Consider the following 72,089-nt stretch of genomic DNA (forward strand, 5'->3'; position numbering starts at 1 on the left):
CGCACGGGCCGTACAGATACTCCCCAACATGCGGTTGGATAAACATACTCTATGAACGAAAATTATGTGTCAGCGATAGGATGGCTGAGTTTGGTTTGTTCACATGCGACAGCACGTGTCAGTGAGTGTGCGTTCCCTTGGTTGGGTTTGCGGCGTGCAGGAGCGACTATGTGAGGGTGCGGTGCGACCGCGGCGTGCAGGAGCGACCGTGTGAGGGTGCGGTGCGACCGCGACAGCCGTGCGCAAGTGTACCTCCTTCTCATTTTGAAAACTTTAGGCAAGCTTGGCAAAAATGTGTGGCGAAGTTTGGCAATGCATGGCCTAGACCCAAGCAGGATAAGTACGTATGTACTAGGAGTACTAGTGTTAAAAAAGAAAGGCGGGGTTTTCCTTCGCGGGATTTAATCGATACAAATCCTCGTTTCACGTGTCAATTAATGTGTATTTTTTCTCCAAAGACCAAAGAGCTAACCATCTCACTCCTCGTCGCTTGATTAATGCAGCGCCATGCAAACCAACCTTCTCACTTCCGCATGCATGCAGGGGATATTAATGTCCTTGGTTGCTAACCCCATCAATTTTGCCTCGATTAGTGTTAGTGGCCCTTTGCAAATTGTAATTTTGATATACTGGCCTTGTGTACAAAAAAATGGAGGTAGTAACCATATTTGACTTCCTTCCCCATTGCTGTGACGTCGACGATATCTTTTTTGGTGGTGATTTGGCGAAGTGCGTTCGACGGAGAACACCGTTGAGGGAGACCACGGTAAGTCGTTCGCAAGTGCCGCCTGCAAGCCGAGACAACCGCCTTATTTGCATCCAGGAAGTCCTTTACTAGTACTACTAGGAGTACTAGTGCGGTGAGATGGTTTCTCGAAGAAGACGATGGAGAAGCGGAGTCAGCGAAGAGTGAAATGATGGTTGCTTCGTCCGTGCTTTTGTGATTTGATGCCTCACTGCTTTGTGATTTGTGATAGAAGGGACAGGGGAGTAGACTCTGTGCTCTATACTGTACTACATGCGTCCAAGCATGGGAGAAAGAGGAGAGACGTTGCATTTTTCTATTCCTTCAATCAATCAATCAGGGAGCTTCGGTTCCATCTTTTTGGCTTTGGCAACACCGTCCACAATGGTTCCCACGATGCCAAAAGCTATTTTCACATTTGGCTACACATTGTGGATGCCCTTAACCGTACCACTTGGTTTTGCTCCTGTGTGCTATCTATACAAATATCAATTATATTGATCTAAAAAATTATAGAATCAAGATTAGTAAAAAGGAGGTGATTTTGCCGCGCGGATGGCGGGGGAGGTTTCTTATTTGAGCAATGCTACATCCACGTAATGGTTTACGTAAAGTTACGAACTGATGTGATGTGGGATTATTTGATTGGATTAAAGGAGAGGATTAGGCCCACCCCACCTGAAAATCAGGGGGGGCATATATAGATTAGATGGAAAGTATACGTAGCAGCTACGTAGCCCTTTGTAAGTCTAGGATTAGGCTTCTTATTTTCGGAGGACGTTGTCCTGGCGGTTTGCTAACATGTGGTCCCACGTGTCAGTGCTTTACCAAGCCAATCCGCGTCCCACATGAGGCAGAACAACGGCAGAAGCAACACATGGTTAAGTTGAAGAAGATGAGGGAGAAGCGGATTCAGCAACGAGTGAAATGATGTGATGGTTTCTTCATCCCTCCAACTTAACTGCGGGAAAGGTGCAGCTTTGTGATTTGACGCCTCATTGCTCATTACTACGCCGGCGCCATGACTGGGGTGCTTCACCCTGGCTGCTCTGCACTGTATTCCGGTATGGCACGTGGACCCGGTAGCTTGATGTCCCACATGTCGGCGAAAGGGACTAGAAGATTTATGAAAGCGAGCGCTCCACTCTTACGACGGAGGAGTAGACGACACGACGGCCCAGTGAACTGTCACTTGTAGTACTATATAGTAATATAGTTTTGCTGTTTCGCACGATCCATCGATAAAAACCCGATTAAATAGGAAAGGGCGGGATTTTTCCGGCGCGGTAGATGATACTGGCCATACATTTCAAAGGCAATTTTAATGTATGCAAACTGAATAATTATAAGTAACAATATGATATCTAGTAAAACTAAAAACACATATGATTTATTGTGTTAGAGTGTAGTAGTAGTGCTGTATTGCATAGTTGTTAGATGTAACATGCGAGAACGTGTAGAGATGTAGTTTTGGAGGGCCTACAGAGAGAAAAGCGTAATACGGTCACCGAACTTCAGAATAAGCTGATTACGGTCACTATATACGTTTTGCGGTGATTATACGGTCACTTGCTCACAGTTCAGCATCGGATTGCACTCTGTTGACCGGCCAAATAGTTTGCGTGGCGCCATGTTGACTAGTTAAATTGACCACGTTCCTTGTGGGTCCCACCTGTCAGTTCGCATAGGCAAAAGGTCAGATAAACACAAATTTACACAGGCGCGACAAGGCTCCAACCCGTGCACGGGAATCACCTGGTTGTGTATGTGTCTATCAGGGCCTGATGTGTGCGCATGCACGTGTAGGTTGAGCACTTGAGCGTGAGAGTGTGTGTTGGTCGTGTGGTGTACTGGTGTGTGCATGCATGCGTGCGTGTGTGCGTGTGAGTGTTGCGTGCGTGCGTGTGAGTGTTGCGTGCGTGCGTGGCTGCGTGTGTACGTGTGAGTGTTGCGTGCGTGCGTGCGTGGGTGCATGTGTTTGTGTGAGTGTTGCGTGGATGCAGTTCATGTGCATGCGTGCGTGTGTGTATAATCACCACACCAGCTCCTGTGTGTTAAAACAGACGGCTCAGCATACCAATACAAGGCCACCTTGTCCGTTGTGCCCGCGGTCATGACTTCGAACCAGCGTCCAAATATTTTTTTGTCGTTTGTTTTCATTCTTACTAGCAAGATGCCCGTGCGTTGCACGTAACATCAAGATGCATTTGTATGACTTGTTTATCTTGTGAGAGAAAAGGATGAACGAGGGAAGACCTTATTTGCAAATGTGGAGAGGTGTGTGGGTACCTTTTTGCAAAATTGCCATAGTTTCTTTCCTATCCGTCAGATATAAATCGGACGGCCTATATTGCAGGATGGCAGGCACACCATCATCACCAACTCTGTTTTTTTATAAGAGTGTATTTTATGTATTTTATAAGAGCGTAGATGTAGAATAGATACAAGTCGACAGGTGGGCACGATGGTAGTGAGATAATGTGATGCAACACTAGAGGTGCCACGTGGAGCATTTAACTGGTCAACTAGTCATGTCATGAGTAAATACAGAGTTGTACGGTGAGCCCGTGACTGTATAATAACCACTAAACGTAAATGGTGACCGTAATGAGTGGATTCTGAAGTCCAATGTACGTATCGTGCTTTCGCTTCAAATACAATGATCGTCATTGCATATATCGCGAGAGAAAGATGAAACATGCGTGAATTTTCTGGGGGCTTACTTTTAGAGGACCTGGAGATAGTTTTGTGTGCATACGTGAAAGGGGCGTACAGGGGGGGTATGCGATGGAGAGAGAGATGCTCTTCGTTTCTCTTTATTATGACTCACTTTGTATATAGTATAAAAATATACAAATTCACAGTGCAGAATAAATATCATTGTGGGCACCATGCAATGCAAATTAGCGTTCATACTTCTCCATATAACTTTGTAATGTTGTATATATGTAGAAACTCTAAAATAATTTTTTGGCCACACTTTATTCAAAAGGAATGTTGTATGCGAAATAAACGTGAAGAGAGGGCTTTTTAGATCAATGGGGTACGTGATGTAACATGTGTGAATGTGTAGTTGATGCATTTGGCGGGGCCTAGAGAGGTATGTGTGTGTATTACGTATTCGAGAGAGGCATGGATAGAGGGGCCGACGGGGGGGGGGGGGCGTGGGAGAGATAGCACGAGAAATGAGAGTGGTCTAGAGAGAGAGACGAATATGACGTCACGACAAGAGATTCCATTCCCTTGAGTGTGTATATGCAAGGGGGGAGGGAATAGAGGCACCAGGAGAAATTTTCTGTGTGTGTGGTGTTTGTGTTGGTATGTGTGGGTGTGAGAAGATAATGAGATGTGGGGGCAGAGGGTGTGTCACCGCGTGAGGTCCGGTGGGTCGAGGTGAGGCCCTTCGTTCGGTTCCGTCCTGCGCCACATTGGTCGGCCCGTGACGCATTTAGGAAGACCCATGGATGACTAGTCGTACAAGACAAAGATAGCAGAATTGTGAAGGACTCTGTGTCCACTGACAAAGCCGGCTAGGATTTGTAACCCTAGGTTCTCGGACTAAGGTAACCCCTTTAATCTCTGATATTACTATTCATCCAACCTAACTTTAAGGGGCATCCTACAGAATGCTCTGCTAGAATCGTACTCGTCAATTAGGAAGAGAGGTGTGAGACAATGCGTGAGAGACATGCGTAAAGATAATGTGCGTACATGAGACACGTAGGCAGGTCCATGTATATAGAAAGGGTCGACGAGGATTGTGCGTGTGTATGTTTGCGAGAGGAAGAGTGCTTGTGATAAAGGTTAGTGAAAACAGTTGTAAATGGTTACGAGAGGGAGGGAGGGTTATATCTAGAGCATGTGTGCGAGAAAGACACCTCGGGAGAGAGTGTGTGAGCATGTGTGAGAGACCACCGATGGAGAGTGAAACTACACGTAAAAGACTGCTCTACACATTGATTAAAGATATAAATTGTATCCAAATATTAGGATGGGATCATGATATTTGCAATTCGCGTAAGGAGCGGTCATTGATCCATCAGACATCTAGATTCTATCGAATTTGAGCATGTCTATGTTATTATTCGACACAATTGATCCACATAGTTAGTATTTTGAACTCCAGACAATGCATCGCTTTAGCAATCGAATATAAACGTGAGTATAGTTCATGTTGTGTGTGTAAAGCACATTATACATACAAAAGTTACACAATGGACATTATAAATAGCTACCCATGAACTAGCATACATTTGAATTCAACTTAAGGTGGTTTAAAAAAATCGAATTCAACATGAAGTCCATTCAATTATTTGAATTTGATATCATGGCATTTGTAAACCATACCTAAATTATGGGGGCACCAATCTTTGCTCTGATTTTGTACATAATAGCATATGTAGTCGTGTACAAAATAGATTCAAATTTAGCTCCTCCATTCCAAAATAATCGTAGTTATAGGATTTTCAAGTGTCAAAATTTCAAAAAGAAGCGGATAATTTAATGAGGTTTTCAAACATACAAGGTCAAATATAACGTTGTCTATTTAGGTCAATCCTCATAGTTCAAGAGTACTCTAAACGTGAATGCTTGTGTTTCAAAATTTCGAATGAAGCGCCAAAAGAGCCTCTACTCGCCCGAAACCGCGTGAGACCAATGTTTGGTAGTACAAGGAAATTACTTTTCTAATAACTCCGACCAGTGAAACCTATCGGCCCGACGTCCAAAGGTCTAAACCGGGGTAGGTTTGTAGCTTCATCTAGACGCCACGCAACCGCATCCGAAAAACATTCATACACAATGGCCGCCTAAGCACACATGCGCGCGGCCGAAATCGCTCCCGCCCACTATTTGGGACACCTGGGATTACCATCCTACTCCCGACCCGCAGTAGGTCCGAAATTTAAGAGGGGGGCAAAGTTTGTACTTTCCCCAAATTTCAAACAAGCGCGTCCCATCTTCTGTTCAAAAAAGCCAAAAACAAGCGCGCCCCAGACCGAAACATGGTTCCCCCCACCCGTCCGATTCCCCATTCGTACTCTGTGGGCGCCAAAACTACCTCTCCACCAGCCGCGAAACCCCGGCGTCCTCCGTCCACCACCCCTTCCCACCCATCAACCGCCGCCCTCCTCCATCACGCCGGAGCCGATACCCCGACGTCGTCGTCCACCGCAACCTCAACCACAACGCCCTCCACGGCTAGTAGTTGAGGCCGAGGCCGAGCCGTCCGTACCCGAGCCAGTTCAACCACGCCGTCCTGCGCCTCACCGCCGCCGCTCCAACTTCGCCACCCTCCACCGCACCGGAGCTATTCCTGCTACGCCGTCCTTTGCCGCCTCAGATCTGCTTCCCCTCCACCGACATACGGCCACGGCAACACAGTCAACAATTTGGCCATGGGTTCATCCAAGCCTGCACCCTCCAGAACATCGGTTCCCCCGGTAAAAAGAAGAAGATCGGCGCGACATGTGGAGGTGACCACACTGGCAACCAAAAAGGTACTCCTCTTCCCTTATTCGTGCAAATCTTACGTCTCTGCTTCGGTATTCATCCCACAGAAGACACTAGTTGACCGCTTCTTCTTGATACTAGATGTTCCTAGTAACTCGCGATGCACAAGGTTTCTCCTCATATACTATTTCACCTTAGCTAGAGGTCCGTCGCCCCCCTGAATTTCAATTTCTGGCCAGTTGATTCCGAATTAACGGAAGCATTCCCCGGCGTAACAGGCGCTAGCACGCCTATTACGCCGGGGAAGCAGCGCCTTGGTGTTTATCTTAGGGGCGTGTGCGGCCTAGAGCTACTGGCGCCCGATCTGGAGGTCGGCCGGGATTAAAGGGATGGCCTGGGGGCGCTGCTAAGCACGGCGGTGGTGTGAGGCCGATGGGAGGGCGGGGCGGCGGACGCAGGGGTCTGGGCCGGTGGTCGCTGGCGGTTCGAGAAAGATCGTCAACAGTGACTGGCGGGAGGTAGACGAAGGCCATCTGCCCGTTCCTTATAGATCGGACGGTTCATTAATAAAATCGACTGACCTATTTATTTTCAGTCGACTGTTATCTTAGATATGACCACATGTGGTGGTGTGCTGGAGGAGTACCCGCATTTCCTGTGCTCATATATTACAAAATCATACGGAGTAGAATCTAATTTTGTTTGCCATGCAATGTTGTAGAGCTATCATATGTCTCCTGTCATTTATTTTTCAGCCACCTGCTATCTGCTACTTTTACAGTGCACTAGTTCTGCACACACTTCACCCTTACTCTCACTATTGTGTTTTTATGCAAGGGTATTTCAGACTCTCCTGCCATGAGAGAAGCAAAAAAGAAAAGAGAGAAGTCGCTCCAGCTTCGTCTGCGGGTAGGCAAGACACGTTACAGCGCTATAAAGGGTGCAGTGTCAGCAGATGGAGACAGTAAACGTAGCTCTGGAGTTGATGACCTCGCTCGCAATGAACCACCATCCCAGGTGCTTGCTTTAACTTCGCGGTGTCATATGTGGTTGCATGTTCCATATGGTATCTAGCTTGTATTCGAAAGGCCGAAGTCGGTAAGATAAGGAAAGATATTTTTTTACATGAACCACCATCCCGTGAGCACCAGAAGACAAATAGCTAGTCAGGGCACTAGCCGAGCCAGTGACAAGCCCAACAAAGATAGGCATTACCTGGAAGCCAACTAAAAAGCTGTGATGGTGGCGAAGCAGCCCGCCTCCCACCTGTTGGAGAACGTAGCAGAAATTCAAAATTTTCTACGCATCACCAAGATCAATCTATGGAGTAATCTAGCAACGAGGGGAAGGGGAGTGCATCTACATACCCTTGTAGATCGCGATGCGGAAGCGTTGCAAGAACGCGGATGAAGGAGTCGTACTCGTAGCGATTCAGATCGCGGTTGATTCCGATCTAAGCACCGAAGAACGGTGCCTCCGCGTTCAACACACGTGCAGCCCGGTGACGTCTCCCACGCCTTGATCCAGCAAGGAGAGAGGGAGAGGTTGGGGAAGACTCCGTCCAGCAGCAGCACGACGGCGTGGAGGTGGTGGAGGAGCGTGGCAATCCTGCAGGGCTTCGCCAAGCACTGCGGGAGAGGAGGAGGACTTGGGAGAGGGGAAGGGCTGCGCCAGAACTTGGGGTGGTCGCTGCCCTCCCACCCCTCCACTATTTATAGGTGGGGAGAGAGGGGGGGCCGGCCCCCTTAGATCTCATCTAGGGTTGGGGCGGCGGCCAAAGGGGGGAGGAGTGCCTCCCAAGTCAAGTGGAGGCCCTCCCCCTTAGGGTTTCCCCTCTCCCATGCGCATGGGCCTTGGGGGGGGGCTGGTGCCCCTGGCCCATTAAGGCTAGGGCGCCCCCTTACAGACCATGCTGCTGTATTGGACGTGGTGGAACATTTTCCGGACCTCCGGATCCCTCCGGAATCCTCCGGAACCTTCTGGAAGCTTCCCGGTACAATACGAAAAACCCCGAACTTTTCCCGGAACCCGAACAACAACTTTCCATATATAAATCTTTACCTCCGGACCATTTCGGAACTCCTCGTGACGTCCGGGATCTCATCCGGGACTCCGAACAACATTCGGTAACCACGTACATACTTTCCCTATAACCCTAGCGTCATCGAACCTTAAGTGTGTAGACCCTACGGGTTCGGGAACCATGCAGACATGACCGAGACGTTCTCCGGTCAATAACCAACAACGGGATCTGGATACCCATGTTGGCTCCCACATGTTCCACGATGATTTCATCGGATGAACCACGATGTCGGGGATTCAATCAATCCCGTATTCAATTCCCTTTGTCTATCGATATGTTACTTGCCCGAGATTCGATCGTCGGTATCCCGATACCTTGTTCAATCTCGTTACCGGCAAGTCTCTTTACTCGTTCCGTAACTCACATCATCCCGTGATCAACTCCTTGGTCACATTGTGCACATTATGATGATGTCCTACCGAGTGGGCCCAGAGATACCTCTCCGTTTACACGGAGTGACAAATCCCAGTCTCGATTCGTGCCAACCCAACAGACACTTTCAGAGATACCTGTAGTGCACCTTTATAGCCACCCAGTTACGTTGTGACGTTTGGTACACCCAAAGCATTCCTACGGTATCCAGGAGTTGCACAATCTCATGGTCTAAGGAAATGATACTTGACATTAGAAAAGCTCTGAGCAAACGAACTACACGATCTTGTGCCAGGCTTAGGATTGGGTCTCGTCCATCACATCATTCTCCTAATGATGTGATCCCGTTATCAACGACATCCAATGTCCATGGTCAGGAAACCGTAACCATCTATTGATCAATGAGCTAGTCAACTAGAGGCTTACTAGGGACATGGTGTTGTCTATGTATCCACACATGTATCTGAGTTTCCTATCAATACAATTCTAGCATGGATAATAAACGATTATCATGAACAAGGAAATATAATAATAACCTATTTATTATTGCCTCTAGGGCATATTTCCAACAGTCTCCCACTTGCACTAGAGTCAATAATCTAGTTCACATCACCATGTGATTAACATTGACAGGTCACATCACCATGTGACCAACATCTAAAGAGTTTACTAGAGTCAACAATCTAGTTCACATCACTATGTGATTAACACTCAATGAGTTCTGGTTTGATCATGTTATGCTTGTGAGAGAGGTTATTAGTCAACGGGTCTGAACCTTTCAGATCCGTATGTGCTTTTACGAATATCTATGTCATCTTGTGGATGCTACCACGTGCTATTTGGAGCCATTTCAAACAATTGCTCTACTATACGAATCCGGTTTACTACTCAGAGTCATCCGGATTAGTGTGAAAGTTCACATCGACGTAACCCTTTACGACGAACTCCTTTTCACCTCCATAATCGAGAAAATTCCTTAGTCCACTAGATACTAAGGACAAGTTCGACCGCTGTCATGTGATCCATTCCCGGATCACTATTGTACCCCTTGACCAACTCATGGCAAGGCACACTTCATGTGCGGTACACAGCATAGCATACTATAGAGCCTACGTCTAAAGCATAGGGGACGACCTTCGTCCTTTCTCTCTCTTCTGCTGTGGTCAGGTCTTGAGTCTTACCCAATACTCACACCTTGTAACACAGCCAAGAACTCCTTCTTTGCTGATCTATTTTGAACTCTTTCAAATTCATGTCAAGGTGTGCGTTCTTTGAAAGTATCATCAGGCGTCTTGATCTATCTCTATAGAACTTGATGCCCAATATGCAAGCAGCTTTTATCCAGGTCTTCCTTTGAAAAACTCTTTTCAAACAACCCTTTATGCTTTCCAGAAATTCTACATCATTTCGGAGCATCAGAGAAATGAACTCCATTAAAGATTGTATGAGCCGTTGTGAAAGGAAAAAGTTAGTACCAAAACAGACAAGCGACATTCAAGACGTCAGTAAGGTAGAAACCTTTGAAGAAAGATGGTGATGAAACCCAAGGCGAAAGGATCTACGCTTCCCATCATCATTTAACCCGAAACAATATGTCATTCACATATACTTATCAGAAATGTTGTAGCGCTCCCACTCACTTTATTGTAAATACAAGTTTCTAACAAACTTTGTATAAACCCAAAAACTTTGATCACTCCATCAAAGCGTATATTCTGACTCCGAGATGCTTACTCCAGTCCTTAGAAGGATCGCTAGAGCTAGCATACCTTTTAGCATCCTTAGGATCGACAAAACCTTTCTGATTGTATCACATACAACCTTTCCTTACGAAAACTGGTAAGGAAACTTGTTTTGACATCCATCTGCCAGATTTCATAAATGCAGCTAATGCTAACATGATTCCGACGGACTTAAGCTTCGCTACGGATGAGAAAATCTCATCGTAGTCAACTCCTTGAACTTGTGGAAATACTCTTTGCCACAAGTCGAGCTTCATAGACGGTAACATTACCGTCCACGTCCGTCTTCTTCTCAAAGATCCATTTATCTCGGATTTCATGGCTTCTAACCATTTGTCGGAATATGGGCCCACCATCGCTTCTCCATAGCTCGTAGGTTCAGTATTGTCCAACAACATGATATCTCAGACAGGATCACGTACCACTCTAAAGTAGCACGCATCCTCGTCGTCCTACGAGGTTTGGTAGTGACTTGATCCGAAGTTTCATGATCACTATCATAAGCTTCCACTTCAATTGGTGTAGGTGCCACAGGAACAACTTCCTGTGCCCTGCTACACACTAGTTGAAGTGACGGTTCAATAACTTTATCAAGTCTCCACCATCCTCCCACTCAATTCTTTCGAGAGAAACTTTTCCTCGAGAAAGGACCCGTTTCTAGAAGCAATTACTTTTGCTTCCAGATCTGAAATAGGAGGTATACCCAACTGTTTTGGGTTTTCTATGAAGATGCATTTATCCGCTTTGGGTTCGAGCTTATCAGCCTGAAACTTTTTCACATAAGCATCGCAGCCCCAAACTTTTAAGAAACGACAACTCAGGTTTCTCTAAATGGTGTCGTCTCAACGGAATTGCGTGGTGCCCCTTTTAAAGTGAATGCGGTTGTCTCTAATGCCTAACCCATAAACGATAGTGGTAATTCGATAAGAAACATCATGGTATGCACCATATCCAATAGGGTGCAGCTATGATGTCCGGACACACCATCACACTATGGTGTTCCAGGCGGTATTAATTGTGTAACACTTTCCACAATGTCTTAATTGTGTGCCAAACTCGTAACTCAGATACTCATCTCTATGATCATATCACAGACATTTTATCCTCTTGTCACGACGATCTTCAACTTCACTCTGAAATTACTTGAACCTTTCAATAATTCAGACTTGTGTTTCATCAAGTAAATACACTCAGCATCTACTCAAATCATCTGTGAAGTAAGAACATAACGATATCCACTGCATGCCTCAGCACTCATTGGACTGCATACATCAAAATGTATTACTTCCAACAAGTTGCTCTCTTGTTCCATCTTACTAAAAACGAGGACTTTCAGTCATCTTGCCCATGTGGTATGATTTGCATGTCTCAAGTGATTCGAAATCAAGTGAGTCCAAACGATCCATCTGCATGGAGTTTCTTCATGCATATATACCAATAGACATGGTTCACATGTCTCAATCTTTTCAAAAACGACTGAGTCCAAAGATCCATCTACATGGAGCTTCTTCATGCGTTCTATACCAATATGACTCAAATTGCAGTGCCACAAGTATGTGGTACTATCATTACTATTTTATATCTTTTGGCACGAACATGTGTATCACTACGATCGAGATTCATTTTAGGTGCAAGACCATTGAAGGTATTATTCAAATAAACAGAGTAACCATTATTCTCCTTAAATGAATAACCGTATTGCGACAAACATAATCCAATCATGCTCAACGCAAACACCAAATCTCAATGGTAGAGGGAGCATGCAATGCTTGATCATATCAACCTTGGAAACACTTCCAACACATATCGTCATCTCACCTTTAGCTAGTCTCCGTTTATTCCGTAGCTTTTTATTTCGAGTTACTAACACTTAGCAACCGAACCGGTATCTAATACCCTGGTGCTGCTAGGAGTACTAGTAAAGTACACATTCATATAATGTATATCCAATATACTTCTGTCGACCTTGCTTGCCTTCTCATCTACCAAGTATCTAGGGTAGTTCCGCTTCAGTGACCGTTCCCCTCATTACAGAAGCACTTAGTCTCGGGTTTGGGTTCAACCTTGGGATTCTTCACTAGAGCAGCAAATGACTTGCTGTTTCATGAAGTATCCCTTTTTCCCTTGCCCTTCTTAAACTAGTGGTTTTACTAACCATCAACAATTGATGCTCCTTCTTGATTTCTACTTTCGCGGTGTCAAACATCGCGAATAGCTCAAGGATCATCATAACTATCCCTGATATGTTATAGTTCATCACGAAACTCTACTAGCTTGGTGGCAGTGACTATGGAGAACCATCACTATCTCATCTGGGAGATTAACTCCCACTCGATTCAAGCGATTGTGGTACTCAGAGAATCTGAGCACATGCTCAACGATTGAGCTTTTCTCCCTTAGTTTGCAGGCTTAAGAAACTTGTCAGAGGTCTCATACCTCTTGATGTGGGCAGTAGTCTGAAATCCCAATTTCAGTCTTCGGAACATCTCATATGTTCTGCGATGTTTCAAAACCGTCTTTGGTGCCACAATTCTAAACCGTTAGCATTACGCACTGAACTATCACGTAGTCATCAAAACGTGTATGTCAGATGTTTCGCAACATCTACAGACGACGCTGAGGTTCAGCACACCGAGCGGTGCATTAAGGACATAAGCCTTCTGTGCAGCAATGAGGACAATCCTCAGTTTACGGACCCAGTCCGCATAATTGCTACTACCAACTTTCAACTAAATTTTCTCTAGGAACATATCTTAAACAGTAGAACTAAAGCGTATGACATAATTTGCAAAGACCTTTTGACTATGTTCATGATAATGAAGTTCATCTGATTATTGAACTCCCACTCAGATAGACATCCCTCTAGTCATCTAAGTGATACATGATCCGAGTCAAACTAGGCCGTGTCCGATCATCACGTGAGACGGACTAGTCATCATCGGTGAACATCTCCATGTTGATCGTATCTACTATACGACTCATGTTCGATCTTTCGATCTCTTGTGTTCCGAGGCCATGTCTGTACATGCTAGGCTCGTCAAGTCAACCTAAGTGTTTCGCATGTGTTCCGAGGCCATGTCTGTACATGCTAGGCTCGTCAACACCCGTTGTATTTGAACGTTAGAATCTATCACACCCGATCATCACGTGGTGCTTCGAAACAACGAACCTTCGCAACGGTGCACAGTTAGGGGAAACACGTCTCTTGAAATTTTAGCGAGGGATCATCTTATTAATGCTACCGTCGTTCTAAGCAAATAAGATGCATAACATGATAAACATCACATGCAATCAAATGGTGACATGATATGGCCAATATCATCTTGCTCCTTTGATCTCCATCTTCGGGGCACCATGATCATCTTCGTCACCGGCATGACACCATGATCTCCATCATCATGATCTCCATCATTGTGTCTTCATGAAGTTGTCACGCCAACGATTACTTCTACTTCTATGGCTAACGCGCTTAGCAATAAAGTAAAGTAATTTACATGGCGTTATTCAATGACACGCAGGTCATACAAAAAATAAAGACAACTCCTATGGCTCCTGCCGGTTGTCATACTCATCGACATGCAAGTCGTGATTCCTATTACAAGAATATGATCAATCTCATACATCACATATATCATTCATCACATCTTCTGGCCATATCACATCACATAGCACATGCTGCAAAAACAAGTTAGACGTCCTCTAATTGTTGTTGCAAGTTTTTACGTGGCTTGTATAGGTTTCTAGCAAGAACGTTTCTTACCTACGTAAGACCACAACGTGATATGCCAATTTCTATTTACCCTTCATAAGGACCCTTTTCATCGAATCCGTTCCGACTAAAGTGGGAGAGACAGACACCCGCTAGCCACCTTATGCATCTAGTGCATGTCAGTCGGTGGAACCTGTCTCACGTAAGCGTACGTGTAAGGTCGGTCCGGGCCGCTTCATCCCACAATGCCGCCGAAACAAGATAAGACTAGTAACGGCAAGAAGAATTGGCAACATCTACGCCCACAACTACTTTGTGTTCTACTCGTGCATAGAAACTACGCATAGACCTAGCTCATGATGCCACTGTTGGAGAACGTAGCAGAAATTCAAAATTTTCTACGCATCACCAAGATCAATCTATGGAGTAATCTAGCAACGAGGGGAAGGGGAGTGCATCTACATACCCTTGTAGATCGCGATGCGGAAGCATTGCAAGAACGCGGATGAAGGAGTCGTACTCGTAGCGATTCAGATTGCGGTTGATTCCGATCTAAGCACCGAAGAACGGTGCCTCCGCGTTCAACACACGTGCAGCCCAGTGACGTCTCCCACGCCTTGATCCAGCAAGGAGAGAGGGAGAGGTTGGGGAAGACTCCGTCCAGTAGCAGCACGACGGCTTGGTGGTGGTGGAGGAGCGTGGCAATCCTGCAGGGCTTCGCCAAGCACTGCGGGAGAGGAGGAGGACTTGGGAGAGGGGAAGGGCTGCGCCAGAACTTGGGGTGGTCGCTGCCCTCCCACCCCTCCACTATTTATAGGTGGGGAGAGGGGGGGTGGGCGGCCCCCTTAGATCTCATCTAGGGTTGGGGCGGCGGCCAAAGGGGGGAGGAGTGCCTCCCAAGTCAAGTGGAGGCCCTTCCCCTTAGGGTTTCCCCTCTCCCATGCGCATGGGCCTTGGGGGGGCTGGTGCCCCTGGCCCATTAAGGCTAGGGCGCCCCCTTACAGACCATGCTGCTGTATTGGACGTGGTGGAACATTTTCCGGACCTCCGGATCCCTCCGGAATCCTCCGGAACCTTCTGGAAGCTTCCCGGTACAATACCGAAAAACCCCGAACTTTTCCCGGAACCCGAACAACAACTTTCCATATATAAATCTTTACCTCCGGACCATTCCGGAACTCCTCGTGACGTCCGGGATCTCATCCGGGACTCCGAACAACATTCGGTAACCATGTACATACTTTCCCTATAACCCTAGCGTCATCGAACCTTAAGTGTGTAGACCCTACGGGTTCGGGAACCATGCAGACATGACCAAGACGTTCTCCGGTCAATAACCAACAGCGGGATCTGGATACCCATGTTGGCTCCCACATGTTCCACGATGATCTCATCGGATGAACCACGATGTCGGGGATTCAATCAATCCCGTATTCAATTCCCTTTGTCTATCGATATGTTACTTGCCCGAGATTCGATCGTCGGTATCCCGATACCTTGTTCAATCTCGTTACCGGCAAGTCTCTTTACTCGTTCCGTAACTCACATCATCCCGTGATCAACTCCTTGGTCACATTGTGCACATTATGATGATGTCCTACCGAGTGGGCCCAGAGATACCTCTCCGTTTACACGGAGTGACAAATCCCAGTCTCGATTCGTGCCAACCCAACAGACACTTTCAGAGATACCTGTAGTGCACCTTTATAGCCACCCAGTTACGTTGTGACGTTTGGTACACCCAAAGCATTCCTACGGTATCCGGGAGTTGCACAATCTCATGGTCTAAGGAAATGATACTTGACATTAGAAAAGCTCTGAGCAAACGAACTACACGATCTTGTGCCAGGCTTAGGATTGGGTCTCGTCCATCACATCATTCTCCTAATGATGTGATCCCGTTATCAACGACATCCAATGTCCATGGTCAGGAAACCGTAACCATCTATTGATCAACGAGCTAGTCAACTAGAGGCTTACTAGGGACATGGTGTTGTCTATGTATCCACACATGTATCTGAGTTTCCTATCAATACAATTCTAGCATGGATAATAAACGATTATCATGAACAAGGAAATATAATAATAACCTATTTATTATTGCCTCTAGGGCATATTTCCAACACCACCAGGCTCTCAGGTCCTAGATGATCATGCTCACCACTCCAGCCGGATGTCTAGCTTGTATTGCTTCCAATTTGGTTAAATTGCATCTGCTTAGCTTACACATTATACCTTTGAATATGACATACCTTTCTGTTTTTGGTACATACTAGTACATCTGTGTATTAACCATGTTCTTACATCAAACTAATGTTCTTGTGTATCCCTCATCAATCACTTATGACGAGGCAGGCAGGCAAGGGGACTACTCCTCATTTAAAGAATGCAGCGTCAGCCTCCCGACATGATTCTCAAGAAACAGAAATGCTAGATGAAGATAGTGAACGTAGCTCTGTAGTTGATTACAACATTTCCCCTACACTAGCATCGCAGGTGCTTGCTCTAACTTGGCAGCGTGATATGTGGTTGCATGTTGCATATGGTGTCTAGATTGTAATTCTTCCAATCTGGTTAAACTGCATGTGCTAGTCTGCTTAGCTTATACATTATACCTGTTAATGTGACATGCCTTCCTGTATTTAGTACATAGTACATCTGTCTATTAAGCATGTCCTTACATAAAACTATTTTTTTTTGTATCCCACATCAATCAACATGACGAGACACCTTTAGTATATGCAGTGCGATATTAGTTGCATCTTTCATATGATTTATAGCATGCACTGCTTCTAATTTGTTGAAAATCCATTTATGATGGGGCGCTTTTAACTTGGCAGAGTCATATTGGTTGCATCTTTCATGTGGTGTCTAGCTTGCATTGCTTCTTATTTGCTGGAATGGTTTCTGCTTAGTTTACACAAACAATTGTGAACATGCCAGGCCGTCCTGTTTTTCGTACATATTCCATCCTGGTATCATGTGTTTGCCTTACATCAAAGTAGTGATTATCAGTATCATGCATGAATGAGTTCTGAAGAGAGAATTTTATTGCTTTTTCTTGTCGGTTTTACTTGACAATTCAAAATCAATAAAGCGGAAGGAAGTTAGCAAGGCAGCGGATAAAGGTGCTCCTTCCGAACGGAGGGCCTCTACAGTTTCTACTCCTCCACACCCCCAAGATGATTTCCAAGACAACACATGCATAGACACTCAACAAAGCTGTGTTTATGATGAGCACGTCTCCCCTAGTGCAGCATCACCGGTGCTCCCTCTAACTTGGCACTGTTAGATGTGGTTGCATGTTATGTGTGATGTCTAGCTTGTATTGCTTCTAATTTTGTTGAATTCCATCTGCTTACTTTACACATTATACTTGAATAAGACACGTGTTCCTGTTTCTAGAACATACAATATCTGTCTATCACACCATGTTCTTACATCAAATTACTACTGTTGTGTAACCTGCAACAATCACTTATCATAAGACACGTTTGACTTCGGAGTGTGATATATGTTACATCTCACATTCTTTTCTAGCTTGTACTACTAATTTGTTGAAATGGCACTTATGACGAGACAATTTTAACTTGGTAGAGTGATATTTGTTGCATCTTTCATATGGTGTCTAGCTTTCATTGCTTCTAATTTGTTGAAATGCCTTCTCCTTAGTTTACACATCATAAGCTATGAATATGCAATGCTATGAATATGCAATGACACTAATGATGAGAGACCTCTAACATGGTAGTGTGATGTTGTTTGCATCTTGCATATGGTTTATTTCTTGTACTGCTTCACATTTATTTAAACGCCATTTATGATGAGACACTGTTAACTTGGCAGAGCGATATTTGTAGCATCTTTCATATGGTGTCTACCTTCCATTGCATTGCTTCTAATTTGGTGAAATGTCTTCTTCTTAGTTTACACATCATAGTTCTGGTTATCTCTTCCGTCATGTTTTTCATACATATTACATCCTCCTATCATGTGGTTGTCTATCATCAAAGTTCAGTTCGTCTGCATCACGCATCAATTTGTTCTGAAGAACTAAATTGTTATTCGTTTTTCTTGTCGGCTTGACTTAACATGGCACAGAGAAAGAGGAAGAAACACAGAATGGCAGGGAATGAGAAGCGGATGAATCCTGCAGATTTTGCTGGTACTGATGGTGCAATAGAAGGTCAAAGTCCAGCGGAAAATTCTACAAACACGGCATCCCATGCTACACGAGTTGCAAAAAAAGCCAAACAGAAACAAATAGCTGGCACCAAACAAGCAGAGACAGCCCTAGTTCTTGCAACACCTACCACAGTACTACCAGCTGCACGACTTACTCGTGCGTCAACTGAGCTAGCAGCACGTTCCCAAGCTCCCTTGCCACCTGACACTACTTCCCAAGCACTCTTGACACAAGACGAGTTGGCAATATCAGATGAACCTTTTGAGCTTCAACAGCAAGAAGGTAGTTGCTGGAGTCAAGTTACAGTTGCATGCTTCTTTATATGTAGTTTCACAGTTTGATGTACACTAACACTTCCTATGTTTGTTGTTGGACTAGCACCTAGGCGCAAGAGGAAACAAACATCAGGGATAATGCTCGATAGGTTAACTAAATCTAGAGGAGGAAGAATGGAGATCCGTTTTGAGGCAGGTTTAAAAAGGCCACGTGATGCTACAGAGTCAGCCAAGTTAGTTTCAGAGGCAGCGGTTGCCGTTAGGTGTCATGTACGTATCCTCCCAGCATGGATTCAGTACAGGAATGACAAAGACGAAACCCAGTTCAACACCTTCCTCGGCCATTTATCTGTAAGTATGGTTATGTATGGAAACTAGTAATATCGTCTTGCTCTGTCCCATACTTTCTAGGTTGCTGATAGTGAGACTCCCATAATTTTCAACAGATGAGGTTCAAGTTGGATAGCCAAGATGATGCAACCAGACAAGCTTGCACCCATGTTTTCAAGTCTGCTCTACGACAGTATCGGTATAAATTGAGGAAAACTCGCTTTGAAGGCAAGGCTAACAGTGAACTTTCCCAAACATCTCCAGTGGAAAATATATCAGATGAAGACTGGAGGGGCCTTGTTAAACACTGGTCTGATCCGAAGCATCAGGTACATTATATATATGTGATCAGATCACATGTTGAAGTCCTATTTACGCATGTGCCACACAAATCTATCTTCTTGTAGGTGAACTGTTCAGAGAACAAGGCCAACCGTACGAAAGTGAAATTCCAACAGACGACAGGATCTCGTAGCTATATTGCACACTGCGAGGCTCTTGTAATTAGCTGTTGTTTCACTCTTTTTGCTGTACCATATTATCAGATCTATATTGACTTGTTCGAAATGCAAAGGAAAGCCCACAAGGACAAAAAAGTACCTGAACCAAATGCTGTGGAAATCTTCAAGGACTGTCACACCAGCAAGAAGAAGGGCATGACTACACCAGTCAAAGCCGCTGTTGTAAGTCCTTAATCCTCATGCCTTTTAACTACTACTTACTCTAACTTGTGCCTTGAACTGCATGGTTTGCAGCCAATGTCTATTACTCTTTTCAATTTTATACACAATTGTCTTAGCATATCATTGCACCTTACAAGGTTTAAAAGAGAGGAGTGATATTCCTTTGATCTTGACCCGTAATCTAGTTCCGTGCTGGACTTGCCCACACAACGTTACAATTGCCTGTTTGTCTGTTCTCAGTTGTTTTGTGATATGAATGATGTCATACTATGCTTACTGTATTATAAACTTCGTCTCTTTATCTTTAGCCCTCAATACAATGTGAAGAAATAGACAATACATTAGCGATGGTACATGGTCATATGTTTGGAACCTGGTTTTATTATGTACTTTGCAATAAAATACAACTAATATTTTACATGGGTTCACCAGAATAAGTTCTGTATATAGACCAAAGCTATTTTGTTTGGTTTTGCTGCCTCCTTAATATCTTCTGTTCTGGTACTACTAATGTAAAACCTCAAATTTTCAGCGAGCTATGGAAAAAATGGTGGAACCGCCACCTTCTGAAGGTGGCGAGGCAACTATAACCGCAATGTCAGCTCTTGCTGCAGTGGTCAGTACCTGTCCACTAACAGTGTCAAAAGCACGTTCCTGCGTAATACTGGGTTGGTTGTTAAGGCAATATCGTCCAAACTGCCTCATGATCAAGATATGCAAGCTCAAAGCAATGTTGTATCTGCGCTCCAGACACAAGTCCATTCCCTAACAGAGACCCTTTGTGAAACAAGGAGAAACATTGCTCAATGTCGTCAAGATATGCATGGTTTTGAAACCAGACTATCAGACATTTGCTATGTTGTTCAGGAGCCTAGGGGAAATGAAGGCGAGGGTTATGGTGCTCCATCGGACAATACAACATGAAAACGTAACAGTCAGGTCAAATGAACTGAGCTTCTGAACTTCTGGTGGTGCATTTATCTGCTAGACTGTTAAGTTTTATGCCAACCTTCCTTTTGTTATATAGTTGTAACTTGTTTCGGTGCGATACAAAATTTATTCTTAACGTGCAGCCACCGGCTGAAGAAAACAGCAAGCCATTTTTGTATAGTGTAGGGTGTTCCCTATATTTGCACTGGTGGCGATCTTTGATGCCGAGTGGATGTAATCTGTGCAATCGCCTTAATAGCCTAGCGTTAGTTTCGGTTATTTATTTCCTAGTCTTCTTTTTCCCTGGTTTGCTAGTGTCCGCAACTACCATGGGCCATATACGGGCCGTAGGATCCATGGGTCTCCTACGGGCCATCGATAAATGGGCCTGTAATCGGTGGGCCTCGGGCCGTCGGATAAATGGGTCTACATGGGCCGTAATCGGCCGTAATTGGTATCGGCCCAACACGGTAACAGGCCGTTAACAGGCCGTAGGATAGCAAAGGCTTAATTCTGTCACAGGCATAACGAGTCGTTAATGGGCCAGAATATAGGACGGGCTGGAAACGGCGCAATGGGTTAACAGGCCAGAAACGGGCCGACTCTTGCCATGGGCTGAATTTGGCCAATTAGGGTAACAGGCCAGTAATGGGCCGACTCTTGCCATGGGCCGAATTTGGCCCATTAGGGGAACAGGCCAGTAACGGGCCGACTCTTGCCATGGGCCGAATTTGGCCCATTAGGGGAACATGCCAGTAACGGGCCGGAAGTAATCAAGGGCCGAAAAGGAGCCCAAGAACGTATGGCCGTCAATAGGCCGAAAGCTAACACGGGCTGGAAACGGCCCATGTAAATCACGGGCCGTTAACAGGTATAAAGAAAATTACTGTTCATTATGGGCTAGAGTCACCGTGGGTAAAGGGCCGAAAGATACGAAGGCCTCATATGGGCCGAAAGACGTTGCGGGCCATACATGGGCCGAAAGTGAAATGGGCTGGTGTTATATTCGACGGCCCACCTGACGTTGTTGGGCCGATTTCCTTTAGGGCCTAACGGGCCGTGAGTTAACGGGCCGTAAAATGGGCTATTTGCGAAGAGACCGTTAACAGGCTTTTCATGGGCCAGCCCGTTAACTTTTGACCAAGTCAAATGGGCCGGCTTTGTAAGCTAAATGGGCCAGTGGTGGGCCGTGGCACGTGTCGACATATCATAGGTGCCTATCTGACCCACTGACGAGCTGACATGTGTTTCGTTCGGCCAATAAGAATTTTACACATGGAAATTTCCCATTGGTCGGGGCTGTTAACGGGTTATCGGATCCAAAACCCGACCCGATAGCTTAACGGCGTTCCGTTACAGTGGATGCCACGTGTCGATCACCCTTGACGAAAGCACTTCTGTGACGCGCGATTTATCGTCATGGAAGTGGACACTTCCGTGATGATAATTTTGGTAATGTCATGGAACACTTCTACGACAGCACAGGTATGACTATCTTGATTCTGTCATAAAATCGTCATGGATGTACATGCATGACAAAAAACGCGACCTACAGTGACAAACACATATCATCACGGAAGTGTATTTTTTTTGTAGTGACAGGAACATGCATGGTTTGAACTAAGAAGTTAAGCACCTGCTGCCGACGAGCACCAACCAGATGAGCCGGGGGGACGGGCTCAACGATTGCCACCATGTACTGCTCGTGCGCTCGGGGGGGGGGGGGGGTGGGGGGAGGGGAGGGATCACCGGAGTGTAGTAGGTGCGCGGCAGACGATCCGCACCACCATCCACAATGTCGAAGCCAGCAGGGATGAAGCGAAACGGATCGATCTCATACACCGCCATTGGGGGAGGCGGGCGAGGATCAGAGCTTGATGCTGCTTGGTGATATGTGGTTTGCGGCGGCGGGCGTGGCAATGGCGATGACGGCAGAGTAGCAGGAGGTGGGGTTTTCTGCTGGGGAGGCGTTTGTTCTTGGGAAACCGAAGAGGCAAGGGAAGCAGAGTAAATTTCCTTCCTCTCACGATTTCCAAAGCTAGGTGATGGGACTTTGGGCACCCAAAGGGATAAGTCAGGAGCGTGACCGGTGCAATCTTTTTTAATATGACCAGAACAAAAACAATTTCTGCACCGTATCGGGTTTGTGCAGGTCACTGACGTATGGCGCATGCCCAAACAATTCTGGCAGTCCCAATAGCTTGCAGCTAAATTCTCAATCATCTCATCAAAACTCTGCAGATCATCAACAATATCTTTTGGAGAGGGAAACTGAATCGCCGGCGAAGATGGGCTTTCAACTTCATCATCCGATAGGCAGATGGGCTGGGCACTAGAGTCCAGGGCCGTGACAAGGTCCAAAGATGCAACAGAAGGCAATACGGACGAGTCTAAACTTGCCATGGCTGGTAACAACAGACCGCCCGAAAATCCGGACTTGTCGCATGCATGTGATAAACCCTGCGGGGATAGCGGCAACGTTCCAAACTGAATGACTGGGCACGCCGGCGGCGAAGATGCCAATGACGAAGAAGAAACAGCTACCGGCGAAGATGCCGACGACGTAGAAGAAACAACTTCATCCCCAGAGACCACATAGCCTGCCTCCCGGACAGTTGTGACCTCATCAGACGTAGGCCCATAATTATAACCTTTTCTAGCCGGGTATTGCATGAACGTGGCAAATTGAATATGCTTGGAATGCTTAGATCTAGCTGATTGAGTACGGAGAGAAGATTTCCTTGGGGCATGTTGCATGGCTTCCAATCCTAACCTAGCTCTCCTCTTAGAGGGACTAATCAAAGTCCACTCCTGATCTCATTCAGATTGCCATAACCTAAATTCTTTTTCCCAATCTGGGCCACCATGACCCCAAAGATGAATGTAACATTTGAATTGCGGGCAGACAAAACTCCTTTGATGCAAGATAAAAAACCCAACTTCTTTGCACGAAACATTGAAAGAGAGAACACGATCATGCAGTTGAGATACCTTGAGAGCAGAACAATATCCACCAATGGCTGATTCAAGTGCCAAGCCCACATTGTCCTCGTCCAAACGGAAAGAGTGCCGTGCAAATGAAGCCACCAGGACAAAGTGGCCAGATCGATCTGTAGGATGGACCGTGCGGTGAAACAAGCGGCCGATCTCATGCGCCATGCTCATCCCCGCAGAGAAATCCAAACCTAGGGAGATGGAAGCATGTACCTCCATTGAGATGACAACCAAAAGAGGGAGCAGACGACGCCGAACACAATGGCCAGATTCGATGAGTGATCCCACGGTCAGACGTGGAGATCACGCCAAAAATAATGATTCCTCCTTATTTCTTGTACCCTGGCCGCTGTACGTACGTGTACACGATATTAACGGGACTGTGTGACATGCTACGTGCGCGCCTCTGCTATGACACGTGCCCTTCATTACACGGTCATGGTTCATCGCTGCAGCCTGCAGACAGACCGATCGACCAGTATGTACGTACATGTTCGCGACCAGAATGACAACGCTACGTACGCTTCGACCAGGTGGGTCCTGACTGTCAGAGACTTCTTTGCATGCAAAGATGTAGCTGGTGGGTCCCAGCAGTCAGGGGGCGAATCATTTTTTTGACCGTAATATGGACGCACTTCCTTGCGTGCGAAGATGTAGCTGGTGGGTCCCAGCAGTCAGGGGGAAATGTTTTTTTTGCGAAATATGGTGGCCCGTCCGGTGGGTCCCTGCTGTCAGGTGGAGGAATCATTATTTTCGGCGTAATAAGGAGGCACTTCCTTGCTACGGCCGTGGACCCAGCTGTCAGCCTCTCCACATACAGTACTCTTCCGATGGAGGTTGTTCTTTGACCACATTGACCACGTCGCGCCGAGAGCACCAAGGCGGTGGACGACGCGGAGCCGGGGAATACACGGCAGTCGAAGCCCACGCGGAGAGGAGTACGAGGGTTCACTGGTTCGGCTGTGATGTGAGGCTGCCATCGCAGCAAAATAACAGGTGGGTGTGGGGTGAGTAGATGGCCTGGCCAGCGGTGGGAGTAGTAGGGGGCGGTGAGGCCTCCACGGCATCACAGCCGGCCACGGGAGGCAGGAACACGCGGCACGACCGGCGCTGGTTTGGGCGGCTGGAGCAAGAAGACCAGAGGTTGAAGAAGCACTACGACCGTTGGATGTACATCATACGGTCACTAGAGCTAGAATCGTTCATATTGACTAAGTTGACAAAGTCCCCCGTCCCCGTCAACTTAGTAGGCCCACAAGTCGGCCTTCCACTATGGTGGGTCCCAACTGGCAGGGGGTATTCATTTTTTTGTGCATAATGAGGAGGCACTTCCTTGCGTGCGAAGATATAGCTGGTGGGTCCGACCTGTCAGTGGAGGGAACATTTTTTCGCGAAATACAGAGGCCCTTCCGGTGGATCCCAGCTGTCAGGTGGAGGAACCATTATTTTACGCGTAATAAGGAGGCATTTCCTTGCGTGCGGTCGTGGACCCAGCTGTCAGCCGCTCCACGTACAGTCCACTTATGATGGATGTCGTTCGTTGACCACGCCGCGCCAAGAGCACCAGGGCGGTGGACGACAGGGAGGCCTAAGAAGGGAACGACACAGAGCCAGCGAGTGTTTACTGGTTCGTCTACCGTCACTGGAGAATAACAGTAGGTGTGGGTGAGTAGATGGATGGCTAGGCCAGCGATGGGAGTACGGTGGGGCGGTGAGGCCTGCGCGGCAGCACAACCGGCCGCGGGAGGAGGGAGCAGGCAGTCCCGCCGACGCTTGTTTGAGCGGCCGGAGCAGTAAGAGCAGAGATTGAAGATGCACGACGGCCATTGGATGGACAACCAACAGTCACTGCTCTCGTGTGTTGACTAAGTTGACACGGCGTTGCGTGTGCGTCAACCTTTTTTTTAAGAAAGCATACGCATCAACCTGTAGTAGGCGCACAAGTCAGCCTCAAATCTGTGGAAAACAACATACAACCCATCTGCCATTATTTCTAGTAATTTACAGCCCATTTGCTAATTCTTAAGAATTTTTTGGATCCCATCTTCTTTTTGTTAGCATTACACCCCATATTCTGGCCACGGTTAAAAATTATACGAATTTTTGCATATTTCGGTGCGGTCAACTGTTTTTAATCCCGAAATATCGAGTCACATTCAAACTATTTTGAAAAATAATTTATATAAATATAAAATCCAAATAATTGTCCACACATAAAAATCAATGGAATTTAAAATCTTGTAATGAAAAAAATTGAAACTAATTCCCGGTTTGATGTGTTTTAAAAATGTACAACCCATTTCTGGGCAAAGCGAATGAAACTCTCCTCGTCTTGAAAGATTTGCAGCCCAGCAGGGCTGATAAAGCAAGTAGGCCTTGTTTGGGTATTTCTTAAAAAAAAATAGAACCGGGCTAGCCATTTTCAGCAATAAAAAACACAACTGTGCTCATGATGTGGTAAACATAAATAAAACCCTGGCTAGACGGGCCACAACCCCCGCACAGCCCCGTTGTTACCCTGATCCGTCGCTAAAACTAGTATAAATAACAACTTCTTGTTGCTAAGAAAAGTAAATAACAACTGCGCGACCTGCTGGATCACTGGTGTCAGCCGCTCGTTGTGTAATTCTCTCGTTTATTGACTACGTTGACAATGGCGTGAGCCCCGGATGTCCAAGCATTAGGAGGAACCATTTTTTTGGGCATGTAATAACGAGGCACTTGCTTGCGTATTGCCATGACGCTGGTGTTGGGGAACGTAGTAATTTCAAAAAATTTCCTATGCACACGCAAGATCATGGTGATGCATAGCAACGAGAGGGGAGAGTGTTGTCCACGTACCCTTGTAGACCGACAGCGGAAGCGTTATCACAACGCGGTTGATGTAGTCGTACGTCTTCACGATCCGATCGATCAAGTACCGAACGCACGGCACCTCCGAGTTCAGCACACGTTCAGCTCGATGATGTCCCTCGAACTCCGATCCAGCCGAGTGTTGAGGGAGAGTTTCGTCAGCACGACGGCATGGTGATGATGATGATGTTCCACCGACGCAGGGCTTCGCCTAAGCTCCGCAACGGTATTATCGAGGTGTAATATGGTGGAGGGGGGCACCGCACACGGCTAAAATATTGTATATCAAGTGTGTTTAGAGGTGCCCCCCTGCCCCCGTATATAAAGGAGCAAGGGGGAGGCCGGCTGCCCTAGGCGCGCCAAGGAGAGGGGGGGAGTCCTCCTCCTAGTAGGAGTAGGACTCCCCTTTCCTAGTCCAACTAGGAAAAGAGGGGGGGAAGGAAAGAGAGGGAGAGGGAGAGGGAAAGGGGGCTGCGCCCCCCTCTCCTAGTCCAACTAGGATTCCTCCTGGGAGGGGGCGCGCCACCTCCTGGCTGCTGCCCTCTCTCCCCCCTCTAGGCCCACTAAGGCCCAATACTTCCCCGGGGGGTTCCGGTAACCCTCCGGCACTCCGGTTAAATCCGAAACTTCTCCGGAACACTTCCGGTGTCCGAATATAGTCGTCCAATATATCAATCTTTATGTCTCGACCATTTTGAGACTCCTCGTCATGTTCGGGATCACATCCGGGACTCCGAATAACCTTCGGTACATCAAAACATATAAACTCATAATATAACTGTCATCGTAACTTTAAGCGTGCGGACCCTACGGGTTCGAGAACTATGTAGACATGACCGAGACACCTCTCCGGTCAATAACCAATAGCGGAACCTGGATGCTCATATTTGTTCCTACATATTCTATGAAGATCTTTATCGGCCAGACCGCATAACAACATACGTTGTTCCCTTTGTCATCGGTATGTTACTTGCCCGAGATTCGATCGTTGGTATCTCGATACATAGTTCAATCTCATTACCGGCAAGTCTCTTTACTCGTTCTGTAATACATCATCCCGCAACTAACTCATTAGTCACAATGCTTGCAAGGCTTATAGTGATGTGCATTACTGAGTGGGCCCTGAGATACCTCTCCGACAATCGGAGTGACAAATCCTAATCTCGAAATACGCCAACCCAACAAGTACCTTTGGAGACACCTTAGAGCACCTTTATAATCACCCATTTATGTTGTGACGTTTGGTAGCACACAAAGTGTTCCTCCGGTAAACGGGAGTTGCATAATCTCATAGTCATAGGAACATGTATAAGTCATGAAGAAAGCAATAGCAACATACTAAATGATCGGGTGCTAAGCTAACGGAATGGGTCAAGTCAATCACATCATTCTCCTAATGAGGTGATCCCGTTAATCAAATGACAACTCATGTCTAAGGCTAGGAAACATAACCATCTTTGATTAACGAGCTAGTCAAGTAGAGGCATACTAGTGACACTCTGTTTGTCTATGTATTCACACATGTATTATGTTTCCGGTTAATACAATTCTAGCATGAATAATAAACATTTATCATGATATAAGGAAATAAATAATACTTTATTATTGCCTCTAGGGCATATTTCCTTCAGCTGGTGGGTCCCTACCGTCATCCTGTCAATGTACAGTCATCTCCTTGTTCTTCTCGGTTGTTGACGACGTTGACAACGCAAGAGGGCGGCGCACAGCGCACAACAAGCGAACCAAGGAGGAGGAAGACGGTGAGGAGCCGTGGAAGATGTGCCGGTCCAGTCGCAGGCGGAGGGGAGTACAAGGTTGACTGGTTCGGGTGCGGGTGTGTGTTGGGGCTGACGTCGCCGGAGAATAACAGGACATGTGGGGGAATAGAGGGAGGGACTGGCCAACGTTGGAGGGTACGGTAGGGCGGCTGAGGCGCAGCCAGCCATGGGAGGCGGGAGCAGGCGGAGCCGACGGGGTGGTTTGGTTTGGGCGGCTGGAGGAAGAAGACAAGAGATAGAAGATACACGACAGACGTTGGATGTCAATCCAACGACTGGTAGGCAGAATCGTTTGTTGACTAGCTAGTAAGTCGACACCACCTTGGATAGGCTATTTCCTCGTGGGTCCCAAATGTTAGAATCCAAATCTGTCACGGTCATGCAGCCATTCCTATGAAAATTTACAGCCCATTTGGTGTGCTAGTTCAAAATAAGTTTGTGGGTGCTGGTGGGGGCTAATCACTTGGCTTCTGTAATGCACAGTGAGCTTAAGCAGCCGGCGAGAGTGATGTTATTTCCTTTGGTTAGGATTTGTTACAATATTTCACTCTAAATTAAACGAATGGCGAGCCAATTGCCTTGTTTCAAAGAAAATATGACAGTCACATCCAAGTTGAAAAGGGCAAGAACATCTAATCCAGCTTACAAACTGTACAAAAGCACGAGGGTTAATTATTCATCATGTTTAGATAAAATCCAGATTGAAAAGGGCAACAACATCTAACTCCAGCATTGTTTTCAGCAGTCACAGTCAAATGGATCGGTCGTCCATAGAATGAACATCCTGGGTCGTAAAATTTATTGGATTATGACCACAATATGTTGTAAATAGAAGCCCAGCACGTTCAGAAGCTCTTTTGCCCACCCGAAACTCCTTTTTTTGCTCTTTGACATACCCACCCGTCAAAACCATGCCGCTAATAAACTTAAGCCTGATGGACAATAGTAACCTCGCATTCAACAGGAAGAATGTGACAAATCTAGTGTTTGCATGGTTGGCCGCATATCGTTCTAGCGTTATTGTCTTCAATAGAATGTCATGAGAAGTGAGAAAATCCCGGTGCTTATGAATCCACTGATTGGTTATAACTTTCTTACCCCGTCCTGCAGCCTAAATAGACATGAAGATTGAAAACAGTTAAGGTCTAAAAAAGGAGTGTCAAAAGAGCAACAGCTGAACGGTTAATTCTAGTACACTATATGCGGGCCTCCAATGTGCGTGAAATTATCACCTTTATATACAACTTCTCCAGACATGGAAAGCATTGCAGCAAGCCAATAATCTTGTTCAGATCAAAACTATTCATTTGGATTATAAGATCTTGACAGAATCCAGCACCATTGATAGGCTATCCATGGATAAACTCTTCATTGAGCATAGAACGTAATATTAGTACAAAATGTGTACTCCAAGATGATATATAACTTATGCGCAGAAATTTAAAATGCAACTTATGGTTACAAGTGTAGATGATAATTTAAAGTACCTGAAGAACTGTGGAGCCAAACACCATCTTGAAATGAGCACAAAGATCATGTATTACACACAAGGTCTCCAGTTTAGGCGCAGAGAGGATGGTTATTTGCGATGGTGAATAACAAGAATCAAGGATCAACCTTTGAAGTGAAGGGGCATCTTGGATGATGAGCTGCCTTCCGTCAAAAGAAATTCCAATTCTTACAAGGTTAGGCGACTTTATTTGGAGACAACCGATTCTAACTGTGAAAACAAGCTCCAAGCACTCCAGGGCAGGGCAACTGGAGTGGATGATGCTGTGCAAGGAGGCCTCCGATATACGAACCCGCACAAGTGAAAGTTTCTTGTGAAATGGGAGTCGAAGGTTTAGTACCAGATTGTCTGGTAGGTAGCACAACGCAAAGGTGGCGGTGTGGAGAGAGCAGGAAAACCGCGAGATGGACATCGGTGCTGAGGGCACAAGTACATGGCGTTCGGTATCTGGTAGGTGATTTCCAGGGGAATAGTAGAACTCAAGCAGCTGTAGTTCTGTGAATTCAGGGGATTTCAGCCAGGCGTCCACCGTGCAGGGCATGGTATGCTTGCTCAGGTAGCATGACGGGATGCAGAGGCTTTGAACGGAGCCCTGGTGGGAGGAGATGATGGCTCTGGGGATTTCAAAATCAATGAAGAGAGATAGCTGACAACCGTCGAGATTAAGGGGCACGATGCGCCATAGAGGGCGCTACCGAATTGAGAGGACTTGGGTGTGTCAACAATCTTTGGTGGGGAGAAGCGAGATGATCTCCCCAAGGACGGCGTTCGGAAGATCGCTGTTGCAGTCCACCCAAGATTCTACGGGTTCATGGGATCCGATGGGGGCGGGGTCGCCGCTTCTCCCCGCGCTGCCGGGTGCGGGATCTACAACAGGCACCGCCACTGGTGGGAGCCTCATCTTCTTGGTGTTGGGGTCAGCCGACTCCATTTTCCTCGAGGGTGTCGCGTCGCGCTCACGGATTTGAGCAGAGTAACGAATGACCAGCCTAGTTGTAGTGCGAGTGAAGAAGAAGGGGAGCTGGGGTTTTTCTATAATAGTGAGGAAGAAGGGGAGCTGGGGTTTTCTGTAGGAGTGAGGTGAGGAATTTTGGGGTACGAGTGGAGCGAGCTGACGTGAGGTGGGTGGGAGTGAGGAGGAAGAAGAGCACCCAGGTTTTTTTGGGGGGCGATGTGCTGGGTGTGGGTAGCGCCTCTCATTAAGTAAATATATGGGCTTTTGAATTGATTTTATTATTTACTAGGGTGGATGGGATGTTTTGTCTTGGGCCCAGAGAAACAATTACTACTAGTACAGTGGAGACACTCTACAGCTACCCAGAAAAACAATTACTACTAGTACAGTGGATACACTACCACTTCTGGCTCCTCCTAGGTCATCGAAACGTCTCCCTCTACTGAATGCCGTTTTACTTTTGTTCACAGATATGCGGGCCATGCAGCGCGCGGGCCCAAATTCCATCCACCAAATTAGAAGGCAGTATGCAGGCGGAGAGTCACCCAGGTCGTAGCGCGGCAGTAATGATCCGTCGTATCACAAAACCCCACCTGCCCGCAGTCTAAGTTTGACGGACGAAGCAACCATCATTTCACTCTTCGCTGAATCCCCTTCTCCCTCACCGTCTTCAAGAAAGCCAACACTCGCATCTGCCACTGTTCTTCTCTCCCAATGAAGGGAAGGTAAGCGGATCCGTGATGTCGGTATATTTTCGTTCATAGAAAAAAAGAACTTTTGCAAAGCAGTAACCGATCCTCACTCTCTTTTTTGTTTCATTGTCATTGCGATTGTGTTTTCCTTTCAGTGGTCTCCTAGTATTCGTCAGTTTCATGATGGACCAAGGAGAACCATGCAAAGATCTGCCGATATTGGAGTAGACGCGGGAGGCTGAGCCCCACGAGACAGGGAGCTCCAAGAAGATGGAGGCAGCCACCGAGCCGACCCCAGATACGCTCATGGCCACTACTGAGATGGTCAACGCCCCGTTTGAGGTTACAGCCCCCGTGGCCCTGCAGGAGCAGTTTTCCCCCTTCGAGGATGTGTCCCCCCGCTGAGCTGCCCAAGGTGATTTTCTTCTTTGCGGATCTCGATTGTGGTTTTTCATCTAAGTATGTAGTGATGAATAATGCAAAATTCTATTAGCTTCGATGCCATGCTATACATAGTGGTTTAAATAACATGTGTTTCTTATACTGGAAAGTAATTCAGAATTTGTTTCTATTTCAATTAGAGCCTTGATGCAGACAAGGATTGTGTGGTTGTACATGTCACTCGCTATGAGGCAGATGACCTGAATATACGCACTGGGAAAACAGAGTTCTTAGGCTGTTGGATCCTGAAAGCCATTTGCGCTTATACGATGTCGAGTTGTATTTCAGCCTCACTGTTGCCAGGCATGTTGTCCAGTGTGTACTGAAGCACAAGAAGTTCAAAGCTACTCCTTTGTTTGTGAGGCATACTGTTCTTGTTAAGCTTACGCAGGAAGATGACGTGGCATGCCTCCACAAACAAGTTTATGAGTGGCAAGGCCACAAGGTTATCTTCATGAAGGTTCATAGGATTGAGCTGCTGCCGGACGTCCTCGATGATGTTCATGGCAAGGTCCGTCTTGTGTCCAGCCCAAATTAGATCGAGGCATGAAATAGTTGCCCCAGCTAGTGTTTAATAGTAGTTTGGATTGTGTCTAATTATCCGAACCTTGCGTATTATCGAGCCCTCTGGGGCTAGTACTCTGTTTGAATCCGTCTATGGGAACAGCTGCTACTTTTGTGTGCACGTGAATCATGTGAGAGCCATCATAATTGTTGCCGAAACAGACGCGTCCTCACTAGTTTTTTCATGAATATGGCATGGTAAGACATAAGTTGTCACGGTTTATCATACGAGCAGTGTGTGTTTGATGAAATAGAGTACTCGTTCGAGAACTGTGCACCGACGTATACAGAAGTACTTGTAAGCACTGTTGGTGCTACCCCACTTGTAAGCAGTTATGCAAAACAGGGAACATTGGCTCATTTCGCTTCCAACACTAGGCTATCGTCCAGCTAACAATCAATAATCTGCTGTCTGACATATAAGCAACTACATATCTTGTTACAGTGGTTCATGCAGTTAACTGAGGCCACAATGTAAATTCCAAACGTTCACACGCTAGTCCAACGTTCATGTGGAACACTCACATTAAACTCGGCTTCATAAAAAACCTGAAAAACATAAGTTAAGCAATTTTATACATCTCAATGATTCATAGAACATAACAAACATATACTAGTTCACAGCAATAGACAAAGTTGTGAGAAGGTTTACAAATCAGGGAAAAACAAGCAAGGCTTCTCTGAGCAAAGGGCCTCCCGGCAGGCTTAAATTTCCTGGAGTTCACTCTGGTTTTTTCTTGTTGCCACCATCCAGGGTTAGGTTCTCTCATTCCAGAATAACCAATTATAATTGTGTTCTCGGCTGGAATGCTGAACTGAACCATGTAGTGTACTGACCAGCTGAAATTCTTGTGCATTCCACTAAATTTAAGCACCACTATTTGCAGAAATAAGCAGACCACAATGCCTCTTGTCCGCGCACCTGTCCCAAAAACCTCCGTGCAGCTGTGCCAGCTAGTCCTCGGTCCATGGATGAACTGGTAGAAAGTGCATTTTGGACTAGGATGCAGTTGTTTTCGCTCGTCCCTGCACTGCAATGAGGAAGTAAAACGCATGAATCAGCTTCTTTTAGATTGCGTTGGTCATTCTACCTAGTTACTACCAATGTAGGAATACCTGGAACACTGGTGGTTAGAGGACGACAGTTAGGAATAGCCATCTCATTTTGTGCAGTTGTACTAAAACTGAGGTGTGTACTTTTGATTGCGCAGATTATATGGAGACAGACATCCCTCTTTGCGCAAATACGAAATACAGTTATTTAAAAAGTGACAGATATTTGCAGTGGCGCATGATTACAGCAACATCTATTGTGTTATAATTGGCACTAGATTGACAGTATAAAAGTGCCCTTAAGTAAGTAGCATCACATCACATCAACACTGCCACTAGATTAACATGCAGAACAATAGCATTAGTATTACTGTCATGAGAGTAGCACATGGTCAGTAAATGTGCAATCAAATTTGTGCAGTTCCACTGGGATGAAGCAATGTTAGCGGTGTGAGATTTAAGTGTAACTGCGAAAACACAATTCATGGGAAATAAAGCAAGATGGAAGCACTTCATAAAATGGTGGTGGCATTGCTTCAATTTATCGATGGCACTAGACCATTACTTATCTCCTCGGCGACATTTTCTTATGTGAGCACATGAAATCTAGACCTGCTCATTCTCATTTGCGTTGTCCCCCAACACCCCTCACTTTCTTTCCTTTTTCAACCAAGAGACAGGTCCACTCCCCCCCACCCTTCACCATCCACCATGCTTTCTTCGCCTTTTCAACCAAGAGACCAGTTGGGTAGCCAGTATCTACTACTTTCCCCCGTTTCCTCTTAGAACCAAGTCCTAGATTCATGCTACAGCTTTCCCACTTTCTTCCCTGTTTGAACCAACTCTTAGATTCGATTGTATGAACTAGCTTTACCTCTAATAATAGTAAAAGTCTAGGTGGCTTTGGAACAGCTGACGGAAGTAGAAAAGATCCACACACAGCCACGTGGGGAGCTGGGGCAGTAGAGCAAGGCATGTTTCGAAGGAATATATACCTGAGGGTCGTCGGCATTTGGCAAAGATGGCGTCAGGAGGCCGCATCTTGGCCACAATACCGCAGGGAGGAAGAAGGGGTCGGAGGCCCTCCCGAGCCGGCACTCTCTCGGAGAGAACGGCACGTCCGCCGATCGGGATGCACGGCCAGCCGTTGGTCTCCTCCCTCGCCGCCGACGACAGCGTGAACGATGCACCTACACCCTGCCCTAGTCGAGGCAGTCCGGCCGGATTTATGACCAGCCGTGAGCAGAGAGAGTGTGGCCAGTTATTTCTTGCTTAGATCTGGAGAGCATGAGAGAGTGAAAGAGAGGAACCCTAGTAAAGCAAGCGCTAAGCACTGGTGCGCGTCGGTCCTAAACAAACGGTTTTTAACCCCTTTCCGCAACGGCATTTGGAACCGTCGCCAAGTGAGTGTGGGCGATAGGGGGGTCCTTCCCACATGACCCAGAAACTGTCGGGGATATGCCCTCCTGGCACACACGCTCGGCAAAATGAGGCCGTGTGCGACCGACGAGCGCTCAAATACGGAAATACGTACAGTAGAGCTAAAAAATACAATTATACGGCGAAATTGTTTCCGATCGCAAGTACATCCCACACAGTCAGTCCCTGCTAAACGTTTCCGTTCGTATGTACATCCCACACAGTCGCTCCAAGGAAGACATTTCCGTTCACAGGTACATCACACACAATTTTTCCCATTAAATCGTTTGTGATAGCGTTGCCATTGCACATGATATTAATAATTTTATCGTTTGCGTTATTGAATGCATCACACACGGTGCGTAGAAGAAACTGTGTGGAAAAGGCTGTCCATCACACACACTTTTTATGTGGTAAACGTTTGCGCAAGGTGGCCTAACGCAAACAGTTTTCAATAGAAAGTTGTGTGTGCAGTGGAGATTGATCGCACACGTAGTGGATCCTAGAAACGTTTCTGATCTCCACGTATATCGCAGACGTTTCGCTTTCGCATACCATGTGCAGTGTAATCCCTAATTAATCCCTAATTTAAAAATCACATGTTTTGAATTTTAAAGTAGGCAATCACTTATTTCATATCCAACCATGTTTATTACAAATATATGTTCAACCATGAATCCATAATTCGATGCACAGGTACATATACTGAAGAACTACAGAAGCACCAGGTAAAGAATGATGAACCATAGTTGTACTAAAGACTGTAAAGAGAGAGGCGAAAGACATTCTGGTTGCTGGAGAAGGTGAAGCGGTATGCCCATATTGTGCCCTCCTCCATGCGTAATGCGCGCACGACACTAGGCCAACCCCTTGTGATGCCTGCCCGTCCATCCTTCACTGTCTTCATTAGGACTTCTCGATGCTCATTGTAGTCTGGATGAAATACTTTAACCTTCATTGCGTGTCCACCAATCATGTACTTTGCGAGGTAATCTTGAGTGAACTGCTTCGGGAACCACTGGGAATGAAAAAGATTCAGACATTGTTGTCTAACAACTAATATGGGCAGTAAAAAGAGAAGGCTGCAGAGTTTGTAGTTACCATCCTACAGCTCACTGTTGTGTTGGATAGAGCATAAACAAATAATTTGCTTGCCACCATTTGTATGTTTTTGCTAATAATCCTTATCAATTTCCTCACTTGATGCTTGTTCATCAATATCTCATTGCCCCATACGCAAAAAGGGTCGGTGCGTGGATCCTTGCCAAGGGCATATGTACCTACAAGCAACAAGTCAATATTAGAAGCTAACTAGTGTCCAGGCCTGGATCTATATGCACTACATTATGGAACGACGGGGGAGTACAAGCCGAGGGATGAAGCTAACCTTGGCGGAAAATGGTGGCCACTCCTGTTGTTGTCCTGCATAAGTAGTGGAAAGGCATGATAAGTACAACAATCTTAACATCAAACAAATATAGCAGAGGTAAACAACATCATCTCCAAATGATAGCTTGAATGTGTTGGTTTCAGCATGCTATTAAAGCAGATATAAAATGGAAGACAATGTTACCGACAGCAGGCTTAACAGCCATCAAATATTGCAATTCAAACTGGTATTGTTGAAAATGAATAGAACGTAGGTAATGCTTAAACATCACACTGGATAAATGTGCAAAACTGAAATAAAGGGCATGCGTTAACTACACCAGGAATAACTGGAACCAAATATAGCCGTTGAAACCGGTATTGACGTAGTCGAGCGGCACAGTTCCGACTTGCACATAATGAATAACACATTGTGAATGACTGAAATAAACAAGGCATAAATGACCAGTATAACAACCAAATATAGCCATTGAAAACTGGACAGAGTCTCACTGCAACCAACCTAACAAGCAAATACAGATAAACAGGGCATATGCTTGAAAACTGGACAAATGCTCACTGCAACCAACCTAACAAGCAGATAAAGATAAACAAGGCATCTGCTTGATAACTGGAAAAATGCTAAATAAAGCAACCTAACAACCTAATACAGATAAAAAAGGCATCTGCTTGATAACTGGACAAATGCTAAAAAAGCAACCTAACAACCAAATACAGATAAACAAGGCATCTGCTTGATAACTGGAAAAATACTCACTGCAACCAAACTAAGAACCAAATACAGATAAACAAGGCATCTGCTTGATAACTGAAAAATGCTCACTCCAACCAACGTAACAACCAAATACAGATAAACAAGGCATCTACTCACTATAAACAACCAAATATAGCCATTCGTGAAACTGAAGTCGACAATTCATACTTAAACATCACATAGATCTATTGAACAATACATTTTTGCATTACTAAAATAATTAAACACGGCACAGTTAAAGCACCGCACGACAAATGCTACTACAACAAAGGGTATGGGTTGGCAAGCTAGAAAGGGTAAGATTTGCTGATAGAATGTTGCCTCACATTTCATGGACGGGATCCTTCTAGTTGGAAGAGCACAGACCCATGGTGCGCTCTCTGATGTCACAGATGGGCTGTTTCACCTTGGAAGAACCTTCGTGGGTGCCCGCCTTATGGTCGTGGTCGTGGTCGATGAGATCTAACTTGGCAATTGAGGATCCCAAGCCGCCGCCGTAGAACGTGTCCTTCAGAAGTGACAAAATGGGTTCAATGGAGTATAAAGCTCGCAATTCCTTGACCGCTTGGCGGAGGAGATCAGCGGCAGGGCCGTCGAAGAGATCGATGGTGGTTGAACCAGAGGGGTTGGGGATGGACCACTTAACCTGTGACATGGCCCGCGTGAAGCTGTCAGTGTGGACGAGCTTGATGTCGTAGCCAGCTTTCCCGAGATACAGTAATACGCTAGCCCGCTGACATGAAGCCTTCGGCATGGCAACGTAGTCAACGTCTTCGCCGGCTTCCGTGGCGACGTGTTGCTCCGGGATCGACAGGTCAGGGCGAACGGCGACCACCTCGCCAACGTCCACCGGAGAGGCCATGATAAACCTCTTCTTGGCCGAACGCTCGTCGGGCTCCCCGGGATACATGGTCGAGCTTAGGCTGCGACATTCTGGAGCAGGGGATGTGGATCTGGCGGGGAGGGACACCGCAGGCCTCATCTAAAAACTCAAGGGAGTGGGGCGGCAGTATGGGAATCGCTGGGTAACCTGAACTTTATTATCTAAGCTAGGAGGAACGGGCAGACCGACAGGGTTGGCGGCACCGCCGGCGGCGGCCGCAAGCTAGGGTTCGAGGGGGGGGGGGAGGGGGCGGGTGGGGGACTGTGGAGGGGGGGTGGTGATGTTTGAGGATACGCCGCAGCTACTCAAAATTTTAGTAATGGTGGGTGGAGATGGTGGTGGACGAGGGAGGACAATGGTTCAAATGCCTCGGCTACTGCAATTTTACTATAAGGTCGGTGCTGGAGGAGTGTGGGCGACGGTTGAAGTACGGCGGCTACTAAAATTTGGGTAAAGGAATTGATGCGGGGTGAGAGTGCCCAAGATCGTGCACGGTCCAATAACAATATGCGTGTATGATAATAAGGAAAAGTGGCGCGGATCCGCTGATTTTTGCAACGCTCAAGGCGGGTAGTTTGTTTCTTATATTTCTAGCTAGCTGGTCTATCGCACATGGTTTGTCCTAATTTCCAAATAAACTTACCCGCCTTTAGCTTGTACAGGTGGTGGTTTCACAGCGCACTTGCATCGCACACGGTTAAGCCAGTACCTCCACCCTTTGCTCGCGCTTGCGCGGTCGTGGTGATTTCAGCGCACTTGCATCGCACACGGTTGAGCCAGTACCTCCACCTTAATTTGCTTGCGCTTGCGCGTTCATGGTGATTTCAGCGCACTTGCATCGCACACGGTTGAGCCAGTACCTCCACCTAAATTTGCTCGCGCTTGCGCGGTCGTGGTGATTCACATCGCACTTGTATCGCACACGGTTAAGATATTATACCCCGTGTCCATTGAGGGTCATCAGAGTCTTTGCAGCAAAAAATAACATTAGAGAGGGTCAAAAGACAGCCACACCAACATGTGGCCCAAATATATATGAGTGAAAAGGGTGGTCTGTGATGTTAAAAATTCCAATGCACAACTTTGACCCCGCGGGCCCACGGTTGGCCGCGTCGTTGAAGATCGATGAGAGGGGCCAGAAGTCAAGAACAACCTGGAAGTGGCCAAATATATGTACGAATATTGGGGATGTTTAAAACTTTAAATACACAATGCATAACTTTGGTGGCACCTGCCTCGCAAACCCGAAAGCACCCTAACAACAACCTAGCTTGGATATATATAATGACATAATGTCGTACCTAGCTAGGATGCTTGGCCCACCACCTCCCACTTGGTGTCAGCGGGGCGGATGCACGTAATGATCAATACTTTGGTCATACATGTCGCCATGACCTACCATAAGACGGACCAATGAATGTTTCGTTTGGTCAAATGATAGTTGTTGTTGTCGATAAACTGCTTGGGCCAATAGATTGAACCATCATAAAAATCGCACGAGAGGGACCACAAAACCAGGACCTCTTGCATGCGGCCCAAAATGATGTACGTTGGGAAGGTGTGATGTGTGTTTTCAATATAGAATAATGTAAAATTTAGATGTGGTGCCTACCTCTCGATACAGACAACAACCATGAAGGCAAGGTAGTTAAGGGCGAGATACATACGCAGGGTTTGATGTAGGTCGAACCCAGCAATCCGAGCATCTAGGAGGGAATCCTGACAATGCATGAGCTCGAGCTTTGGTTGACTGACATTTGACGGTGACCGGCCCTAACACGAACTAGGAGGAATCCATTCATGGCCAACACATACCCCTCATTATCGGTCAAAGGGATGATATATATACACTCGTGGATCCCACAGATATCCGTGTTGTCACAAAAAACCGCACAAGGGAGACGTGGTCGATCAGAAGACCCCGTATACACTGCATGCGGCCCGAAAATATGTATGGGTACGATGGTGTATCATGTGTTTAAATCCCAAATGCACAAGTTCGATGGGCCACGCCAACTACAAACCGAACACCGTACCCGACTCCAAGCCTGGTTCAATACCTATGATGTCAGTTTCCCAACTTCGAGGCGGCGGCGGGGGGGGGGGGGGGTCGTCCCACACATGCGCTCAAACTTTATTTTGTCTAGCATGGGATACATATATATATCTATACATCTATACACCTATATAGTGTGCGAATAACTTTGAAAGTTGCTCGTTGGATGAAGCCAAATCGACGGTACAGAGATGGCAAATCCGAGCACTACTGGCCGTTGGGATATCATCTACATTCCACCCGATTCTGCCACATGTACAATCTAGAAGACTCCATGGTTGAACTTAAGCATAATGCACAAACCTCAAAACACAAGCACTTCTCCTTTGTTCTCTAGAATCTTCCATATCTTAATTGCCCAAACTTTTTTTTCTAAATGAATTGTCACTTTTTGTTTTTACCTTTACAATGCACAATTCCATGAATTTTAAAATAGTTTTTTATAAAACTAATTAATTTTGGATGAGATGAACTACAAGAATTAAACGAACATCTACATCATGCATATCTCGGAGAAGAGGCGGGAAACCGATGAGAGGAGTGGCGAGAAACAGTAGCCTGTTTTGAATGAAAACCTAGTAGAGAACGAAGCGTGAGCTACACGACGCATGCGCACAGTGCTTAACCATGTACTACATGTGCTGTCGAAAGGACTCAGGGTTGCCGTTCGATCTGGGAGCATCCAACGGTGCACAGGTACGATCCGTGGGGTTTGGGTTCTGGCCAGTCAGAATGCACGCCTCAGATCGCGCGCGCAGCGGGGGGGGGGTGGATATCATACGGAAACCAACATTCGGTGGAAACTGGTGAAAACCACGAGAAAAACATGTTTTGAAGTTTCAAAAAAGTTTCAAGAAAATGCGGGATGTTAAGTGGATGATATTTTATTGCCACACAAAATTTAAAGTTGAAACACATTACGAGATGTGAGCTATGAAAAAGACAAAATCAGTGTTGAATAGTGTCGGATAGTAATGTCACTATTCAGGGCGGAATTTGTCTTTTTCATAGCTCGTAATGTTTTTCAACTTGAAATTTTGTGTCGCAATAAACATCACCTTCTTAACATCCCACATTTTTTTTCAGATTTTTATGAAACTTTAAAATATGGTTTCCACGAAGTTTTCATTGAATATCGGCTTTCGTGAGTGAACCGTGTGCTATTTGAAAACATTTCGTGAGAAGAATCTCGGTTTTTAAATCCCCGTAAATCCAAAACTAAGTTGAAAATCGGAAACCTGCCATGGTGTCACGACATGGCACTTATATGTCGAGGAATTTTTTCGTCCATTGTGGCGCAAGTTTTATTACAAGCCTCTTACAAACCGGAGCTTCTCTCAAAGAAGCCTCGTGGTTCCGACAGGGAAACGTGTCTCCCTTGTGGGCGAAACGTAATCACTTCCTCTTTTCGCCTTGTATTTTCTTCTACAGGCAACATGGAATGACGGGATATCCATGCTGAAATTTAAACTTATTCAGGGTTCGTTTGGCCTTTTTATACACTAATTGAGTTTCCTAGGCATTTAATGTCCATAATTCAAATCTGAACTAATAAATACTCCAGTTCTCCAAAATGGCTAGAAAAATTATACATGTGTCCTTGGGTGCATGTTTAGGTCCCATGCTAGGAATGGGAACGAATTACAACCGTACCGGTGTCATGGCTCGTCCTCAAACATTTCGAATATCGGTTTTGAAGTCCCCATAAATCCTAAACTCACCAGAAAGTCATCAAAGGTGGCATGGTGTCACGTCATGACACATATATGGCGTGGTAAAAACATTGTCCAATTTGGGCCAAGCTTTATTACAAACCTCTTACAAAAACAGGAGCTTCTCTCAAAGAAGCCTCGTGGTTCTGATAGGGAAACGTGTTCCCCTTGTGGGCGAAACATAAGCACTGCCTCTTTTCACCTTGTATTTTCTTGCACGGGCAACATGGAACGACAAGATATCCGTGCTGAAATTTAAACTTATTTAGGGTTCGTTTGGCCTTTTTATACACTAATTGAGTTTCCTAGGCATTTAATGTCCATAATTCAAATCTGAACTACAAATACATGCTCCAGTTCACCAAAATGGCTAGAAAAATTATACATGTGTCCTTGGGTGCATGTTTAGGTCTCATGCCAGGAATGGGAACGAATTACAACCGTACCGGTGTCCTGGCTCGTCCTCAAACATTTCGAATCTTGGTTTTCAAGTCCCCATAAATCCTAAACTCACCAGAAAGTCATCAAAGGTGGCATGGTGTCACGTCATGACACATATATGTCATGGTAAAAACATTGCCAATTTGGGCCAAGCTTTATTACAAACCTCTTACAAACCGGAGCCTGTCGCAAGAACCCTCGTGTTTTCGATAGGGAAACATGGCCCCTTGTGGGCCAAACGATAATCACTCCCTCTTCTAGCCTCGTATTTTCTTTGACACGCGACACGGAACAACTGGAGATTCGCAAGTTTTCTACTCATTTAATGTCCATCATTCAAATCTGAACTACAAATATATGCTCTAGTGCACTAAAATGGCTAGAAAAAACATACATGTTTTCTTGGGGTGCATGTTTAGGTCCCATGGAACTAATGGGAATGAATTCAACCGTCTTGCCATCCTGAATTGGCCACAAACATTGCGAATCTCGGTTTTTAAATGTCTGTAAGTCCAAAACTCACCAGGAAATCATGAAACTTGGCATGGTGTCACTACATGGTACATATAATTGTCCAATTTGGGCGAAGCTATATTACAAGCCTTTTACAAACCTGAGCCTGTCGCAACCCTCGTGGTTCTGGTGGGGAAACATGCCCCTCTTGTGGGAGAAACGATAATTGCTGCCTCTTCTCGCCTTGAACTTTGTTTTCTACAGGTAATATAGAATAACAGGAGTGTCGGGCTGAAACTTGAAACTGCTCAGGGTTCGTTTGGCCATTGTATATATATTACTAATTACTAAGTTTTCTATCCATTTAATGTAGTCCATAATTCAAATTTGAACTACAACCACATGCTCCAGTGAAGCAAAATGGGTGGGATATCATACATGTGTCATTGGGTGCATGTTTAGGTCTCGTTTAAGGAATGAGAATGAATTACAAACTTGTCGTCGTCCTGAAACAATGAGAATCTCGGTTTTTAAATCCTAGTAAATGAAAAATTCACCCAAAAAACATGAAACTTGGCATGGTTTCATGACGTGGCACATATATGCTGTGGTAAAAAAAATCGTCCAGTTTGAGAAGAGGCACACACATTAGTAGACAATGAAGTCCTTTTTGATACAAAAAACTGACACGTTAATATCGCAAACGGTTGTACTATATTTACCGTGTTGAAATTTAACCATACTCGGTGGCATGCGTGCAGCTGTTTGATTAGACGGGACGAGCGCGAGAAGTCCGCCGTGCAGGCTCGACGGGACGCGTGCGAGCAGTCCGGTGCGCAGGCTCGACGGGACGCGTGCATCCTGTCCACCTCACAGGCTCGACGGGACACGTGTGAGCAGCAAGGCCGCTCATGCTCACCGGGAAGCGAGCTCTTTGACCTCCATGCACCAGCCGCCGCCCGCCTCGCTCACAACTTCTCCATTAATGGGTTAATTAAAGCACCTGGACGAAGGGTGTTTTCTTGTGATCCCATGGCAACATTTGCTTTGTTCATGTTTTCAACTCGTATTCCGCCCTAATTTAAATTGCCACATAGGGGAACGGATAATACGACCGCAAATAAAATGGCAACTAAGGATGGCAACTTTACCCACGGGTACGGGTACCCGCGGGTACCGTACCCGCAAGGGCAGGGTATGGGTACACTTTTATACCCATGGGTAGTACCCATACCCTACCTGTTAAGTCATGGGCAGGGTACGTGTATAGCTTGTACCCACGGGTATACCCATACCCTGCCCGTTTGTGAACTGATGCTAATTTGCCATCAATTTGTCATGTGACTCGTCTACTTCTATTGACTTAAGTATATGTTGTGGTTTCTAAATTTGGATATTGGTCATTTACTCATCTACCTGTTAAATAGCTGAGATAATTGATTTTTTTTGTCAAATGTGCTATCAATGAGCGTAAAATTATGAACAATTTGTGTACTATTTGTTCTACCCGTTGGGTATCCAATAGGTATGGGTACCCGTCGGGTATGGGTATGGCTAAAGTTTCATACCCATGGGTACGGGTATGGGTAGAATTATGTACCCACTGACTATACGGGTATGGGTATGATATTGCTCTACCCTGCCCATACCCTACCCATTGCCGTCCTTAATGGAACGGATAATACGATGACAAATTTACAATGGTGCAGACAATAATTGTCTTACATATTCCCAATAATTTAAAATGCCACATGCGGCAAAGCCCGGAAGACATGGGGCAAGAGAAGAAGGAAATTGCAAACAACGATCTAGGTCGCTACTGTCTCTACTCGTCGATGGATCGCCGAGCGGCGAAATCCTCCAACTCCTTCAATTCCTCACGACTTTGCTTGAAAGCAGCCACGGATTCCTCCACCTCCTGCTCGCGCTCAATCCGGAGCTTCTTCAAGCCACCCATCAATTCCTCAACGACCGCTTTCAGCGTCATCTCCGAGGCACTGCTCTGCTCATGCAATATCTTCCAGCCGGCGGCCTCCTCCTCCTTCTCGGCGACCAACTTGAGGAGCTTCGCATTGTCACCCATGAGTTTCTCGACGAGGCCGGTCGACGCCGCGAATGTGCTTGTGAGAGCCCTCGCGTGCCCGTGAGAGCTTGTTCGAGGGCTCCACGGCGCGCCGGGACATCTCTGCTGCGGCTGCGGCTTGGCGGAGGGACCTCTCTAGTGCCTCCGCGGCCTTGGTCTTTGCTGCCTGGTTATATGTCCACCCTAAACTCCTCCTACCGGTCATGGCGGAACGACTTGACAGAAAAACCCAGTTTTGTGGGTGATGAGGAGAGGAATTGTGAAGTAGTTTTCGAGTGGGTAGTTTTTATAGCCCGGTGCGAAGTGTGAACACATATTAGTTTGATAGGAGTGAACAGATTTGCAATTACTTATTGCGTTGTAATCAACAATGTGACAAGAAACAAGGTCAAAATTTATTGATGGCAGAAGGTTGACCACGTGGTTGCTTGCCGTTGAGGCGGCCGTGGCGCGCTCCGCTCTGGCGTCCCTGCGCGCACTCTGCTCGCCGTTGAGGCAAAGTTACAATGGCAACGGTTAATAATTCTTAATAATTGTCTGACATATTCAGGATAATTTAAAATGCCAAATGCGGTAAGGCCCAGAACACTCACGACCTACATATGCATACAATTATAATAAAAAATAAGCTAAAAGGCTGAGCCGGCGGCTTCCGACGATGGTCTTCTCGGACTCCATGATCAGCATAGCACCCTTGCGGCCGTTCACTCTGAGTGTCCCGATCCGCCTCCGCCTACGGAGCTGCTGGCGCTGGGAGACTCTTGGGGCTGCTGGGCCTCTTCCAGAAGAGCTTGACAGCGTGCAATCGCGCGCATGACAACTCCACGGAACCACTCCATTTCCATGACTCTGGCCAGGTAGCAAATTCCGTCGATCACCTGCATCCTCAAGATGTCACATTGGGGATGTTCTACTTCATCGGGCACGTCAACTCCGCCAAGGATGCGCTCGAGCCTGGCCACCACATCATCGGGATCGAGGTTGACACGGCCGCCGCGGGCAATGATGAAGCCGCAGGCTGCCTTTGTCTTGACTGAATCGCAGAGGTCCTCTGCCCATTCCTTGCGGGGCATCAGGCTCTCGATGAGTGTCGGTGTCAAAACCGGCGGATCTCGGGTAGGGGGTCCCGAACTGTGCGTCTAGGATCGATGGTAGCAGGAGACGGGGGACACGATGTTTACCCAGGTTCTGGCCTTCTCTATGGAGGTAATACCCTACTTCCTGCTTGATTGATCTTGATGAATATGAGTGTTACAAGAGTTGATCTACCACGAGATCGTAATGGCTAAAACCCTAGAAGTCTAGCCTATGTGAATATGGTAATGTGTCTCTGCCTGTCTGGACTACGCTCTCCGGTTTATATAGACACCGGAGAGATCTAGGGTTACATGTAGTCGGTTACATAAGAAGGAATCTTTGTAGTTGGTCGCCTAACTTGCCCTCCACGCCAAGTAGAGTCCAATCCGGACACGGGTACAGTCTTCGGTCTTCATGTCTTCACAGCCCATCAGTCCGGCCCAAAGGATAACAGGCCGGACGCCCGAGGACCCCTTAGTCCAGGACTCCCTCAGTAGCCCCTGAACCTGGCTTCAATGACGAGGAGTCCGGCGCGCAGATTTGTCTTCGGCATTGCAAGGCGGGTTCCCTCCTTCCGAACTCCAGAATAGTCTTCGGATGTAGTAAGTATATCCGGACCTGTGCATATAATTGTAGAGAATACAATATTCCACGAGTCCAATTTGCTGATAACCGTTTATGACCTCGTATCACGTCTGCCCTGTTACTATTTCCAACCGTTGGCTAGCACGTCGCCCCACGTCTCGGGACGCGGTTTTACTGGCACGTCTTGTCAAAGCAGAGATCGTGTCCCCTTATTCACGGAATTTTCATTAATGCAGGCATGGGTAACCCAACCGTCCCCTGAGTAAAACTCTTTGGGGATAGGTAAGTTTCGAGACCCATGTGGAGATACTCAGTATTTGGGGTCCTTATATAGGGACGAGACTCGTCTTCTTCCTTTGCGCTTGCTCCTTCCTCAACCCCAGCCACCCCAAGTTCCAACCCTCGGGTTCCAATCGCCACCAGCCCTAATCATGTCCGGATCCAGCCGTCAAGGCCGGTGGGTGGCTTCTTCTGTCACAGAGGAGGATATTGCGAAGCTCCGCGCAGCGAGGTATCTGACCCCAGAAATCCTTCATCGGCTTCCTGCACAAGGGCATGTTATACCTACCCCCAGATCCATCGAGAGGGTAGTATTTGTGTCCCACTTCCTCCATGGGTTAGGGTTCGCGCTCAACCTCTTCGTCCGGGGGCTCATGTTCTACTATGGGCTAGATTTTCACGATCTGGCCCCGGACTCTATTCTTCTCATCTCGACATTTATCGTTACGTGTGAGGCCTTTCTCCGGACTCCTCCGCACTTCGGTTTCTGGCTCAAGACCCTTGACGTGAGGCCGCAGGTGACAGATGGGGAACAGGCAGAATGCGGCAGTGCCACAATAGGCAAGCTTGCCGGCGCGGTTTGGTTTGAAGGATCCTTCGCCGAGTCTTCCGGCATGTGGCAGCAGGGGTGGTTTTATATCAACGAGCCACGGGGCTCCAAGTGGGCGGCTACGCCCGCGTTCCGACCCGGCCCTCCCATTCAGCTTGCTTCATGGATCAATAAGGGATTGGACTGGGGATCGGTCATTGAAGTGCAGACTCTACAAAGTCGCCTCCGAAGCCTTACCGAGAAGGGCATTGATCTTTTGAACGTTGTTCAAGTAATGCTAGTCCGCCGGACCCTGCCATGCCAGCGGTGGCCTCTCCGTATGTGGGAGTGTAATCCGGAAGGGCGACAGACTCTTCAGAACTTCTTCCGCGCCACGCATGATTGAATGTGGAAATTATATTTCGGGGAACGGGAGCAATGGCGGACACCACCGAAGATGTTGGTCTTGACTGCAATCATCCGGACACTTCGGTAAGTATTCAATCTCTGAACACCCTCTATTCAAGCATCTCTTGACAAGATACTGAATAATCCTTCCCTATACAGGACTGGATAAAGAAAGCGGTATTAATCTGGTGTCCGACGCCCCTTCCCGAAGTCCCTGCGACTGCCCTGCTGACGAGAATGCTGACTCCGACACCGTACCAGGTGTTTGCAGAAGAGGGCGAGTACATGGAGACCAGAGGTGGTCCCCACCCCAAGGATAAATTAGACGCTATGTTCGGGGAAACTGAAACCCTTTTGCTCGAGGGCAAAGGTGCAGAGGAAGCCCTCCATGGAAAGAAGAGGGCCGCTTCCGAAGATCAGGAGGGGAAGCCCTCCAAGAGAGGAAAAATGCCATCATCGGGCGGCTTGGGCCGGGCTAGCGAGGCTGCCGTAGGGCTTTATGACGAGGACGAACCTCTGGCCAAACCTTAAGTGAAGCTGGGGCACTTTAAACGTACCTCATTCTTTTCCTATTAGTGAAGTAATCATCCGACATATGTACATCCACGTAGGTTAACGCCCGGTGTTTCTCAATCGTCCTCCTCCTCGGGAGACCTTCTTCCGGAGACGATGGAGAGTGACACGCCTTCTCCGGCCTCCTCGCCCAACAGGGGGGATGATTCCGAGGTATCGTCCCGAAGGGCTCCTCCTGATCGTCAAGTAGTGCAGGAAACGAAGAAGGCGTTACCCGAAGGTGGTGCCTCTGTCACTCAGGGTTCGGGAATCAAGAATGACGGCCCCGAACCATCCGGTTTACAGCCGGAGACGATTCTGGAGGCGAGTAAGCGGATTCCTTCGAAGGAATGCCGTACTCCGGCGGCGGTTTCCGAAGAGGAATTGATTCCTTCTCTAGATAGGGCGGGAAAACTAGACTATATAAGAGTTGCGGGCCAGACGCAGCAGAGCGACGCCCCAGGAGCGGATTCCCCACGAGCAGGGGGACAGGAGACGGCCATCTCGAGGCACATCACGACCTACAGGCAACATCGGCGAGACCCAGGAAGGTAACCCGATTGGGAGTCAGAGGATCCATAGTACCCGCAGCCTAGAAATAGCAGACCTGATTCAAGACAATAGGAAGTTCCCGTTTGCAGATCTACATTTCTCAGGTTCAGGCTATTCGTGGAGTCGATCGGTTGAGTGATAGGCCTACCTAAATGCTCCCGGATGCTACGACAGGTGTCCATTTCAGAGGAGCACCGTGCCTTGATGGTTATGGTGGTCGAAAAGGTTCTATCCGCGAAGAGTGGATTGAACAAGGCCTTCACGAGCCTTCTAAGAGGTTTAGAGGTTTGTGATGTAATTTTGCCAATTGAATTTTATTAAAAGAATGCACCTATTGTATATGCAGTAGCCCCTGAGGCTCGGATTGCCTTCCTAAGGAAGTGATCAGAGGATCAAAAAGATATGCTCAGGTACTAACCTTGATTTAACTTGGAATACAGGCTGCCTCCCCCCTGTGGCTGCCCGAAATATGGAAGTGGCCGAACTGCAGCGAAAGCTGGATATTGCGGAGGATAACATTGCATTGATCAACAAGCGTCTTGACGACTCGCAAGGTATATATTTTGAGCATTCCTTACACCAATGTGCTTGACGCTGAAAAGAGTTTTATATGAAATGTGCATGAATGCAGATGGTACTGCCGCCGTGGAAGCTCTTCGGGCGGAGCTAGTCCAGGCCAAGGAGCAGGTCCGGTTTAGTAATGCGGCTGCCAAAAAGGCATCAGCTGAGTTGAAAGCCGAACAAGCTGCGCGGCGCCAAGACAAGGAGAAGATGTCCAGCATGGCGCATAAATTAAAGAATGCGGCTAGCCGCTGTAAACTTCTTGAGAAGGAAAATGAAGCCAAAATAGCTGAACTTGACAAGGCCTTACGAGAGGCGAGAGAAGCGCGGTCTGAATCCAGAGCGGCCCGTGAGGAGATCCGGCAAGCTGGGGAGATTGCGGCTGGAAGCCCTTTTTGCTACAGACTAAGTTCGGCGATCCGAATTATGCTCAGCTTAACCAAGTATGGAGTTCTCCGGACGAATTTTTAGACTTGCCGAAGAGTTCTTCCGATGCGGCCCAGTTTTACCACGCACGAGAGGGGTATGCAACGGAGAAGCTTTTCTGGTCACAATTTGGCGCGTCAAAGGGCCCTCTGTTGCTGAATGAACAGATGTCCCAGTGGGCCGAGCTGCATAGGATATCCGGCGCTGCCATGAAGAACGTCATAATTCGGTTGTGGCCGACTGAGCCTGTTCCGAGTAGTTACTTCGGCCTGGTGCAGCGGCTTGTTGACGCGGTGCCACATATCGACGCCGTGAAGCGATCGGCGTGCATTGAGGGTGCACGGATGGCCTTTGCCCGAGTCAAAACATTCTGGGGAAAGATGAAGGCCATCGATGTTGCGGCGAGGAGTCCACCCAAGGGCAAGGACCGTTGTGAGCCGGAGCATTATTTTGAAGACGTCCTAGAGGCCGCCCGCTTGATAGAGGGTCAATGCTCGAAAGACATAATGTTCGAGTGATATGTATAAGGGATGAAACAGACAACTTTATAGTTAGTCTATTTTCATGTTTTGCTCGAAAGCCTGTATTCCTCCTGTGCGGCCGTTTTAATGTAATTTGAAAGTTTTCCAGTCGTCGGCTTCAGCCCCCTCGTAGGAAGTACAGGGGTGTTCGGAAAAGCATTTGAATCACTCTTTATCCAACGTCTTGGTCCATGAAGGAGGTGACAATGCGGCGAACCAGGCAATCGGACTATAGGGCATTAACACTTTCACTTAGCCATAGGAGTTTTATGGTGGGGCTACGACATAGCCCCTGGCATGCATACGGCGTATTATAAAATGGTGCCTTTACATATTTTGATCTAAAAAAGATCCTTCGTGTGACACGGAGAATCGCTAAAGATTCGAATAAGTCGTCAAGTGGTTGACCAGCTCTCGCCGCATCATGACAGTCAGTTTTCGACTTTCTCTACTGAGGTGCTCATTCGGTTTAGGCCAGGGCACAATCGCAGAAGTTCTCCCTTTACTACCCTAGCCGATAGAGCGGAACGTAGGGTAGCAAGCACAGGAGCCGGGCAACCCAACTATTGACCCAAGACAATGATTCGGAGCTGATGCATATAAGGCCAAACTTGCGACGGTGAAGTATGCTGTAGAGGTGTTCGGACTTTTGCTGGCAACTCGTTTGTTCCCATACCGAGCCCCTGGCAGGTTATGCCGAGGTGCATCTGTAAAGCAGCCGTTAAGGCCGTACTCATTATTGAAAGAGTATGGAAGATTAGTTCGCATAAAGTTTACTTGAAGTGGAGCAATAGGCCAATGATAAATTCATATAAAAAACCACAAACCCGGCTATTTGACATGCTCGGGGTCGGGAACGGAGGAAACAAGGCATAGTACATGCTCAAAATAAAGAGTGCGCTCTTCAAAAAGTTGTTTTGGACGTCCTGTCGCACGTCTGCGCTGCCCGTCCTCGGGGAGGGGAATCCTTAACGAAAGTAGCCCCCTTAGGTGAGTGTACGCATCCGAACTCCGAGAGAGTCCGTTGTAGATACTGTCCTTTTCGTCACCTGTTTTTAAGAGATAACGATGAAAAAAAGAAAAAGGAGAACAGATAAAAAACGTTACGGGAGTGCTTGTAGGGTTGTCCGTATTGTGCTTCCGCCAATGCCTATGGTATCTTGAGTGCGTAGTGATGTACGCGCGGTGTAAATCTTGCCGGTACATGAGGTGGGTGGCGGAAGCCGAACTGCTATTTCCGTTCCGGGAGTGGTCGAACTTTGGAGGGAAACTGTTTCTGGCCCCTGGTGTTCGGCTGGTGAGCCGGTCCGTCATCTTTATCGCCTCGTGGCCTCCTCCCCTTGTGTTCGGCGTTGAGCTTGCCTGCCTGCTTAAAGACCCAACAGTTTCTGTTGGTATGATTAGCTGGCTTATCAGGGTGGCCGTGGATCTGGCAAGGTCGGTCCAATATCCTGTCAAGGGTGGATGGTCCGTCTTTGTTTGCCTTTAATTAGTGGCTTCTTCCGTTAACTGGGTTTTGGATTGTTGAATCCGGCGTTGACCGCTATGTCGCGTGATCTTTCATTGTTATTGCGACTGTTGTGTTCGGTTCGTCGTGGCTTGCCGTTGCCGTCTTGGATTTCAGAAGTGCCCGGGTCGCTGGCGTTGTTGCTTTTACGAGCGAGCCAGTTGTCTTCTCCCGCATAGAAGCGAGTCATTAGAGTGGTAAGGGCTGTCATGGATTTGGGTCCTTCCTGGCCGAGGTGACATGCTAGCCATTCATCCCGGACGCTATGTTTGAAGTCCGCGAGGGCTTCCGCGTCCGGACTGTCGACGATTTGGTTCTTTTTGACTAAGAACCTGGTCCAGAGCTCCCTGGCTGACTCGCCGGGCTGCTGGACAATATGACTTAAGTCGTCGGCATCTGGCGGCCGGACATATGTTCCTTGGAAATTGTCTCGAAAGGCGTCTTCCAAATCTTCCCCAGCTGCCAATAGAATTTTCTGGCAAACTGTTTAGCCAGTACCGTGCTGGCCCTTTAAGCTTGAGAGGCAGGTATTTGATGGCATGAAGGTCGTCTCCGCGAGCCAAGTGGATATGGAGGAGGAAATCCTCAATCCATACCGCGGGATCTGTCGTTCCATCGTATGATTTGATGTTAATGGGTTTAAACCCGTCCGGAAATTCATGCTCCATTACCTCGTCAGTGAAGCAGAGAGGGTGTGCGGCTCCACTATGTTGGGCCACACTGTGAAGCACCTCTGGTGGATGCCGTTTGCGGCTTTCGGACCGGGCATGGTCGGGTCTGCTGTGTCCGACTAAGTGACCATCATCATTGGCCGGGGCATATCTCCGCGATCTGTACATCGGTCTTGTGTGTCTTGCTCTACCCTCCCGGCCTTGGTGGATGTCGCGAGTGTTCCGACGAGCTGTTTTGTTCTTGTTTTTACGGCCGGATGGGGTGGTATGGTGTTCTTCTTGGGCTGCTGCTTTATCCGGACCGAACTGTGGTCGACCTACCGCATTATTCGATGGTGATGCAGGCTCCAGCGCCCCGCCATCGTGTTGAGGGAGCCACCTGCACTTGGGGGGGCTTTTGTCTGGGCCGCTAAGGCCGTATTCTTCGGTGGCCAGGACCTCGGTCCATCTATCATTGAGCAAATCTTGGCTCGCTTGAAGCTGTAGCTGCTTCTTCCTTAGACTCCTTGCCGTGTCTATTAGCCGGCGTTTAAAGTGCTCCTGCTCGAGAGGTTCCTCAGGCACGATGAAATCCTCGTCGCCGAGGCTCTCCTCTTCCTTGTAGAGTGGAAGATAATTACTATCCTCCGAGTCTCTATATATGATCTGTTCATCAGGGCTATCTTGCCCGCTTTCCTGTTCCTCCTGTTCGGATCCTACCTCAACAGGGTCTTCGTTGACCGGAGTGTTATCATCTCCAGTGCTAGTATTGTTTTCTCTTGAGCGACGTGACTGAGAGCGGCGCCGGGGGCGCCGGTGTTCGGACTGTGTGCCGCGAGGTTCATCCTCAACTGGATCCTCCTTGTCATCGTCGAGATCGTTGTTGGGTGTGTCTACCATACATACGTCATACCAGGAAGTGGCCGTCTCACGTCTAGCGGATGGTGAGTTCTGGCCTTGCCCCTCATCGTCGTCCATACCGTCGATGTCTTCGGAGCCGGGGTCAAGCGTGTTGGTTGGGTCTTTGACAGTGGCTATGAAGTGGGTGGCGGGTGGGAAGCAAAATTCTCCATCATCCGCCGCAAGTTCGAACCGAACATAGTTCGGCGGCGAGTCACCTGCCAGGGATAGGTTTTTTAGTGAGTTTAGTACGTCGCCCATGGGCGAGTGTTGGAAAATGTCTGCGGCGCTGAACTTGAAGATCGATAACCGATTGGGTTCGGTATCCGCGGACTCGCAGGGTTCGGAACTTGTCGCCGGAGACGAGTCCGGGGCTCCGTTGATGCAGATATCATATGAAGTAGAATTTGTGTGCGGCTCCAACGCCGCGGGATCAGCAGCCTCCATGATGGGGTTGAGCTTCCCATCTTCGGATGACTCGATCTGCTCCAGATCTAAGGCCGGAGTTGTTGCAGGTGCTATCTTCTGGACGGGGCGCAATGACTGGTTTAAGCCATGCTCATCGGGGCGAAGGGGAGCGGTGGCCGCGGTCTCGAATCCGTTGAAGATCAAGTCTCCACGAATGTCCGCGACATAGTTCAAGCTTTCGAATCAGACCTGATGGCCAGGGACGTAGCTATCGATCTGCTCCAGATGGCCGAGCGAGTTGGCCCGCGGTACGAAGCCGCCGAATACAAAGATCTGTCCGGGGAGGAAGGTTTCTCCCTGGACAACGTCATTACTGACGATCGGAGGGGCCATTGAGCCCTTTGCCGACGGCACTGTGGAACTCTGAATGAAAGCACCAATGTCGGTGTCGAAACCGGCGGATCTCGGGTAGGGGGTCCCGAACTGTGCGTCTAGAATCGATGGTAACAGGAGACGGGGGACACGATGTTTACCCAGGTTCGGGCCCTCTCTATGGAGGTAATACCGTACTTCCTGCTTGATTGATCTTGATGAATATGAGTGTTACAAGAGTTGATCTACCACGACATCGTAATGGCTAAAACCCTAGAAGTCTAGCCTATGTGAATATGGTAATGTGTCTCTGCCTGCCTGGACTACGCTCTCTGGTTTATATAGACACCAGAGAGATCTAGGGTTACATGGAGTCGGTTACATAAGAAGGAATCTTTGTAGTTGGTTGCCTAACTTGCCCTCCACGCCAAGTAGAGTCCAATCTGGACACAGGTACAGTCTTCAGTCTTCATGTCTTCACAGCCCATCAGTCCAGCCCAAAGGATAACATGCCAGACACCCGAGGACCCCTTAGTCCAGGACTCCCTCAATGAGCACTGGTGACGGCGGTTCTTCGAGTGGGTCGTCGATCATGCCGCCGAGCAGCTCTGGATCTTTTGCACGGTGGATGGCAAACTGCTCATCACACCTCCTCTGCAATATGTCAATTGTACTCCCAAGGACTGTGACGCCGATATCATTGCCGATGGGCCATGGTGCCTGCACCGGCCGATGAAGCTCTTGCTCCCCGACCTACTCCGGCCCGTTCTCCTCGCCGAAGTGTAATGCAGGTAGGCGTCGACGTCGAAGCTTTGGTCGTTGCCTGGCATGCTTGGAATAACTAATGGTAGATGGGTGATGACTAGATCTTCACAGAGTGTCGCGGCGGTGCGTTGCCGCCATGGTTATATGCAGCAAGCCGTTAGCTGGTGGCGGGAAACCGGTGAGGGAATAGGCATGGATTTTACAATTCACCCATGTGGAGCGCGGGAAGCATTCGCTGGAGCGCGGGAAGACTAAGTGGAGCACACACACAACCCGAATACCATATCCGGTGCCACGTGTTATTTATCACGCAAGTGTTAACATAAGGAAATGCATGTGTAACTTACTAATCATCGCACACGAGTACTCGCAGACGCATCATGTGCGATACTCCTAGCCATCGCAAGGAACTAGTTTGCATTTTTCAAAGTTTTTTGTACACACAGAATCGCACACGAGCTAACTGTATTAACCATCTGTGTTGTAAATTCTCATCGCAAACAGTTCATCCGAGTCGGCTGTTTGCCACGTATCGCACACATCTTGTTAAGTTGAACCGTTTCTGTTGTGTTCTCTAATCGAAAACAGTTCATCCGAGTGAACTGTATGCCCTTAATCACACAAACCTTGATCTGGCTAACCGTTTAGGTTGGACTCTCTAATAGCAAACGGTTCATCGGAGCGAACTGTATGCCGTATATCGCAGACACATTGAGATGGCTGCCCGTTTCTGTTGTTCTGTCTCATTGCAAATAGTTCGAACGGGTTAACCGTGTGCCCTGCATCGCACACGCAACTAAAATCTGAATCGTGTTTGATGCATCCTCCATCACAAACGTTTTGCACCTTTTTTGACGATTTTTACATCCCCGTTTGTGATTAATGCATCACACACAGTTTCGTGAAAGGGTCTCTGATCGTAGTGTCGCGTTAGCAGCATCCTGCAGTAGTGTAACAACCAAATACAGATAAACAAGGCATCTACTCAGTATAAACAACCAAATATAGCCATTCGTGAAAATGAAGTGGACAATTCATACTTAAACATGACATAGACCTATTGAACAATACATTTTTGCATAACTGAAATAATTAAACACGACAAAGTTAAAGCACCGCACGGCAAATGCTACTACAATAAAGGGTATGGGTTCGCAAGCTAGAAAAGGTAAGATTTGCTGATAGAATGTAGCCTCGCATTTCATGGACGGGATCCTTCTAGTTGGAAGAGCACAGACCCATGGTGCGCTCTCTGATGTCACAGATGGGTTGTTTCACCTTGGAAGAACCTTCGTGGGTGCCCTCCTCGTGGTCGTGGTCGATGAGATCTGACTTGGCAATTGAGGATCCCAAGCCACCGCCGTAGAACGTGCCCTTCAGAAATGACAAAATGGGCTTGATGGCGTATAAAGCTCGCAAATCCTTGACCGCTTGGCGGAGGAGATCAGCGGCAGGGCCGTCGAAGAGATCGACAGTGGTTGAACCAGAGGGGTTGGGCATGGACCACTTAACCTGTGACATGGCCCGCGTGAAGCCGTCGGTGGGGACGAGCTTGATGTCGTAGCCAGCTTTCCCGAGATACAGTAATACGCTAGCCCGCTGACATGGAGCCTTCAGCATGGCAACGTAGTCAATGTCTTCGCCGGCTTCCGCGGCGACGTGTTGCTCCGAGATCGACAAGTTGGGGCGAACGGCGGCCACCTCGCCAATGTCCGCCGGAGAGGTCATGATAAACATCTTCTTGGCTGAACACTCGTCGGGCTCCCTGGGATACGTTGTCGAGCTTAGGCTGCGACATTCTGGAGCAGGGGATGTGGATCTGGCGGGGAGGGACACCACATGCCTCATCTAAAAACTCAGGGGGAGTGGGGCGACTGTATGGGAATCGCTAGGTAACCTGAACTTTATTATCTAAGCTAGGAGGAACGGGCAGACTGAAAAGGGTTGGCGGCGGCGCCGGCGGCCACCGCGAGCTAGGGTTCGAGCGGGGGAGGGGGGCGGGTAGGGGACTGTGGAGGGGGGGTTGGTGTTTGAGGATACGCTGCCGCTACTGAAAATTTTAGTAATGGTGGGTGGAGATGGTGGTGGATGAGGGAGGGCGACGGTTCAAATGCCTCGGCTACTACAATTTTACTCTAAGGTCGGTGCTGGAGGAGTGTGGGCGATGGTTGAAGTACGACGACTACTAAAATTTGGGTAAAGGAATTGATGTGGGGCGGGAGTGCCCAAGATTGCGCACGGTCCAATAACAATAAGCGTGTATGATAATAAGAAAAAGTGGCAACACACAAGGCGGTTAGTTTGTTTTTTAGATTTCCGCAACACACAAGGCGGTTAGTTTGTTTTTTAGATTTCTAGCTAGCTGGTCTATCGCACATGGTTCGTCCTAATTTCCAAATAAACTTACCCGCCATTAGCTCTTGCACAGGTGGTGGTTTTACAGCACACTTGCATCGCACACGGTTAAGCCAGTACCTCCAACCTTTGCTCGCGCTTGCGCGGTCGTGGTGATTTCAGCGCACTTGCATCGCACACGGTTAAGCTAGTACCCCCACCTTAATTTGCTCGCTCTTGCGCTGTCGTGGTGATTTCAGCGCACTTGCATCGCACACGGTTGAGCCAGTACCTCCACCTTAATTTGTTCGCTCTTGCGCGGTCGTGGTGATTTCATCGCACTTGCATCACACATGGTTGAGCCAGTACCCCCACCTTAATTTGCTCGCGCTTGCGCGGTCGTGGTGAATTCGGCACACTTGCATCGCACATGGTTGAGCCAGTACCTCCACCTTAATTTGCTCGCGCTTGCGCAGGCGTGGTGATTCACATCGCACTTGTATCGCACACGGTTAAGATATTATACCCCGTGTCCATTGAGGGTCATCAGAGTCTTTGCAGCAAAAAATAACATTAGAGAGGGTCAAAAGACAGCCACACCAGCATGTGGCCCAAATATATATGAGTGAAAAGGGTGGTCTGTGATGTTAAAAATTCCAATGCACAACTTTGACCCCGCGGGCCCACGGTTGGGCGCGTCGTTGAAGATCGATGAGAGGGGCCAGAAGTCAAGAACAACCTGGAAGTGGCCAAATATATGTACGAATATTGGGGATGTTTAAAACTTTAAATACACAATGCATAACTTTGGTGGCACCTACCTCGCAAACCCGAAAGCACCCTAACAACCACCTAGATTGGATATATATAATGACATAATGTCGTACCTAGCTAGGATGCTTGGCCCACCACCTCCCACTTCATGTTAGCGGGGTGGATGCACGTAATGATCGATACTTTGGTCATACATGCATGTTGCCATGACCTACCATAAGACGGACCAATGAATCTATCGTTTGGTCAAATGACAGTTGTTGTTGTCGATAAACCGCTTGGGCCAATAAATTGAACCATCATAAAAATCGCATGAGAGGGACCACAAAACCAGCACCTCTTGCATGCGGCCCAAAATAATCTACATTGGGAAGGGGTGATGTGTGTTTTCAATATAGAATAATGTGCAATTTAGATGTGGTGCCTACCTCTCGATACAGACAACAACCATGAAGGCAAGGTAGTTAAGGACGAGATACGCAGGGTTTGATGTAGGTCGAACCCAGCAATCCGAGCATCTGGGAGGGAATCCTGACAGCGCATGAGCTCGAGCTTTGGTTGACCGACATTTGACGGTGACCGACCCTAACACGAACTAGGAGGAATCCATTCATGGCCAACACATACCCCTCATTATCGGCCAAAGGAATAATATATATACACTCGGGGAGCCCACAGATATCCGTGTCATCACAAAAAACAGCACAAGGGAGACGTGGTCGATCAGAAGACCCCGTACACACTGCATGTGGCCCGAAAATATGTATGGGTACGACGGTGTATGATGTGTTTAAATTCCAAATGCACAACTTCGATGGGCCACCAACTACATTACAAACCAAACACCGTACCCGACTCCAAGCCTGGTTCAATACGTACGATGTCAGTTTCCCAACTTCGAGGCGGCGGCGGGGGGGGGGGGGGGGGGGTCATCCCACACATGCACTCAAACTTTATTTTGTCTAGCATGGGACGCATCTATATATATCTATACATCTATACACCTATATAGTGTGTGAATAACTTTGAAAGTTGCTCATTGGATGAAGCCAATCCGACGGTACAGAGATGGCAAATCCAAGCACTACTGGCCGTTGGATATCATCTACATTCCACCAGATTCTGCCACATGTACAATCTAGAAGACTACATGGTTGAACTTAAGCATAATGCACAAACCTCAAAACACAAGCACTTCTCCTTTGTTCTCTAGAATCTTCCATATCTTAATTTCCCAAACTTTTTGTTCTAAATGAATTGTCACTTTTTGTTTCTACCTTGACAATGCATAATCCATGAATCTTAATTTTTTTATAAAACTAATTGATTTTGGATGAGATGAACTATAAGAATTAAACGAACATCTACATCATGCATATCTGGGAGAAGAGGCGGGAAACCGATGAGAGGAGTGGCAAGAAATGGTAGCCTGCTTTAAATGGAAACCTAGTAGAGAAGGAAGCGTGAGCTACACGACGCATGCGCACAGTGCATACCCATGTACTGCATGTGCTGTCGAAAGGGCTCAGGGTTGCCGTTCGATCTGGGAGCATCCAACGGTGCACACGGACGATCCGTGGGGTTTGGGTTCTGGCCAATCAGAACGCACGACTCAGATCGCGCGCGCAGCCGGGGGGGGGGGATATCATACGGAAACCAACATTCGGTGGAAACCGGTGAAAACCACGAGAAAAAGATGTTTTGGAGTTTCAAAAAAATTTGAAAAAAATGCGGGATGTTAAGAGGATGATGTTTTATTGCCACACAAAATTTCAAGTTGAAACACATTACGAGATGTGAGCTATGAAAAAGACAAAATTAGCGTTGAATAGTGCTGAATAGTAATGTCACTATTCAGGGCTGAATTTGTCTTTTTCACAGCTCACATCTTGTAATGTTTTTCAACTTGATATTTTGTGTCGCAATAAAACATCACCTTCTTAACATCCCACTTTTTTTTCCAGATTTTTATGAAACTTTAAAATATGGTTTCCACGAAGTTTTCATTGAACATCAGCTTTCGTGAGTGAACCGTGTGCTATTTGAAAACATTTCGTGAGAAAAATCTCGGTTTTTAAATCCCTGTAAATCCAAACTAAGCCGAAACTCGTGAAACCTGCCATGGTGTCACGACATGGCACTTATATGTCAAGGAATTTTTTTCGTCCATTGTGGCGCAAGTTTTATTACAAGCCTCTTACAAACCGGAGCTTCTATCAAAGAAGCCTCGTGGTTCCGATAGGGAAACGTGTCCCCTTTGTGGGCAAAACGTAATCACTACCTCTTTTCGCATTGTATTTTCTTCTACGGGCAACATGGAACGACGGGATATCCGTGCTGAAATTTAAACTTATTCAGGGTTCGTTTGGCCTTTTTATACACTAATTGAGTTACCTGGGCATTTAATGTCCATAATTCAAATCTGAACTACAAATACATGCCCCTGTTCACGAAAATGGCTAGAAAAAATATACATGTGTCCTTGGGTGCATGTTTAGGTCCCATGCCAGGAATGGGAACGAATTAAAACCGTGCCGGTGTCATGGCTCGTCCTCAAACATTTCGAATCTCGGTTTTGAAGTCCCCATAAATCCTAAACTCACCACAAAGTCATCAAAGGTGGCATGGTGTCACGTCATGACAGATATATGTCATGGTTAAAACATTGTCCAATTTGGGCCAAGCTTTATTACAAACCTCTTTGAAAAACTGGAGCTTCTCTCAAAGAAGCCTCGTGGTTCCGATAGGGAAACGTGTTCCCCTTGTGGGCGAAACATAATCACTGCCTCTTTTTGCCTTGTATTTTCTTCCATGGGCAACATGGAACGACATGATATCCGTGCTGAAATTTAAACTTATTCAGGGTTCGTTTGGCCTTTTTATACACTAATTGAGTTTCCTATGCATTTAATGTCCAGAATTGAAATCCGAACTACAAATACATGCTCCAGTTCACCAAAATGGCTAGAAAAATTATACATGTGTCCTTGGGTGCATGTTTAGGTCTCATGCCAGGAATGGGAACGAATTACAACCGTACCGGTGTCCTGGCTCGTCCTCAAACATTTCGAATCTCGGTTTTTAAGTCCCCATAAATCCTAAACTCACAAGAAAGTCATCAAAGGTGGCATGGTGTCACGTCATGGCACATATATGTCATGGTAAAAACATTGTCAATTTGGGCCAAGCTTTATTACAAACCTCTTACAAATCGGAGCCTGTTGCAAGAACCGTCGTGGTTTCGATGGGGAAACGTCTCCCCTTGTGGGCCAAACGATAATCACTCCCTCTTCTAACCTCGTATTTTCTTCTACACGCGACACGGAACAACTGGAGATTCGCGCTGAGCTTTGAAATTATTCAAGGTTTGTTTGACCTTTTTTATTCATTAATTGAGTTTTCTAGGCATTTAATGTCCATCATTCAAATCCGAACTACAAATTCATGCTCTAGTGCACCAAAATGGCTAGAAAAAAACGTACATGCATGTTTCCTTGGGGTGCATGTTTAGGTCGCATGGAACGAATGGGAACGAATTTTACCGTCTCGCCATCATGGCTAGGCCACAAACTTTGCGAATCTCGGTTTTTAAATCTCTGTAAATCCAAAACTCACCAGGAAATCATGAAACTTGGCATGGTGTCACTACATGGTACATATAATTGTCCAATTTGGGTGAAGCTATATTACAAGCCTTTTACAAACTGGAGCCTGTCGCAACCCTCGTGGTTCCGATAGGGAAACATGCCCCTCTTGTGGGCGAAACGATAATCGCTGCCTCTTCTCTCCTTGAACTTTGTTTTCTACAGGCAACATAGAATAACAGGAGTGTCGGGCTGAAATTTGAAACTGTTCAGGGTTCGTTTGGCCATTGTATATATATTACTAATTACTAAGTTTCCTATGCATTTAATGCAGTCCATAATTCAAATTTGAACTACAACCATATGCTCCAGTGAAGAAAAATGGATGGGATATCGTACATGTGTCATTGGGAATGAATTACAAACTTGTCGTTGTCCTGAAACATTGATAATCTCGGTTTTTAAATCCCTGTAAATCAAAAAGTCACCCAAAAAACATGAAACTTGGCATGGTTTGATGACATGGCACATATATGCCGTGGTAAAAAAATCATCCAGTTTGAGAAGAGGCGCACACATTTGTAGCCAATGAAGTCCTTTTTGAAACAAAAAACTGACACGTTAATATTGCAAACGGTTGTATTATATTTACCATGTCGAAATTTAACCATACTCGGTGGTGTGCGTGCAGCTGTTTGATTAGACGGGACGAGCGTGAGAAGTCCGCCGTGCAGGCTCGACGGGACGCGTGCGAGCAGTCCGCCGCGCAGGCTCGATGGGACGCGTGCATCCTGTCCACCTCGCAGGCTGGACGGGACATGTGCGAGCAGCAAGGCCGCCCATGCTCGCCGGGAAGCGAGCTCTTTGACCTCCATGCACTAGCCGCCGCCCGCCTCGCTCACAACTCCTCCATTAATGGGTTAATTAAAGCACCTGGACGGAGGGTGTTTGCTTGTGATCCCATGGCAGCATTTGCTTTGTTCGTGTTTCAACTCGTATTCCGCCCTAATTTAAATTGCCAGATAGGGCAACGGATAATACGACCACAAATAAAATGGCAACGGATAATACGACAACAAATTTACAATGGTGCAGATAATAATTATCTTACATATTCTAGATAATTTAAAATGCCACATGCGTCAAACCCGGAAGACACGGGGGCAGGAGAAGAAGGAAATTGCAGACAACGATGGATCGCCGGGCGGCGAAATCCTCCAGCCCCTTCTTCAATTCCTCATGACTTTGCTTGAAAGCAGCCACGGATTCCTCCACCTCCTGCTCACACTCGATCCGGAGCTTCTCAAGCCACCAATCAATTCCTCAACGACCGCTCTCAGCGTCATCTCCGAGGCACTGCTCTGCTCATGCAGCATCTTCCAGCCGGTGGCCTACTCCTCCTTCTCGGCGACCAACTTGAGGAGCTTCGCATTGTCACCCATGAGTTGCTCGACGAGGCCGGTCGCCTTGTCAACCGAGGCATCGCTGATCTTGAGCAGCTTGATCAAGCCGTCGACCAGCTCCTGCTGCGTAGTGATGCCAGCGAGAATGTCGTTGTCGCCGGCGAAGTACTTTAGGAACGCCGGCTCGTCGCGATGGCCGACGCCGCGAATGCGCTTGTGAGAGCCCTCACGTGCCCGTGAGAGCTTGTTCGAGGGCTCCGCGGCGCGCCGGGACATCTCTGTTGCGGCTGCGGCTTTGCGGCGGGACCTCTCTAGTGCTTCCGCGGCCTTGGTCTTTGCTGCCAGGTTATATGTCCACCCTAAACTCCTCCTACTGGTCATGGCGAAATGACTTGACCGAAAAACCAGTTTTGTGGGTGATGAGGAGAGGAACTGTGAAGTAATTTTCGAGTGGGTTGTTTTTATAGCCCGGTGCTAATTGTGAACACATATTAGTTTGATAGCTGTGAACAGATTTGCAATTACTTACTGCGTTGTAATCAACAATGTGACGAGAAACAAGGTCAAAATTTATTGATGGCAGAAGGTTGACTGTCGGATGTGTGGTTCCGGCAAACCCTTAAGGTTCGAACAATGGGGTGCGCGCGAAGTCATCCCCTCCTACCGATCTACGCCCTAGCTCGCTAAGATCTTGCGGACGAACTCGACGAACTCACAACACAGAAAAACACGAGGTTTATACTGGTTCGGGCCACCGTTGTGGTGTAATACCGTACTCCAGTGTGGTGGTGGTGGATTGCCTCTAGGGCTGATGATGAACAGTACAAGGGAAGAACCGCCTCCTGAGATTGAGGTGTTCTTGTGCTTGTGTAGTTGAGGATGATCTGAATCCGTTGCCTACTACTGTGGTGGCTAGACCTATTTATAGAGGCCCTGGTCCTCTTCCCAAATAATGAGCGGGAAGGGAGACAACAACGACAGGCAAATTTAAAGGGGGACAGCTAGTACAAGCTATCCTGACAAAAGTGGTCTTCGCCTGCGAAAAGCTCTGGTGGTGACGCCGCCTTGGGCTCCACGATGACCTCCGTCTTCCCGTCCTTCTGGTCTTGGTCCCGTTGCACCGATATAGCAACCTTTGCCTGATGCCTCGGTACTCTTCGCCTGCGCTGGCCTCCTGAGCACCAACGAGGAAATAAGGACCCTGCACGCGCTGGCGCCCGCCTGGTGCCATTCGTCATGGCTCACGTCACGAGAGCCTCGTGAGGTTTGCCCCGCCTTGATATCTCCGCTTCTCGCGAGCCTGCCTGGCTAGGCCACTCCAGAGGAGGTCTTGCGTCGTCCGCCTCGCGAGGCTTGGACCCTCGCGAGGGTCTTGGATGCCTTGTTGATGAACATGGGCCGTACGGCCTGCTGGCTTAGCCACGCTGTGGGCCGCAGGCAGGCAAGTCTGGGGACCCCCGTTCCCAGAACGCCGACAGTAGCCCCCGGGCCCAAGGTGCGCTCAGGCTTGGCTTCGCGGCGAAGCCAAGGGTCAAGTTCGGAGCTCCGCGGGCCCCAAAAGCCTGCGGCCTCGGTTGACGCGTGGTGGTTGATTGGACGTGGGCGTCTCCGCTTCCCCACGCTGCCTTTGAATCCGCCTAGCTATGCGCCCCCCAGCAGCCTACACAGTTATTCCCCGTCCCCTGCGCCTTGCTCCCCCAATCCCCCTGCTTCCTCGAGACTCTGTTTCTCTTCTCCAATCTGACTTCGCGCTCCGCCTGCTCCATCGCCATGGCGCCGAAACAAGCTGAAAAGGAGAAGAGACCTCTGTCTCTGCCAGCTGCGCCTCCGTCCTTTGCGCCTGCGCTCGGCCAGTCTCGGGTGCTCAACGACAAGGCCATGGACAAGGTGCACCCGATGCTTGCTTCCAGCTTCAATGAGTGGGGGGAGACGGTGGCTTGGCCTGCGTCTCACACTCGCATGGCTCAGGCGGCCACTGAGGTCCCAATCTTCATAGACGCCCTCTGGGCTGGCCTGATTCCTCCCTTCTCCGCCTTCTTCAATGCGGTGCTTGAGCATTATCATATCCACATGCTGCATCTTGACCCTCAGTCTGTGACTCGCCTCGCCGTCCTCGCCTTCGTGTGCGAAGCCATGGTTGGCATAGCCCTTTCTGTGTCCCTCCTCCGCCATTTCTTCTCATTGCATCTGCTCGACCCTCAGCAAAGCTCAGGGTGCGTGAGCTTCCAGGCCGTGGCGGCGACGGCGGGCGAGGGGATCGACTTCGAGCTTCCTCCATCCACGAGCAAATTTCGGACACGATGGGTGTTCGTTGATGCCGGCGTGCTCAGTCCTCTGCTCCAGGCTCCGCTAGGGCCCGCTGTTCGTAACTCCGGCTGGAGCCATCAGCGGCTCACGAGCCCCCGCCTCGCCCATGTCTAGTTCAGGTTCAGGTTGCCGAAGGATCGCGGCGTGACCGCGCCGATGGTGGTGAAGGAATTCGTCAAGCGTCGGGTTGCTCCGCTTCAGCGCCATTCTCGCCCAATGTGGACCTTGCTCAACAGCCAGGACCACATGAGGTTTCAGGAGTTTGGGCTCCTTCTCGGGACGCAGCAGACAGTGCTCAAGGTCCTGATGGGTGTCCCTTTGCTGGCCGAACTGCCTGGGAAGAATTGCTTACTGTACCGCTGCAAGAACAAGGATGAATTTGCAGAGAACATGCCTCCTTTTGATGAATGGGGGCCGCGGCCGATCGGCCTGGAGGGGCCTCGTGAGAACCCCGTCGTCGTGGTTCCCTTCCCTGCCGTCGGTGCTGAGCTCGCCCCAAGCGACGGTGCAGGTGGGCGAGCTTCGGCGGAGGCCGGTGGCTCAAGTGCTGAGGAGCACATGTCGAGTGGTGATCCTGGGGCATCGTCTTCGGGAGCCTGCCACCCCCCCCTAAGGCGTCGGTTGCTGAGGAGACGCAGCATGCGACTCCCGAGGCCAAGGCTTCAAGGGCCTAGGGAGGTTGTGGTGAAACGGTGCCTGGCTGCTCACCGCAACCGGGCACCCTTGAAGACATCCTTCCACGCTCTTCTTTGTCTCCGCCGCGCACCGGCCGTCACGTCCAGCGCTTTGGTCGGCTTTGTGTGGACTTCGAAGAGCTCCGTAAGAGGAAAGGGTCCCTTGGCGCCAGCAATATCTTTGGGCCGTTGAAGCGAAGGAAGTACATCGTCGTCGACGTGTAAGTACCGTGCTGCCATGGCTTATTACGCGCTGCTTTCTTCTTCTGATGCCAGTCTTTCAGGGCTCCTTCCACCAAGGCTGCCGAGTCTCCTGAGAAACGACCTCCTTCTTCCTCAACTCTTCCGCCGGCCTCGAGCGCTCCGAGTCCGCTTGTCGCCCCCGGAGCAGGGTTGGTTGAAAGGGTACTCCTGCCTTCTTGGCGAACCGAACCTGCGGCCCTGTCACTCCTCCCCCCCGTTTTGGCGTGGAGCTTGGCAGGCATGCCCAAGACTCCTCTGCTGGTCATGGACGTCAATTTGTTGGCTTTGATCTTCGGCTCCTCTTCAAGCAGCGGGCCCCGGTCAGCTTGGGCTCCTCGCGAGGACTGGTCGACGTCAGGCTCGGCGTCAGTCCCCAGCCCCCTGCCTGGAGGGGCGCACCTCTTGGCGCCACGCCCGCAGCCCCCGAGGCGGAGGACTAGGTGGGCCGAGCGTTCGAGCTCGAGCGCGGGCGGAGCGTGGTTCGTCACGAGCTCTTCCAGGAGGCGATGGGCTCAATGTGTCGACTTGGTGAAGAGCTCGCGAGTGTCGATTCGCGTCTTGAGGCTGAAGGTCTCCGGCTGGCAGAGGAGCGGCGCAAGCTGAAGGTGGCCATCAACCTCGGCCGCTATCAGCGTGACCTTGAGAACGCGAAGGCTGAGGCGTCTCTCAAGGTTTCCCATGAAGCCCGCTCACGAGCTTTGGAAGAGGCTCGCGAGGCTGACCGCTGCCGCGAGGCGGCGGAGAAGCGCGCGTGGGAGCTCCAGGCCTGGAGCGCGTCTCTTGAGCAGCAGGTGGAGGCACGCAGGGCCGCTCTTGCGTCGCTGAGGGGGACGCCCGTGGAGGAAGAGGAGGTCCGGAAGCGTGAGGAGGCGCTGGCCCTGGAGGCCGTGGAGCGCAGCCTCGAGCTCGAGCAACTGGAGATGAGGGAGCGTCAAGTTGCCCAAGCAGAAGATGTCATCGGGGCTTGCGAGGCCAGAGTCAAGGAGGAGGTTGATCGCCGGGTGGCCGAGGTTCGCGCAGATCTGGAGGGTAGGTACGACCTGAAGCTGAAGCTCGCAGGCGCGGAGGATGAGGGTAGGGCCGCTGCCCTCGGGCCCAGGTTGGACGAGGCTGAGAGGCATGCAGAAGCCACGGCCGCCGCCCTGGTTACGGCACATGCGGACTTGGCCTGTGCCCGCGCCGAGCTGCGCTCCCTCCGGAGGCGGGTTGATGACGCAGAGGCCGTCGCGAGGCAAAACACGGAGGAAGTGCTCTAGCGACGAACGCTGGAGCGCGAGCATGCCCCTATGCTTCAGGATCTCCGGAACAGGGCCAATATCACCCTGGGCCATATTTGCGACGTGGAGGCGCCGGCCCCTCACTCGAATGATTATGCCAGCCACCTGACCTTCTCCACCGAGGTGGTGACGTGCCTGGAGGCTCGATCTGCCGGAGCTCGCCAGCTTTTGGAGGAAAGGGGTCGTGGCCTACTCGAGCGCGCTTTCTCCCGTGTCTTCAGCCACCTCCTGAATGCCGACCCCAACTTAGATTTCGACGCCGCCATCGCCCCTGTACCCACGGCTGTCCGGGGCGACCTAGCGCGTTGGGTTGAGGACAATGTCGACGCGTTGGTCAGGGCCTTCACTTTGAAGGATGACGCGGTGGTGGTCGTCGCAGACGAAGGCGCCGTGGTTGACGACGGTGACGGGGGCGTCACCGATGGCGGCGACGATGCCGATGAAGACGACGACGACGTGAGTGACGCATCCGCGGGTGACGCAGCGAGCGACATTTCTGGCTGATCCCTTGTTTTCCTGTCATTTCATCCTGCACACAAACTCGGGCGTGGACCTTGGAAAACTTGTAAGAGCATTTTGAGAGGGGGAGCACCTCATGTAAGCAAACTGCAGTTTTTACTTTCCTATGCAATGCGAGTTTGTGTCTTCGTGAGCTCATGAATGCGGGTGCGAGTTCTCTGTCGTTGGTGGTTGCCATGATAGCTTGCCATGCCTCCGGAGGCGGAGGTGGTGGCGGAGGGTTCGCCTGACTCCTCTCATTGCGTTCCGGATTCTGACGCGTTGGCGGAGCCATCCTGAAGAGGGTGACATCCGTTAGCATCTTGATAGACAGATAGACAAGTTGAATCAATGGATAGAAATTGCAACATATAGTCTTCACAATAAACATTCGAACGAGGATGAACGAATGAATTCCATAGTAAATCATCACACTTCCAATAAGGTGAGAAGCCACTTGATAAAGGGTTGATGAATAAAATAACAAGGTACGACTGGAACAAATAAGTGGTATGGATTACTCAATCACAAACGAAATATCTGCGGGAAGGAATGCTAAGAGCTACTTGAATCCCACCTGTAACTCCCGAAACTTTCTGGTTATGCAATCTGGTGTTGGGGATACAGGGGACACAAAATATATCACCCAAACTAGCAATCCCTAGATCCAGCTGTATCCATCCGTCAACACATAACCAAGAAACCTTCGGAAATCGTGTACCTCAACCTTCGAAAAGCATCCGTTATACGAGTTATGGCAATACTCCCGAACTCCTGCCCTAGTACTGGGTGGCGTCGAGGTGATCTCACCAACAACTGCATAAAAGAGATTTTCGATGTAGGCGAAACTCAGGTATTCTAGAACTGCAACGATAAAATTGTGACGACAACACCTCGGAGCTCAACTCCCTGGGACACTGCCACAACCCCTAAATGTCAGGATGCACCAAGAACAATGTTCTCGTCACAAAATCATCGGACCGATTCTAAGATACCCGCGTGATCCTAAATTTTTTTTAGTGAAATTTGAGGAGAGAAGAGTCAAAACTTCTACGTCAGGAGGCCTCACCAGAGCGACGAAGGGACTGAGGAGTAAAAAGAATCCTCCTCTCCGATATATATAATCCTAAGACTCAAAACATTTTTGTTCTAGACTCAACAACGCCAGCGATTCGATCAAGCAGGGGGCTCCTAAGTCGGGGATGGCTCTGATTACCAACTTGTAACGCCCACGATGCGGCTATATCTCCCACGTGTCAAGGCACGACTTAGAGGCATAACCGCATTGTAGGTATTGTCGCAAGAAGGGTCATCTTCACACAATCCCATGTAATGAACAAGAATGGGATAACGAGAGTTGGCTTACAATCGCCACTTCACACAATACATAAATTAAATTCATACATCATCCAAAATCCACACATAGACCGACTACGGTCAAATCCAAATGAAAATAAGATAACCCCAAATGCTAGATCCCCGATCGTCCCAACTAGGCTCCACTACTGATCATCAGGAAACAAAACATAGTAACGACCACGTTCCTCATTGAACTCCCACTTGAGCTCGGTTGCGTCATCTGCACTGGTATCGACGGCACCTGCAACTGTTTTGGTAGAATCTATGAGTCACGAGGACTCAGCAATCTCACACCCACGAGATCAAGACTATTTAAGCTTATAGGAAAAGGATGGTGTAATGAGGTGGAGCTGCAGCAAGCACTAAGCATATATGGTGGCTAACATACGCAAATGAGAGTGAGAAGAGAAGCAACGCATCGGTCGCGAAGCTAGAAACGATCAAGAAATGATCCTGAAACTACTTACATTCATACATAACTCAGACCGTGTTCACTTCCCGGACTCCGCCGAAAAGAGACCATCACGGCTACACACACAGTTGATGTATTTTAATTAAGTCAAGTGTCAAGTTCTCTACAACCGGACATTAACAAATTCCCATCTGCCTCATAACCGCGGGCACGGCTTTGGAAAGATAATACCTTGCAGGGGTGTCCCAACTTAGCCCATTATAAGCTCTCACGGTCAATGAAGGATAAACCTTCTCCCGGGAAGACCCGATCAGTCTCGGAATCCCGGTTTACAAGACATTTCGACAATGGTAAGACAAGACCAGCAAAGCCGCCCGATGCGCCGACAAATCCCGATAGGAGCTGCAAATATCTCGTTCTCAGGGCACACCGGATAAGTTAAGCTACGAGTAAAACCAGGCCTCGAGTTTCCCCGAGGTGGCCCCGCAGGCTGCTCGGTTCGGACCAACACTCGAAGGAGCACTGGCCCGGGGGGGTGGTTAAATAAAGATGACCCTCGGGCTCGCGAAAAACCAAGGGAAAAAGGCTTAGGTGGCAAATGGAAAAACCAAGGTTGGGCCTTGCTGGAGGAGTTTTATTCAAGGCAAACTATCAAGGGGGTCCCATAAATCACCCAACCGCGTAAGGAACGCAAAATCAAGGAACATAACACCGGTATGACGGAAACTAGGGCGGCAAGAGTGGAACAAAACAGTAGGCATAAGGCCGAGCCTTCCACCCTTTACCAAGTATATAGATGCATTAATTAGTATAAGAGATGTTGTGATATGCCAAAATATCCATGTTCCAACGTGGAACCAACTTCACCTTCACCTGCAACTAGCAACGCTATAAGAAGGGCTGAGCAAATGCGGTAACTTAGCCAAACAACGGTTTGCTAGGAAAGGATGGTTAGAGGCTTGACATGGCAATATGGGAGGCATGATATGCAAGTGGTAGGTAGCGCAGCAAAGCAAAGATAGAAGTGATTTCGAGGGTATGGTTATCTTGCCTGCAAGGTTCTCAGAGTTGTCGAAAGCTTGATCCTCGTAAGCGTACTCAACAGGTTCCTCGTTCACGAACTCGTCTCCCGGCTCTACCCACAGCAAGAACACAAGCAATGGAACCACAATCATCACGGGAAGTGCACAAGCAACATGATGCAATACATGCATGATATGCGAGATATGATATGCGATGCGTATGCGTGCTCCGGAAGAAAAAGGATGAACAAGGCAGCAACTTGGCAAACTAAGTATGCCACTGGAAAGATGAGATGATTTCGGTCGAAATCGATATAAATATCACCGGAAACGGATGCACGGTTTGCAAATGGCAAGCAAGACAAGAATGACATAAATCTGCGATTAACAGCAGGATAGCACTTAGAATACATCAAGTAACTATGCTACAGCACCCCAACATAGCAAAAAAGCATGTGGCAGTAATCTACAGGAGATGCTTGACAAAAGATAAACACTGAGCTACGGCTAGATCACACCATAATAGGTTCAAACAAGCATGGCAAAAGTGAAAAAGATATCAGCTTCACAGACTGAAAATACTGAACATGGCTGAAATAGCATCAGGTAGCAATGTTCAGAGCATGCAATCAACATGCTAGAGGAACTTAACATAGCAAAACAAGGCATGGCATGAATCTAATAAATGCGTAGAACAAAAGTCCCTTACTGGCCATGAGCCAAAAAGGATCAGAAGATATGATGGCACCCATGTAAACATAGCAAGTTTCGTTAACAGGTTCCAGACTTGGCAGAAAACAGAGCATGGCATTAACAGAAATATGAAGGCATCTTTGTGAGCTCGATTCACTCGTCACAAAGCAATGCATGACAAAACAAGCATACCTACAGCAAGATGGCATGTTCATGAAGCTAACTATGGCAAGAGCAAGTTCATAGCATGTATGGATCAACTATAACAACCTTGGCAAAATTGAATATCATGTTTACATTCTGCCAGGAACATTTTATAGCAAAAGTAGAGCAAGATTAAGTCATGCCAGGGCATTCCATAATTGCAAACAGGGGCTTGGATGGATAGAGCACAATTATATCTACAAAACATCCTTACTGAACATACTCAAAAGAAGCATGGATCTCACTGTATCCACATGGTTACATGGCAACAAAATAACAGCAGGTAAAGGACAGCAAAATCCTAAGTCCCTGAAAACAGAAACATCATGAAGCCTAGTTTGCATGCTTGTGCTAGTCACCACATAGATCAAAAAAATACATAGCATACCCCTCTGTAAAGATGGCATGTCATAGATCAAAACACCTGTAGAGCTCATGCCCATAAGATGCATACATCAAATGCAACAAAAATGACAAAACATCAAGTTCTGATAAGTAACAGCAGTAAACATCATATAGCACTCTTGCATCAGAGATTTGAGCACCCATATGAACTTAAACGAGCATGGCATAATGGAACAAAATGAAGAGCGTCTTGTAATGAACATTTCAATATATCATGCGCATGAAACGGAGTAGCATGCATGGAGTTATGGCAGGTCAAAGAATGTAACATA

This window comes from Aegilops tauschii, chromosome 3 (assembly GCF_002575655.3).
Source record: "Aegilops tauschii subsp. strangulata cultivar AL8/78 chromosome 3, Aet v6.0, whole genome shotgun sequence".
NCBI classification, from domain to species: Eukaryota; Viridiplantae; Streptophyta; class Magnoliopsida; order Poales; family Poaceae; genus Aegilops; species Aegilops tauschii.